At 43.0% G+C, this 72,089-nt stretch overlaps 1 protein-coding gene across 1 annotated transcript; it reads left to right on the forward strand.

Moving 5' to 3' along the window:
• Positions 1–11,525: 11,525 nt before the first annotated feature.
• Positions 11,526–25,286, forward strand: gja1b (gap junction protein alpha 1b). Its single transcript, XM_061929809.1, has 2 exons — positions 11,526–11,672; positions 20,925–25,286. Exon 2 carries the CDS (start codon positions 20,936–20,938, stop codon positions 22,100–22,102), a length of 1,167 nt encoding a protein of 388 aa, XP_061785793.1. The 5' UTR covers positions 11,526–11,672; positions 20,925–20,935; the 3' UTR covers positions 22,103–25,286.
• Positions 25,287–72,089: the final 46,803 nt, after the last annotated feature.

Here is a 72,089-nt window from a genome sequence, read left to right on the forward strand (position 1 = left end):
CAGAAAAGTCCCGTGTCATCACATTCGACACTACGAAGCCTGGTTTGTCAGTTCCTGCCAGTAGTGCTGGGAGCAGTGACCCCCAAGGCGGGTGGATCGTATGACATCTGACATCTCCGTCCAACTGGGAACAGCTAAAATCCTGTGCAAAACCCCTCAAAACTCCCAGGCCGCTGGTAGAGGACCCCAGTTTAAAGGAGATGCTGCCCAAGTGCATGACAATACATGTTTGAAATGTATTCCAGATATATTTGTTGATGCATTTACTGGTGAAGTGTATTTCTGGTCTTGTCATCCTCATCCGGACAGAAGGGCGACACGGCAGTGCAGCTGGATCAAAAGAGACATCAAAGAAGCTTGACTGAACAAAAAAGTTGCTTTATTACAAGCAAGCGTCATTATATAGGACTGCAGTTCCCTGGAGGAGGTCAGGTCAAGAAAATGAGGCACTACTAACCTGGAGAAGCCAAACCATCAGTTTTATATTCCTTCCTCCTGCATCTGGGTGTGTGTTCATTCAGAAGAACACAACCTGACCATGTAAGAAGATGTTCGTGTGTAAGTGTCTGGAAAACAACTCATTTAAGTAATAACTTAAATGTTGGCGTTGAGCTGTAGAGGTAGTCTCTACACAAGGTTAGGGCTATCACTTTAGCATTCCGAAGTCCCAATTAGAGCCTCTTTTCCTACGAGAAGTGATCCAATCCACCTGTGAATATCAAACTAAGGGGCCTCATCTTATTATGTGCTCAAACTGAAATACCACTATTTAATTAAACTTGGTGGTTTGCTTTCTCCAAGTTGGATGTAAATCTTCCCCATAAGCAAAACATGTGAGTTAATTAATTCACTGCACTGGAGTAAACATTTTACATTCAAACAAATTGTTTTAATAAATCTTGTATGTTAATAATTGTACAGTATGCAGTTTCCACTTACAGAATGAACTTTTACTAATATGACGACAATAACATTGGTCAATGGATTGAACGATACAAATAGCATTACTTACTTACTTACTTACGCCTACTACCCTTTCTGGGGCATAGGCTGTCAACAAGTGATCTCGAGGCATTTCTGTCTTTCGCCGTTCTCTCCAGTTGGGTCCAGGTCATGCTCTTCGTGTCTGCCTCCAGGTCTCAACGCCAGGTGTTTCTGGGATGGCCCCTTTTCCGCTTGTCCTGCGGGTTCCATATCAGGGCTTGTCTAGTAATGGTATTTGTGGGCTTACGCAGGCTGTGGCCTATTCAGCGCCATCTGTGTTTCTTAATTTCCACTTTCGCGGGAAGCTGATTTGTTCTTTGTCAGAGGTCAGTATTGCTGATGGTGTCTGGCCATTGGATGTGGAGAATCTTCCGCAGGCAGCTGTTAGTGAAGACCTGCACTTTTTTGACGGTGTCAGCTGTGGTTCTCCAGGTCTTTGCTCCATATAAGAGGACTGCTTTGATGTTGGAGTTAACAAATCTGACTTTGGTGTTGAGTGTAACCTGTATGTTACTTCAATAAAGCACTGTACAAGTACTAAATAAACAGTAAATGATATGTCTAGGCTAGATCAGAAGAAACTAAATTCAGCTCTAGGAATGGAGAGTAATAAAGACTGAACACAGGTTTTGAGTTTAAGTGGTACCAAATTATATTAAAGAATAATAGGAAAAATAACAAACAACATTAAACATGTAAATTCAAATGGCCATTCACATATACGGTACATCAATTCACACAACGTTCAGTTATTTACAATATCAGTATACATGATTTAGTCCTTGGTTTTTACCAACGATGGTATGAGCGCAACACAAATTCGTAGTACATTAAACAGCCCCGCAAAGTCCACGTTGTGGTGGCAGTGTCCAGAAGGGTTTTAGTGAAGGGACGCGGAAAAAGTGAAGGTTCAGGAGGACTGCAATGAACTTGTTGCGTTTTGGCAAAAAGAAGGGAAAAACAGAGGGCGGCTGCTGAGAAGCCTCCTACCAGCCCGGGGTTCGGTTGGGTGGATTCAGTTCAGTAGTTCGGTTCCAGGCATAAAGCTTCAGACTCTAGTTCAGGGCTCTATAGCTCGCCATCCAACCTGGCCAATTCCGCAGATAAATCACTCTCAAACACTGCCGCGGACGACCCACGGCTCCGGTAGTCGGCTCCTACTGCAGCAACCTCACACAGTGTGTTCCTCTCGCTCTCACCGGTAGCAGCTGACTTCCGGGTTTTATGCTGTCTGACAGCCGCATGAAGTCACGTGACCGCGTGACGTAATGACGCACGCAAGTCACGTGACCGCGTGACGTAATGACGCACGCAATAACAGCTTAGACGACGAAAAAATAAATAGACAGGATATTTAAATGGGGTTTTGTCACCCGGGTTACATCCTCCCCCCTTTAGATCATGCAACTCCTGATGCATGCTAAATGTCGCGAACATCCGATTTCAAAAGGTTGTTTGCTGCATAGGTAGTGAACGCTTCGTCATAGGCATTGACTAAACCATGAAATAACGTTTGAACAACGGAAATGAGAGGGTTACCTAACGCCGCATATTGAAGGCGATTAGGAGGTTGACGCTGACGACTAGGATGACTGATCTCAGGCGTGGTTTCAACGACACGATCAGGCAAGTTCGCAGCTTCAGGTGGTAATTCTGCTGGACTGAGCAATGGCTCAATTTGGCAGGGTGATGCCTCTGCTTGGTCAAGGAGCTCTGGTTCATCCACAGGTGGGTCTTCAAATAGACCGGTTGGTGGTGTTCTGACAGGCTCAGGTGGGTTTTCACCAGGCTCGAGTTCCTCTTCTTCCACAGGTAAAGAAGCTTCAGATTTGGCAGAGGACTCCCCATCAGAAGGTGAGCTTTCAGTTTCTAATACAGGATCGACAAGAATGACTGAAGGCACAGGTGAGGAATACACAGCCCTGGTCAGCGGCTGAGTGCGGTGTTCAGCTCCGGGTTCGACAGCTTGCGAACTCTGGAACTGAAAAGTGGTTGACGGAATCAGAACTTGAGGTCGATTCCATTCCTCTTCCTCCAGGTCTTCAAATTGATCGACGGTTACTGGCTTCCGGCTCCGGGTTACAGGGCGACGTGGTGGTGTAACTGGTAATGGATCTGGACCACCACTGGCTGGTAGAAAGGAGCATGGGAGGAGTAGATCTCTGTGGAGCGTACGATTGGGTCTATCTGTTCTGTTTTCAGGCCGAACTGTGTACACCGGCAGGTTCCCGGCACGCTTCACAACGACGTAAACATCGTGCTCCCATTTGTCTTCAATCTTGTGCTTGCCACGCAGCCTGACATTTCGCACAAGAACTCTATCTCCTTCCTCCAGACTCGACGGAGTGACTCGCTGATCGAAACGAGTTTTATTCCTTCCGCCAGATTTAGCAGCATTCCTCGAAGCAATTTCAAAACTCTCTTCAAGTCTAGACCGCAGGTTCTCAACATATTGGGAATGAGAGGTGGCTTGTCTTCCCCGCACAGGTAAGCCAAAGGCCAGATCTACCGGGAGTCGCGGTGAACGGCCAAACATCAGTTCGTATGGCGTAAAACCGGTGACATCGTTTCTCGTACAGTTGTAAGCATGCACTAACGGTTTTACGTGTTCCTTCCATTTGGCTTTCCTCTTGTTCTCAAGGGTCCCAAGCATGCTGAGTAGGGTCCGGTTGAACCTCTCGACTGGGTTTCCCCGAGGATGGTAAGGGGTTGTCCTGGTCTTTACAATCCCAGCGAGTTGGCACAGTTCTTTTATCAATTTAGACTCGAAATCGGGTCCTTGATTCGTGTGGAGACGTTCAGGTATTCCATAGCACACAATGAAGTTTTCCCATAGACACTTTGCCACTGTCTTTGCCTTTTGATTTGCGGTGGGTATGGCTATTGCAAACTTTGTAAAGTGGTCGGTGAAAACCAGAATGTCTTTAATATTGCTTTGATCGGGTTCGAGTGACAAGTAGTCCATGCAGAGCAACTCCAAGGGCCGACTCGTCTTGATGTTAACGAGTGGTGCAGATCTTTCAGGAAGTGCCTTGCGTCTCACACGATTGCAGGTCTTGATCTTATTCTCCACGTCAGCTGCCATACGAGGCCAGAAAAAACGGGTGCGTACGAGGTCCAAAGTCCGCTCCATGCCCAGGTGACCCATGTCATCATGTAAACTGGTCAGGACTACAGACTTCAACTCCTCCGGTAACACCAGCTGGAAAGAGACTTGTTCTCCGTCATGCCTCCTCCGGTACAAGATGTCCTCTTGTATCTCGAGACGATTCAGCTCCCTGAGCAAAAGCGCAAGGTCCGGGAGTTCGCTCCTTGCCGTTGGGGGAACCTTTTCCCCAGTGTCAATCTGGTGAATGACCTCTCTGATAACTGGGTCAGCTAGTTGCTTTTCCTTGAGGTCCAGATGTGACAGGGCGGGAACAACTGGTAGGCCATGATGGTCTTCACTGGCGTAGCAGTCAGGGACTGCGTTGGCTGACAAACTCAGAGACTCGACCAGGGTAATCTGACTTCCTGCAGAACTGCTGGGCTGACTGGTGACAAGACAGCGGTGGCAGATGGCAGATACAATGTCTGGGTCGAGTTCTTCCACTTCACTCTGTTCAACAACATGTTCTTCCGTGAATTTGTTAATGAGGTCCCAGTCCTTCTGCACTGACAGGTCAGCAGGTTGGTTGTGAGGGCGGCGTGATAGAGCGTCGGCGTCGAGGTTCTGCTTTCCGGCTCGATACTGCAGCTTGAAAGTGTAGGTGGACAGAGCAGCAAGCCATCTATGACTGGCGGCATCCAACTTTGCCGATGTTAACAGGTAAGTGAGCGGGTTGTTGTCAGTCACTACCACAAAGTGGGCCCCGTACAGGTAGTCATGAAACTTCTCACACACACTCCACTTCAGCGCAAGAAATTCTAACTTGTGTGCAGGATACCTCGATTCGCTTGCTGACAGGCCCCGGCTGGCGTAAGCGATTACTCTCAGCTGGCCTTCTTGGTCTTGGTAAAGAGCCGCTCCAAGCCCTGTGGTGCTGGCGTCAGTATGCAAGATGTATGGACGTTTTGGGTCGGCGAAGCCAAGGACTGGGGAACTGGTCAACTTCTCAATGAGTGTTTCAAAAGCTTGCTGGCAGGTAGGTGTCCATCGCTCTCCGAAGGGTTGTTTCGTGTCATGAAACTTTGCTGGATTTGATCTCTTCTGGGACTTGGAGGTAGGTGTATAGCCCCGCGTCAAATCATTGAGAGGTTTGGCGATGACGGAGTACCCCTTTATGAACCTCCGGTAATATCCAGCAAATCCTAGGAACGACTTGAGCTCCTTCAAAGTTCTTGGAATTGGCCAGGTTTTTAAAGCAAGGATTTTGTCCGGATCGGTCTCGACTCCCTTCTCCGAAACTATATGTCCCAAGTACTTGACAGACTTCTGGAAAAATTTACATTTCTCGGGAGAGAGCTTCAGACCATATTCTTTTAGACGATGCAATACCCGCAGCAGCCTCCGCTCATGTTCTTCCAGTGAATCCGAAAATACAATGAGATCGTCGAGAAAAACCAGAACTTCCTTTAAATGGAGATCCCCCATGCTTTTCTCCATTAACCGCTGAAATGTGGATGGAGCGTTTGTTACCCCTTGGGGCATTCGGTTGAACTCCCAAAATCCGATGGGCGTTACAAAAGCTGTCTTAGCTTTGTCTTCTTCATTCATTTTGATCTGGTAGTATCCAGATTTCAAATCCAGAACGCTGAACCATTTTGAACCGGTCAAAGCGGAAAGAGACTCCTCCAGATTTGGCAAGGGGTAGGCGTCTTTAACCGTTTGAAGGTTCAGCTTCCTGTAATCGATGCACAAGCGTATGTCCTTGTTCTTCTTACGGACCACGACAATTGGTGACGAAAATGGCGACTCTGATTCACGAATGACACCAGCCTCCAGCAGGTCTCTGAGATGTTGTCGGACGGCCTCGATGTCATGAGGGTGAATGGGTCTGGCTCTGTGTTTGAACGGAGTTTCGTCATCCAGCTTTATGTGATGTTTCACTTTGTTCGTGCGTCCAAAGTCCAGTTCACTGAGTGCGAAGACGTCCGGGATCTGATGGAGTTTCTCCGTGATTCTTGTCTTCCACTCCGGTGGAATAGGTGACTCTCCAAAGTTCAGCTTTAGATTGATGCGAGGACTTTCAGATAGTGAACAGCTTGTTGACACGCTGTGCGACAAGATCTGCGGTGACACGGCAAGTTCTGCGATGGTGGAGAGAGGTGGGATGGTCATATCCTGGTCCGACTCGTTACTCAGGATGACTGGAATCTTCTTGTGGGATTGGCTTGGGAGCATAATCAAATAATTTTTGACACACAGCCCACCTGGCAGTGGTGAGGCGGGATGCTCCACAAGCGCCCACTGACCGAGAGACAGCATGCTGGTGGGGATGGAGCCATCGACGACGGTAGTGCGCCCAGCAGGGATGAGGACAGGCGACTTACTGGCTAACCTCACTCCGCCGTCGCAGCCTTGTTGTTGTTGCTGGTGGCGTATTTGCAGCAGTTGCAGCACTGCTCTGTAGCCATTTGCCGTCGGCTGGAAGTTGGAGAAGTCACTCCCCAAATGCTGGTTGTATACCGGCTCCAGTGTATTCATGCCGATTAATACCTGGGACTGATGAGCTTTGTCGTCAGGAACAACCAGCGCTAGGGTTGAGACGTCAAAATCAGCTCCCAGGAACTCTCTTGGAAAGGTGACCACCATCTCCACATATCCGAGATACGGAACGACCTGTCCTGCAGCTCCTTCAACTTGCAGTAAGTCACGCAGGGGTTTCACCGGCTGGTCCGCAAAATGCTGGTTGTAGAACGAGACTGGGATCGTAGTTACTTGCGATCCGGTGTCCAACAAACAGTTGAATTCTTCGCCAGCGATTTTGATGTTTGCTGTACAGCGGGATCCGACCAAGCCTTTAGGTAACCGGGATGGAACAGCAATAGTGCTTTGGGTCATTTCTTGACATTTGACATATTTCTTCTTCGGGTTGGGACATTGTGGGTCCACAACAGTTCCGGTTTGCCCCACAACTGGAACTGACTCTAGTTTAAAGATGGTCTGGACGAGAAGTTCGATCTTTGCCAGCTTTGTTGCTTTTCTGCGAACTGTTTCTTCTTGGCAGCAACCAATGCAGAGTTCGGGGGGTTATCACAGTATGTCCTTATATGACCATCTTCACCACACCGATAGCAGTAGCCAGGCTTGGGAACAGGAGACAGGTTCTTTGGTTGCTTGCCCGCCCCCTGGCCCTTACCCGACATACCACCAGGCGTGGGCTTGAAAGCAGCAGACTGACAGGATCTTGACTGAGCAGCTGTGAGTGATGCGAGCTGCTTCTGCACGTCAGCCAGCTGTTTAGCAAGTTGCTGCGTGACATTGGTGAGAGCAGCAATCTCTCCCCTCTCTGCACTGTCTGTGTAGGCGTACTGCGCATGGTTTGCAGCCCTGGAGCGTGAAGAGCCGAGATGTTGCTGCATGCGGATGGACTTGGCTGCTTCACGATCCTCTTCAGTTCGCAGCAAGAGCAGAAATTCAGCAAACGTTGGGGGGTTCTTTTTCCTTAGTTTCAGTTGGAGTTCTGTTATTAGGGAGTTGTTCCAACAGCCACGGCAAAACTGAGTCAGAAGATGTCTTTCAAAGTCTTTATTCAGTACACCGCCTCGTTTCACAGCCTGGTTCAGCGCCACCTGTAGACGTTGCAAATATTTAGACGGTTTCTCTCCAGCATCCTGGAACGTGTCCATAAACTTGGCGTATAGCTCATCACCATCCTGGACCGTGCCGTATGCTGAGTCAAGTGTCTGTAAATACACTGCTGGAGGAGCGTCCGGTTTCAGGTGCTTCACCATATCCGCAGCAGGTGGTAACAATCCAATCCAATCCAATCCACTTTATTTATATAGCACATTTAAACAACAAAATGTTTCCAAAGTGCTGCACAACAATATTAAACACAATTAAAAACAATATAAAATAAATGTGATTAAAAACAATTTCAAAGGGTAAAACCAATTAAAACAGTAAATAGAAAGCAAAAGCAAAATTTTAAAAACACAGAGGACAACAGAGGACCACACAACTCACGTAGTGTTAAAAGCCAGAGAATAAAAGTGGGTCTTAAGACGAGACTTAAAACACTCCACTGTGGGAGCAGTTCGAACATGGAGGGGCAGAGTGTTCCAGAGCTTAGGGCCGACCACAGAGAAGGCCCTGTCTCCCCTGGTTTTAAGTCTCGTCTTGGACACCACGAGCTGGAGCTGGCTCTCGGACCTCAGAGCGCGCGCAGGATTGTAAGTTTGGATGAGGTCCGAGATATACTGAGGTGCCAGTCCATGTAAAGCTTTAAAAACAAACAGCAAGGTTTTAAAATCAATTCTAAAATGAACAGGGAGCCAGTGCAAACTCTCAAGGATTGGGGTTATATGCTGGCGTCTCCTGGCCCCTGTTAAAAGTCGTGCTGCCGCATTCTGGACTAACTGCAACCGGGAGAGAGCTTTTTGGCTAATGCCAGCATAAAGTGCATTGCAGTAGTCCAGGCGACTTGAAATAAAAGCATGCACGACTTGTTCAAAAAGGTTAAAAGATAAAAACGGTTTTACCTTTGCTAAAAGACGAAGATGATAAAAACACGATTTTAAAACGCCATTGACTTGTTTGTCAAGTTTAAAATCGCTGTCTATAGTGACGCCAAGGCTGGTGACTTTGGGACGCACATAATTAATAACAAGCTATCGAAGATCTTGCGTGAGCGCTGTAGGTCGGACACGGCAGGATCCTTCAGTAGCAGCTCTACCCCAGAACGCCATGTGTCATAATCGGACTCTGTTGGAGATCTGGGCGATCTTCCTGAGAAGGCTCTGAGACGCTGCGCTGACAGGTTCATAGCGCTATCGCCGTTCTTCACGATATGTTCGACTACATAACGTTGAACTTCAGGTGGGTTAAGATTTCCGTGCAACATGGCTGGCGGAGGGGGTCTTGTGCTGGTTTGGGCTGTAGGATCTGGCTGGACTCGTGGCAGCAGTTCCACGTGCTGGTTCGAAGCGGCAAGATCAGCTGAATGCTTTTTACTGTCTTCGGAAAGATCCTCGTCCTCAGTGGCGGTGGTGTGGAGCTTGTTGACCTTCTGACCAAGCAGAGACATCACCCCACTTAGAATGATTGAAAAATCTTGGCCGGTCAGTTTCGCAACTCTTTCTAGCTCAGAGAGGTAATCATTGGTCTTTCGCTTCCCTACCTCGTCCGCGTAGACTGTAGCGAGTTCTGAAATTTTATAAGCCACTTTTTCCGTATCACACACATACGTATACGGCAGAAGTGGACGTAACGCAACCAATGCGGCGCCTGAGCTGTACTCTACGACAATCGAACAGTGAAAATCAGATTCGGGTTCATCTATAATTTATTTTTTTGAAATAGACCCATACTGCTGTAAAAATTCAACTACTTCGTCGTCGGTTTTAGTTTTTGTCGCGTCTTCGATCAAAACTGCATTTGGAATCTTAATGCCATGTTTCTCGAATATTTCCATTTCTCCAAAACAATAATATAAGTACCACAAAAAAAATTGTTCAGTTATTTCCCTCCACTCCTGGCTAGCTCGCCACGTTATGTAACCTGTATGTTACTTCAATAAAGCACTGTACAAGTACTAAATAAACAGTAAATGATATGTCTAGGCTAGATCAGAAGAAACTAAATTCAGCTCTAGGAATGGAGAGTAATAAAGACTGAACACAGGTTTTGAGTTTAAGTGGTACCAAATTATATTAAAGAATAATAGGAAAAATAACAAACAACATTAAACATGTAAATTCAAATGGCCATTCACATATACGGTACATCAATTCACACAACGTTCAGTTATTTACAATATCAGTATACATGATTTAGTCCTTGGTTTTTACCAACGATGGTATGAGCGCAACACAAATTCGTAGTACATTAAACAGCCCCGCAAAGTCCACGTTGTGGTGGCAGTGTCCAGAAGGGTTTTAGTGAAGGGACGGGGAAAAAGTGAAGGTTCAGGAGGACTGCAATGAACTTGTTGCGTTTTGGCAAAAAGAAGGGAAAAACAGAGGGCGGCTGCTGAGAAGCCTCCTACCAGCCCGGGGTTCGGTTGGGTGGATTCAGTTCAGTAGTTCGGTTCCAGGCATAAAGCTTCAGACTCTAGTTCAGGGCTCTATAGCTCGCCATCCAACCTGGCCAATTCCGCAGATAAATCACTCTCAAACACTGCCGCGGACGACCCACGGCTCCGGTAGTCGGCTCCTACTGCAGCAACCTCACACAGTGTGTTCCTCTCGCTCTCACCGGTAGCAGCTGACTTCCGGGTTTTATGCTGTCTGACAGCCGCATGAAGTCACGTGACCGCGTGACGTAATGACGCACGCAAGTCACGTGACCGCGTGACGTAATGACGCACGCAATAACAGCTTAGACGACGAAAAAATAAATAGACAGGATATTTAAATGGGGTTTTGTCACCCGGGTTACATCAGGGTCATACAGCATTAAGTAAGTACCACTGATAGTCACACACACACACTAGGTGTGGTGAAATTACTCTCTGCATTTGACCCATCCCCTTGTTCCACCCCCTGGGAGGTGAGGGGAGCAGTGGGCAGCAGCGGTGGCTGCGCTCGGGAATCATTTTGGTGATTCAACCCCCAATTCCAACCCTTGATGCTGAGTGCCAAGCAGGGAGGCAATGGGTCCTATTCTTATAGTCTTTGGTATGACTCGGCCGGGCTTTGAACTCACAACCTACCGATCTCAGAGCGGACACTCCAACACTGAATGTAATAGATTAATAATTAGATTTATATAGCACTTTTTCTAGGGATTTGAAGGCGTGACACTGTTCCATTACAATCCCATAGAGTTTATGTATTATTAATACCTAATAACATCATTATATTAAATATATTTTTAAATTCAACTCATATTAGTGTTAAGTGCATAACTGATCTAGCTTCCTATACTGTATGTAAAACTATTTAAACAAAACAATTGGAAATATATGAAAAACTGCAACTGAACTGAAACTGACCTGAACTGAACCAATAGTCATTGCAGTCGTGCACATGCATTGCATAGTTTTGGCCACTAGATGGCAATACACACCTGTTAATTGAAAATAAACCTCTGCGCAGTTTATAAAAGTCTTACTAAAGTATTGCTTTTTTTTTTTTTAAAGTTCCACAGCGACACGTTATTTACATTACATATGTTACATAAATTACATATAATACATATATTACGTAGGATATTATGTGTGCTTTGTTTTTTTGTTAAAAAAGAAATGTTGTTTTAACAGTACAATAATGGAATAGTTTGCTTATCCTGCTCTCAATTGAAAACGTTTGTAAACTATTCTCAGTAAAACTACAAGAGGCAGGTGTCGACTATTACTGGCGTCTTTAAACTTTTGAGCAAGGAAAAAAAAAAAAAAAAAAAAAACTTTAATGGAGAAAGAAAAGTTTGACGTCAGGGTCAGCTGACTCCTGTGACGGGACACTTATAAGACAACTTGGACAAAGTTGGACTCACTTTCTGCTCTCGTCCCAAACGTGGATGACGACTTTTGTGGACATTTTTTCATTTACTTGACAGAAAAAGTCCAGCTGGACTTCTTTTGCTCCTCTCTGTAACTTTCCAGGTAAGTTGGAAATTTTAAACTGGATTTTTAATGGTCATTTATTTTACAAAGATAAAATGTGTAAATTCTATATGTGATAATCCTTTACTTTATCAACTTTAAATCATTAAACATGATATTTCCTGGTCAATTATTCTATTAATTTTAATCTTTAAACATAATATTTAATGGTAATTTATTTGAAAAAGTTTAAATCTTTAAATTAAATATTTATTAGCCATTTATTAAAATGAAGTTGAATTCTTTAAACTCTATATTGAATCTATTTAATGGTAATTATTTTTTTTATAAAGTCTTATTCTTTAAACTCCATATTTAATTGTCATTTATAACATTACATTTCAATCTATTAACTTGATATTTAATGATAATTTATTTGAAAAAGTTTAAATCTTTAAACTTAATATATAATAGCCATTTATTATATGAAGTTGAAGTCTTTAAACTCTATATTTAATGGTGACTTATTTTATTAAATTGAATCTATAAAGTGATATTTAATGGTAATTTATTTGATAGCATTTTATTCTTTAAGCTCCATATTTAATTGTCATTTATTACATAAAATTTCAATCTATGAACTTGATATTTAATGATAATTTATTAGAAAAACTTTAAATCTTAAAATATAATATTTAATAGCCATTTATCATATGAAGTTGACATCTTTAAACTCTGTATTTGATGGTCACTGATTTTATTACATTTGAATCTATTTAACGGTTATTTTATAAAGTTTTATTCTTTAAACTCAATATTTAATTGTCATTTATAACATACAATTTCAATCTATGACCTTGATATTTAACGATCATTTATTTTAAAATGTTTGAAACTCTAAACGTGACTTTTGAGTGCCATTTACGCTAGTTCTTTTTAGTGTGGACAGCGAGACAGAGAAATGAATAATAGGAAAAAGTAAGTCACCTTTTCACCTCAACACGTCTCCTTTCCTTTGGAAACGGAAAGATTTGATAGAAGTCAGGACATTGACGCTGTTAAAAGTCTGCAAAAAAAAGGTTTTTGAGCTGCTCCAGAAAAGCAGGAAGCCTGAAAGTAGGAATGTTTTTCCATTCATATCCTGTCTTGTCCTCAGTGGACTATTGTTCGGACTCTTTTGTTCTGGGCTGTCTTCATCATTTAGCACAAAGTCAGTCATGTAGAAAGTGGCGGGACTTTGTTATAACCTGAAAATAATGAGTCTACTTGATGAGGAGATTTTCCACCATGATGACTTATATCAGTGCTGTGTATTGTTTGACATGACATGAACCACAAATGAGACCCTCAGTGTTGCTCTGGTCCATCGCCACTTCTTTTCACTTTGGAGCTGTTGCTGATTTTCTCCAAACATTTGAATTTAGGATGAATATTCCCATAATTAGACCAATATACAGTCCTACAGGATATTGCAGATTTTTATTTGGTCATTGTTGCGGCCTGAATTGGCGGCATCTTTTTCAAAAAGTTACAGTGTTTTGAGACTTTTTTTTAAAATCTAAAACATTGAATCAACTTGTGATTTTATGCTATTGTTAATCATGTTTTAAATCCCCTTTGTCTATCATTTGTATTTTTTTTTGTCCTGTCCTCAGGCAAATCATATAGTTGATGGAGATGTCCATATCGGCTGTAAAAAAAAAAACTTTACAAAAGAGAAGTGTGGGATACTTCTCTTGTTGCCTTATTTGTATTTGACTTTATTAATCCATCCATCCATCCATCTTCTTCCGCTTATCCGAGGTCGGGTCGCGGGGGCAGCAGCCTAAGCAGGGAAGCCCAGACTTCCCTCTCCCCAGCCACTTCGTCCAGTTCCTCCCGGGGGATCCCGAGGCGTTCCCAGGCCAGCCGGGAGACATAGTCTTCCCAACGTGTCCTGGGTCTTCCTCGTGGCCTCCTACCGGTCGGACATGCCCTAAACACCTCCTTAGGGAGGCGCTCGGGTGGCATCCTGACCAGATGCCCGAACCACCTCATCTGGCTCCTCTCGATGCGGAGGAGCAGCGGCTTTACTTTGAGCTCCCCCCGGATGACAGAGCTTCTCACCCTATCTCTAAGGGAGAGCCCCGCCACCCGGCGGAGGAAACTCATTTCGGCCGCTTGTACCCGTGATCTTGTCCTTTCGGTCATAACCCAAAGCTCATGACCATAGGTGAGGATGGGAACATAGATCGACCGGTAAATTGAGAGCTTTGCCTTCCGGCTCAGCTCCTTCTTCACCACAACGGATCGATACAGCGTCCGCATTACTGAAGACGCCGCACCGATCCGCCTGTCGATCTCACGATCCACTCTTCCCTCACTCGTGAACAAGACTCCGAGGTACTTGAACTCCTCCACTTGGGGCAAGATCTCCTCCCCAACCCGGAGATGGCACTCCACCCTTTTCCGGGCGAGAACCATGGACTCGGACTTGGAGGTGCTGATTCTCATCCCAGTCGCTTCACACTCAGCTGCGAACCGATCCAGTGAGAGCTGAAGATCCTGGCCAGATGAAGCCATCAGGACCAAATCATCTGCAAAAAGCAGAGACCTAATCCTGCAGCCACCAAACCGGATCCCCTCAACGCCTTGACTGCGCCTAGAAATTCTGTCCATAAAAGTTATGAACAGAATCGGTGACAAAGGGCAGCCTTGGCGGAGTCCAACCCTCACCGGAAACGTGTCCGACTTACTGCCGGCAATGCGAACCAAGCTCTGACACTGATCATACAGGGAGCGGACCGCCACAATCAGACAGTCCGAAACCCCATACTCTCTGAGCACTCCCCACAGGACTTCCCGAGGGACACGGTCGAATGCCTTCTCCAAGTCCACAAAGCACATGTAGACTGGTTGGGCAAACTCCCATGCACCCTCAAGGACCCTGCCGAGAGTATAGAGCTGGTCCACAGTTGACTTTATTAAATGGATTTATATTATTATTTGGTGCAGCCGGGCCGGAGCAGGAGGGGATAGAAAGAGAGAAAAAAAAGAAGACAGAGGGGGAAATTGCAGGGACAAGAGGGGGGTAAGACAGAGAGACAACAACAACAACAATAACAACAACAACAACAACAACAGATCAGCATAATCAAATAGGATATGAACAAATATGATGGTAAAAGTGATAGCAAATAAGCAGTTAGTGAAGTAAATAATAATAATACAGAAATGACAATGAGCATTATTACACTACAAATGGAGCAATACAAATACCAATAGAAATAGCGCTATTGATAATGAATAATAATAATAATTACCTCTATTATCAACAATACAATTGTTTCAAATGCAACAATACATATATGTAATGATAACTAGAGATACAAAAGAAAGTAGAAAAATGGAGGGGAAGAAGGAGAAGCGAACTGTATTAACCTTGTAGATTGTTATAGTAACAATAGGTTAAGCTCTGTCAGTGTGCCATGTGTTACCCAGTTTACCCTAGGGCAACAACATTAATTTATGTTTGATGAAACGTGATTATATGCATGAGTGTATGTATGTATATGTACTTGTATATGTACAGAATGTGTATATGTGTGTTTGTACAGTGAATGTATATGTACAGTATATGTATGTTTGTACAGTGAATGTATATGTACAGTATGCATATATGTATGTTTGTACAGTAAATGTATATGTTCAGTATGTGTATATGTGTGTTTGTACAGTGAATGTATATGTACATGTATGTGTATATGTATGTTTATACAGTGAATGTATATGTACATATATGTGTATATGTATGTTTGTACAGTGAATGTATATGTACAGTGTATGTTTGTACAGTGAATGTATATGTACAGTATGTGCATATGTATGTTTGTACAGTGAATGTATATGTACATGTATGTGTATATGTATGTTTGTACAGTGAATGTATATGTACAGTATGTGTATATGTATGTTTGTACAGTGAATGTATATGCACAGTATGTGTATATGTATGTATGTACAGTGAATGTATATGTACAGTGTATGTTTGTACAGTGAATGTATATGTACAGTATGTGCATATGTATGTTTGTACAGTGAATGTATATGTACATGTATGTGTATATGTATGTTTGTACAGTGAATGTATATGTACAGTATGTGTATATGTATGTTTGTACAGTAAAGTACATGCACATTATGTGTATATGTATGTAACCTTAAAAGCACGGGGTTGCAACAACAATTTGAAAACAAATACTGTTTTGATGTTTTACTTGTTTTATACGGCACAGACTTAAAAGTAGACCCTAAATGGCAGTAAAGACACCCACTCAGAGCTCATTGCCAAATTACTGTAATGTTTTAATCAACGGTAACTAATAGTTATCATTGCAGTAAGAAGCACCACTAAAGGCTTACTAATTGTCTGTTGTCATGACATTTTCTATGTAGAGTACAGGCCTTTATTTTAATGACTATTTATGAACACATGTGGAGTTATGTGCTTAACAAAAAAAGGTGAAATAACTGAAAACATGTTTTATATTCTAGTTTCTTCAAAATAGCCACCCTTTGCTCTGATTACTGCTTTGCTCACCCTTGACATTCTCTCGATGAGCTTAAAGAGGTAGTCACCTGAAATGGTTTTCACTTCACAGTAGTGCTCGAAGCTCATCGAGAGAATGCCAAGAGTGTGCAAAGCATTAATCCGAGCAAAGAGTGGCTATTTTGAAGAAACTAAATTACTGATTTCAGTTATTTCACCTTTCATTTATTTCACCTTTTAAGTACATAACTCCACATGTGTGCATTCATCGTTTTGATGCCTTCAGTGACAATCTACAATGTAAATAGTCATGAAAATAAAGAAAACCCAATGAATGAGGAGAAGGTGTGTCCAAACTTTTGGCCTGTACTGTAGAGCCTCGCGAATTGTGTGCTCTCTGAATGCTTTTGTAGTTGGTAATGGTGTTGTTCCTTTCCCTCCAAACTTTGAATAATGTATTGTATGGGGCGGTATAGCTCGGTTGGTAGAGTGGGCGTGCCAGCAACTTGAGGGTTCCAGGGTCGATCCCCGCTTCTGCCATCATAGTCACTGCCGTTGTGTCTTTGGGCAAGACACTTTACCCACCTGCTCCCAGTGCCACCCACACTGGTTTAAAAAACATGTAACTTAGATATTGGGTTTCACAATGTAAAGCGCTTTGAGTCACTAGAGAAAAGCGCTATATAAAATATAATTCACAATTCACTATTTAAAACATGTACAAATGCAGGAAATTGCATCATCATGTACTCATATTATTTGTTTAGTGTTATTAGTCGGAGGAATTTGAAGCCCATTATAGCATATTCAATAATAATCTATTGGTAAAAACTGATCTATTGTGTAAAATAGCATATTTACTATAATGAATCATGTATTGAAGGGACCAAAAAGGAGTGCAGTACCAGTCTGCAATCAGCAGAGGCGCTGTTGGTTGACTGAAGTAGTTTGTGGTGGAAAGAAGAAGAACAAACGCGAGCAGTGGCATACAGACATGACGCCACATTATTCTGATTAATCCACTAAAATTATTTATTATGTTGCTTCTATTAAACGTTTAATGAGTGTAACTAAAAAAATGTACCGTATTTTCCGCACTATAAGGCGCACCGGATTATTAGCCGCACCTTCAATGAATTACATATTTCATAACTTTGTCCACCAATAAGCCGCCCCGGATTATAAGCCGCGCCTACGCTGCGCTAAAGGGAATGTCAAAAAAACAGTCAGATAGTTCAGTCAAACTTTAATAATATATTGAAAACCAGCGTTCTAACAACTCTGTCCCAAAATGTACGCAAATGTGCAATCACAAACATAGTAAAATTCAAAATGGTGTAGAGCAATAGCAACATAATGTTGCTCGAACGTTAATGTCACAACACACAAAATAAACATAGCGCTCACCTTCTGAAGTTATTCTTCATTCGTAAATCCTTCGAATTCTTCGTCTTCGGTGTCCGAATTGAAAAGTTGCGCAAGCGTGGGATCCAAAATGGCCGGTTCCGTCTCGTCGAAGTCATCGGAGTCAGTGTCGCTGTTGTTGTCCAGTAGTTCTGTGAATCCTGCCTTCCGGAAAGCTCGGACCACAGTTGTGACCGAAATATCTGCCCAGGCATTTACGATCCACTGGCAAATGTTGGCGTATGTCGTCCGGCGCTGTCTGCCCGTCTTAGTGAAGGTGTGTTCGCCTTCGGAGCTGTGTGAAAAAAGCCACCCGGCCTCTTCGCGTAAACTTCCCTTAACCACTCGCTCATCTTTTCTTCATCCATCCATCCCTTCGAGTTAGCTTTTATGATGACGCCGGCTGGAAAGGTCTCTTTTGGCAAGGTCTTCCTTTTGAATATCACCATGGGTGGAAGTTAGCATGGCAAGCTAGAACCACAGTGAAGGATGACTTCTCATTCCCTGTGGTGCGAATATTCACCGTACGTGCTCCCGTTCCACAGTGCGGTTCACAGGAATATCAGTTGCTGTGAAATACGGTAGTAATCCGTGTGCGGATGGAGAGATTGCGTCTTTTTATGAACCGGATCCTTGTCGCTTAGTAGGAGCCATTTTGTGGTCTTTACAGATGTAAACAGGAAATGAAACGTACGGTGATATCCGCGCGTTTTTTCTTCTTCTTCCGGGGGCGGGTGGTTGCTTACAGTAGAAGAAGAAGCGCTTCCTGTTCTATGGGGGCGGGTGCTTTCCTTGGCGGTTGCTTGCGTAGAAGAAGAAGCGCTTCCTGTTCTACCGGGAAAAAAGATGGCGGCTGTTTACCGAAGTTGCGAGATCGAAACTTTATGAAAATGAATCGTAATAAAGCGCACCGGGTTATAAGGCGCACTGTCAGCTTTTGAGAAAATTTGTGGTTTTTAGGTGCGCCTTATAGTGCGGAAAATACGGTATAATATATGGACTGCATGGAGTGCTTGGGACACAGTTTCTGATGGGCCGCTTTAAAATAGCACACATTTCAATGATGAAATGAATTCATTATAATTGATTAGCAAAAAGAAAATCTTTGTTTATTTGAACTATTTTTCCTAAAATACGCATTGAGGCGATCAAATGGGTTTTATCCACACTGTAATAATGGATAGCTGCATCCCTATTCTGATCATTTATAACATTGAAGTGATATTGAAAATAACAATTTGATGATTTCTCTATTCTTCCCCTCTCACCCAGTACATTCAGCGAGCATGCACACATCCTGTTAGGGGAAGGGAAGACTGCAGTTGGTTTAACTGGAGGTGACTTGGGAAGCTTAGACCAGGACAGTGTGAGCAAATAAGGTCCCAGCATGGCTTTCCGGTCTGTTCCACATGTGCTTTAGCGTGTCACACTGGCCTCACATTCTCCAACAGCTTTATTTCTGCCGGCAATTGGCACATTTTGTCGTCAAAGATGTGATGACGAGGAGAAAAAAAACCCCATTTCAACATGTTGTTAACAAGCAATCTCTTTGACACTTCAAGTGGTTCAAGTGAGTTCTGAAACATGTGCAGCAGAAAAGTCCTTAAATCCTCTCATGTGACTGTTTTTATTCAGGAGTGCCAACCATTTTGATCTGGAATAAGCTCAAATAAATCCCTTTATTTTGTCTGAGGGGGCATTTTTCACTAAACTCTATCAAATAAAGTCATGCTTGATGGTTATATGCAGCATATATGACGAAAGAAGCACATGTTGCCATGGGAAATAAATTGTGACATACTTTACAAGCAGACGTCTCAAAAGTATTCCCTGAATCCTGTGTAATGTATATATTGTGTACAATAAGTGTAAACATATTACAACCTTATCTTTAATGGGACATTTGTATGTGATGTTTATTAAAGCTGGGTAAAGCAACAATTGAATTGGTTAAAGAGCCATATCTTTAAAATGTTGCATCGATTCACAGGGCAAAATCACACTATGCCAGGCCTGGGCAATTTTTTTGACTTGGGGGGCCAAATTTTGAGAAAAAAATGTGTCTGGGGGCCGGTATATTTGATTTTTAGGAACACTAATACAAAAATACAATAACGTCTGAATGCTAAAAACGTTATGACACACCGCCTTAAAAAACGGAATGGAATTTTACATTTTTTTACTGAATGAGACACCCAGAATGTACATGAAAATAAAGAATGTGGGATTTACAATATTAACTATGAACGATAAAACACTGAATATTGACAACATATGAACGTCACACCCCCTTGTAACTGACATATTTTACAAACAAGCGAAACGCAACAAAAATAAATCAAACACAGCGAAATATGAACGCAAAGGTTAAAAACACCCCCCACTTACAATCTGATACATCAGATATTTTACTAAACTCTAGAACTTTGTTGTAAAAATCTCCTTCCGCGTCTGTCCCTGACACCCACATTTCAGGCTGGCCGCTCTGGAAACACTCTGTGGAAACGCTCCCCACCTACACTGCTTGGTGCCACGTCTGAGCTGCTGTGACATAGATTACCATAGTAACTAATTAGATTACCATAGTAACTAGTATATGATGCAAAAGCGCAGATTCTAACCATTGAAATACTTTGTATAGTTCAAGACTTACGGTCATTTGAAAACATCACTACACATCATAATGGCAGCTACTGTTTCCATCTTAAAGATCTAAAAAAATTATTTGGGAATGACCGGCGGGCCAGTTCGAAAAGTTTAACGGACCGCATACGGTCTCTGAGCTTCAAGAGGTAGTCTTCTGAAATGGTTTTCCAACAGTCTTGAGGGAGTTAGCTCATCGAGAGAAGGCCAAGAATGTGCAAAGCACTAATCAGACCAAAGGGTAGCTATTTTGAAGAAACTAGAATATAAAACTATTTTTTTCAGTTATTTCATCTTTTTTTGTTAAGTACATAACTCCACATGTGTTCATTCATAGTTTTGATGCCTTCAGTGACAATCTACAATGTAAATAGTCATGAAAATAAAGAAAACGCATTGAGTGAGAAGGTGTGTCCAAACGTTTGGCCTACTGTGTGTATATATGTATATATATATATATATATATATATATATATATATATATACCAAGACAGCTTGACTATTGGGTCTTAGTTAAATGTATCTGTTCTGAGGTTTTGTATTATATTTCAACTTCTTGAGAAGGTTGTATTTATTTGGTTGCGTTACTTCATGCATGTATTAACTGAAGGACATTCTTATTTGTGTCAGGGTGCTTGTTATAGTTTGCTACTTTCTGATTGGTCACCATGTGAAAGCACGTTTCAAACACCGGTTATTTGCTAGTAACATGTTGTTTTTTTTCGTCATCTGCTAAGACTCCTTTAGGATGGGTGATTGGAGTGCTCTTGGTCGTTTGCTGGACAAGGTCCAGGCCTACTCTACAGCTGGAGGGAAGGTCTGGCTGTCGGTCCTCTTCATCTTCAGGATACTGGTCCTGGGCACGGCGGTAGAATCCGCCTGGGGAGATGAGCAGTCCGCCTTCAAATGTAATACTCAACAACCTGGTTGTGAGAACGTCTGCTACGACAAATCCTTTCCCATCTCCCATGTTCGATTCTGGGTCCTCCAGATTATCTTCGTGTCGACCCCCACGTTGCTTTATCTGGCTCATGTCTTCTACCTGAACAGGAAGGAACAGAAACTAAACAGGAAGGAGGAAGTGCTTAAAGTTGTACAAAATGACGGAGGAGATGTCGACCTCCCACTGAAGAAAATAGAAATGAAAAAGGTGAAATATGGCATTGATGAGCACGGCAAAGTCAAAATGAAGGGGGCCCTGCTCAGAACTTACATCGTTAGCATTTTCTTCAAGTCGATGTTTGAAGTGGGCTTTCTTGTCATCCAGTGGTACATATATGGATTCAGCTTGTCTGCGATCTACACCTGCGAGAGGTCCCCTTGCCCGCATAGAGTGGACTGTTTCTTGTCACGTCCCACAGAAAAGACCGTCTTCATCATCTTCATGCTGGTGGTCTCGCTGGTGTCTCTGCTCCTCAATGTCATAGAGCTCTTCTATGTGTTCTTTAAAAGGATCAAGGATCGCGTGAAGGGCCAACAGCAGCCCACGCTCTACCCAAGTGCGGGCACTTTGAGTCCAACCCCCAAAGATCACCCCACCACCAAGTACGCCTACTACAACGGTTGTTCTTCCCCGACTGCCCCTCTCTCACCCATGTCTCCCCCAGGTTACAAGCTGGCCACAGGAGAGCGGGGGACCGGCTCGTGTCGAAATTTTAACAAACAGGCCCACGAGCAGAATTGGGCCAACTATTCCACAGAGCAGAACCGGCTTGGTCAGAATGGCGGAGGGAGCACTATTTCGAACTCCCACGCACAAGCCTTTGACTTCCCAGACGACACGCACGAGCATAAGAAACTGTCCTCAACGGCGGGACACGAGCTGCAACCGCTAGCACTGATGGACGCCAGGCCCTGCAGCCGGGCCAGTAGCCGGATGAGCAGTCGGGCCAGGCCAGATGACCTGGACGTGTAAACCCTGACTTCTCCTCGTCTTCCTCCCACCTCTACCTGGCTGCCAGCATGCGTAGCTGCAGCCCGAGAACCAGGAAACACTTAATAACGTAGGTTTGAATAGAAGGTGGGACTAACCTCAGTTACTGTCGTCATCGTAGAGACTCTTAGTTCAGCAAGAGACATGAGAACTTGTTATGTAACACTGTTAAAAAGGTACAAGTTGCAAATATGTTTTGATGACTTTTACCAGTTCCCACTTTCACTCATCATAGGCATAAATGTCCTTTTTGTTTTGAGCCTTTAAAGATCATCTTCAATGACTTTTAAAAACAAGATTTGACTGTCATTTACAGAGGGTCAGAATTTTACATATGTCCAGCCACCCCCGTGACCCCGAGGGGGAAAAGCTGTAGAAAATTGATGGATGCTTAAATACTTACATAGTACTTACATCTTACAATAAGTGGTGCTGACGGTTTTAGAATGTCTTACCTTGACAAGGCCAAGCTTTATTCACTTCTTGTTGGTGATTGACTTCATGTGATAGTTTCTCTTTCCTTCCGTAAAATGATTTATTTGACAGAAAGTCAACAGAACTAACTGAAGATCTAGGAGGGAGGGTAGTGAAATTATTTTGGAGACTCTTCTAAACAATTGCAGATTCCAACATCACCATTTCAAATGATTGTTCAGAATTGTCAACTTTGTCTGGACAAATGACCCAAGTTATAACCCTCAGATACATGGCATTTTTTTGGCTTTTCAGTAAAAACCAAGGAACCACCAAGACTAAATTCTACTATTAAGTGTAATTTGCTAACACTTTTGCATCAGCATGGATTGAGAGGATGGTAATCCAATATCAACACCTTCAACCTCGGCTAAATTAGGCAGCCGTCCACATGGACAATTCAAATGTCAACCAAGTCTGATGTTCAAATTTATTTGTTCACGACAACAATATAAGTATGTTTTCAAACATAAGAACGCTGTACCAACTGTCAATCAACTGTGGTGGTAGTATCATGTTCCGGGTCTGGTACTGGTACACAGTAAAACATGTATGGATTATGAAGGAAGACTACTTCCTCACTCTTCAACTTCATCTCTAATCAACAACTAGATGACTGAATCTGAATTGTACTAGAAGCTTGTTGATTGCTATGGAGGTCAGACTTGCTGAGTACAGGGTATTAGAGCTGTATATATTTGAAGCTGTATGTAGATTTTTGACTTTGTTCTGCATCCAATTCTTGTTCGTAAAAAAATATTGAAGATGTACGTTGTATAATTGTTCTACCTTAGAAAATCATTAATGGCCCAAAATTAATTTTGATTCCAATGGTGAGTGTGTGTACTGTAAACGTTTGACTATATACAGTAACCCCTGCCAGAGAGGCAGGTGAACAGTGTCTGGTCAAGATGATTTCCTTGGCGTTGAAGTGTCTTCATTATATCCAAGGGCAGGTTACTTTGATTTACAATTCGTTCTCACTCCCGATACAAGTCCATTCTTCAATCAATCCCAACAATCAACAATGTCTTTCTAGCACCACAATATGTCATAATTTAATTTTGTTCCTCCCATTAATTCATGACAGCATGCCAAACAGTATGGAATTGATTGTGTAATTGCTCTTCAGATGTTCATTTGGCAAAACAATGTTACAGTATAAACTTTTTCTTAGAAAACATTTTTTTTTTATTGATTAAAACATTTGATTGTGTAAGAACTTTTACAGCATACAAGATCAGAAACATGTACAGTTGAACATCAATTTAAGAACGTAATTGGTTCTTGAACAGGGGTCTTGAATAGAAACTTTGTATATCAAAGCACATTTCTCCATAGAAAACAATGTAAATGTGAATAATGACTTACAGCCTGGACAAAAGTTCATATTTTAGTAGAAGATTGTACACTTTGTACACACTAAAGTGATTTACAGTATTGCATATTGAACAAACACAACAAGGGGGCAATCGATCAACTTTCTATTTAATAACAAGTTTAAAACTACAACAAGCTGAACTGTTCTCATTTGTAGCCTCCCTGCCGACACGCACAACACAGTCACTAGCCCTGTGGTGCACTCACAGTTCAAAATCATAAAACTTACTAACGTTGACAGCCAGGTCGCTACAATGATTAGGAATAAAACTAAAATCCCCTTTACCTTGTCGTTTTAATTCTCTTGAAGGAGTGAGAATCTAAAGCAGTGGATCTACAGCATATAAGATTAAGATTTGAAATGTGGACGTTTGGAAAGCCTGTTGTGATTGACCATGAGTGTGTTACCAGGATTTGGGGACATGGCTGAATATTTATTGCTTGGGATCTGATGGACACTTACCACTTGAATAAAGAATTGACAACCATTCAGTATCTCTTCCTCTTAGAAAACACTTCAACGCCCTACTAGTTGTATATTTATTGGTCACGTCAACAGTCATGTACATCATCAGTCAGTCTGGGTTGTGTTTTTTTTCCTGGTAAACTTTGAATTTATGTCTCATCTTGTGGATTTATTTGCCTTTTTGGAGAGTGTGTGAGAGTAGCAGGTTCGAGAGTTGAGGATGTTGAGCCACAGCAAACAAACGGCTATGATTGGATGATTCATTGGACTTGTTTTTTGTTGGAGGTTGAGAGACAGAATGGGTTTCTGTGTTTTGAATATTCGCGTGAATGAGTTTTGTCTTGAGAAATCGTCACTTAGTACTGTAAACGCTGACAATGTGAGTTTGTAGAAGTAGATCAGGACTAATATTTAGTCAGCTGTTTGAAAATGTATGCCAACGCAGCGCCACAACTACCAAACATTACAAGACATCTCAATTTGTCAATTGTGCCGGTACTTAGATGTCATGGCTTTTTCAGCTACAATGGCAATTGCACTGATATCTTGGTGAAAATGATGTAATATATTGCACCCGCAAAGTGATGTACATGTTGCTAATTTATTTGATAACACATAAATCACAGCAGTGCCTAATATATCAGACATCCTACTACTGCTCTATCTGTTCTGGGCCAGATGTTAATACACCTTTGTTACAGTAATTCAGACCACGCTAATCCATGTACAGTGTAAGTGCATGATGGCAAACCCAACACTCATTCATCATATCTGTGAAAACGATCTTAACCAATACATGTTTCTTCATTCTTAATGATGTCAATAAATATGTTTTTTTTCTCTCCAGTTGAGTAGAGTTTTGGTTGGGTGCTTTTCAGTTTGTGCATGTTGTTGTTCCTGGGTTTTTTGTGTCTAATTATAGACACAGTATTTGGATGTACACGGACCTTGTAAACAACGTCGCTGTAATACTATTTGTACACAATGCTAATACAGAATTCACAAACCATCTTTTTGTACTGTAATGCATACGACTGGTGCTATTAGAAGATACTGTAATTTCCCTTAAAAATTTTGATACAACTATAATAATTTAAAAATAACAATAATAATAATAAGAATTATTATTATTATTATTTAAATATATAATTTATATAATTACGAACCCCAAAACCAGTGAAGTTGGCACATTGCGTAAATGGTAAATAAAACCAGAATACAATGATTTGCAAATCCTTTTCATTTTATATTCAATTGAATAGACTGCAAAGACAAGATATTTCATGTTCGAACTGAGTAACGTATTTTTTATTTTTTGCAAATAATCATTAACTTAGAATTTAATGGCAACAACACATTGCAAAAAAGTTGGCACAGGGATATTTTTGCCACTGTGTTACATGGCCTTTCCTGAGGAGAGCATTTTTCGAAGCTTTTCAGGTGGAATTCTTTCCCATTCTTGCTTGATGTAAAGCTTAAGTTGTTCAACAGTCCGAGGTCTCCGTTGTGGTAGTGACAGTGGTTTTTCTGAAGTGTTCCCTGAGCCTGTGTGGTGATATCCTTTACACACTGATGTCCGTTTTTTGATGCAGTACCGCCTGATGGATCGAAGGTCACGGGCATTCAATGTTGGTTTTCAGCCCTGCGGTGATTTCTCCAGATTCTCTGAACCTTTTGATGATATAACGGACCGTAGATGGTGAAATCCCTAAATTCCTTGCAATAACTGGTTAAGAAATGTTGTTCTTAAACTGTTGGACAATTTGCTCATGCATTTGTTCACAAAGTGGTGACCCTCGCCCCATCCTTGTTTGTGAATGACTGAGCATTTCATGGAAGCTGCTTTTATACCCAATCACGGCACCCACCTGTTCCCAATTAGCCCGTTCACCTGTGGGATGTTCCAAATAAGTGTTTGACGAGCATTCCTCAACTTTCTCAGTCCTTTGTGCCACTTGTGCCAGCTTTTTTGAAACATGTTGCATGCATCAAATTCCAAATGAGCTAATATTTGCAAAAACTAACGTTTACCAGTTCGAACATTAAGTATCTTGTCTTTGCAGTCTATTCAATTGAATATAGGTTGAAAAATATTTGCAAATCATTGTATTCTGTTTTTATTTACCATTTACACAACGTGCCAACTTCACTGGTTTTGGGTTTTGTATAATTTATTTATAGAATAATTGTAAATCATTTTAAATCCATTATTTTTGCTGATGAAATCAACAATGCAGCATAAATTGGACACATAATCTTTATGCTTGCCTGCAGAATGTCAGACTGTAAGACTGAATTCCATTTCTTCCCCTTGACCATTGCTTCGGGCTTTGTGCATTCACGACAAGCAAGTGGTGTCCCAATTCTTCCACAAGTGAAGTATAAAGTGGTAAATGCTACCCAGAATGATAATGATAAAATAATAAATATTTACTTTGATGTCTTGTAGTCTTTATGCTACGAGCTAAGCTACCATTTCAAATACACTACCTTTTAAAATTCACCAGACACAGTTTATATATTTCCACAAAGGATTGGAATTGGATCAGCTTGACCGCCAATTGCTGGGTTGCAATCTTGTGACCGAGATGCAATTTTGGGTTTCAGGCGATGGTCTGGAGTCCCGTTATGTTACTGTTTATTTACTTGCATTAGTGCCGATTTGGGCGTATTTTGAAAGGGTTAGAGGCAAATATATAAGCCATCATAAAAAAATATTCATAATGGGATGGAGTTGATTTATACACTCTTAAGAATGATTATTTTTTGCTAGATTTAAACCATCACCAAGACGTTACGGCTCGCTACGACCTCACTTCATTTGACACTTATGATGTTTAGAGAAGAACAGATCGTGTCTTTACATCTGGAAGGGTCCACAAATAAGCATTTATCCGTAAAAAAAGTATGTTGAATTTATTCGTGCAACGCTAAGTAACGAATTTGATTGACGAACGCCGTGCTGCTGTGATTGTGACGCTTAATGAGAGAAACGATGAGTTTGTTTGCAGTTGATTTCCTGCTGCAAATATTAGTCTCATCTACAATTCATGTCTGCAGTTGTTTTTATGCTGTGAAGTTCATACTTTGTCTCATTATTTAGCTATAGCTGTCCCTGTTGTTCATCAATGGTTGCTAGCGATATCAAGATATCATTTATGTTGTTGAACATATTTATTTATTCATCAATAATATAGTGCTATTAAGGATATTTTCCTGATGCTAACAAACGACGCTATAAAATAAAAATAAAAAATGTCTCCTTTCGACATCCTGCCAACTGTCTTTCATTTCTATTGAGCTTTTATGTCATATTACTTAGTACAGCAGTCACAGTAACAATGTAAATGTTATGTTATCACTGCACAAAGTTGTGAGGGACACAAAGAGTCCAATATGCAGGTGCAGAGGATCTATTCAATCTTTGTCTATACACCATGACCTTCGTGTAAAAAAGTGAACTTCATCAAGGTTTCTGTCGCTTTAAATGTGTTGTAAAAACAGAGAAGTGCATTCTCCATAGCTGGACTGGGATCACACATCTGCACCCAGCGAGAGGCTGAGACATGGGAGACAGAAAGGGAGGCCTCCTGCATACTGTCTCCTCAGTAACCATCTCCACACACCCGTCTGACCACGCTAACTGCTCTTCCACTCTGTGTGTGCTTTTCACCTACTGATTTACCGAGACAGCTCCGCTGCCATTTAAGCTCCATGGGCAATCTAAAGAATGCATAGAATACTAAAAGATCATCTTGACAGAAAACTCCAGCACACATTGCAGAAGTCAATATTCACAGGAACATTGAAAATGAATACAACTCTGCACCCTAACAATGTTTGCTGTACATATATATATATATCCATCCATCCATCCATCTTCTTCCGCTTATCCGAGGTCGGGTCGCGGGGGCAGCAGCCTAAGCAGGGAAGCCCAGACTTCCCTCTCCCCAGCCACTTCGTCCAGCTCCTCCCGGGGGATCCCGAGGCGTTCCCAGGCCAGCCGGGAGACATAGTCTTCCCAACGTGTCCTGGGTCTTCCTCGTGGCCTCCTACCGGTCGGACATGCCCTAAACACCTCCTTAGGGAGGCGCTCGGGTGGCATCCTGACCAGATGCCCGAACCACCTCATCTGGCTCCTCTCGATGCGGAGGAGCAGCGGCTTTACTTTGAGCTCCCCCCGGATGACAGAGCTTCTCACCCTATCTCTAAGGGAGAGCCCCGCCACCCGGCGGAGGAAACTCATTTCGGCCGCTTGTACCCGTGATCTTGTCCTTTCGGTCATAACCCAAAGCTCATGACCATAGGTGAGGATGGGAACGTAGATCGACCGGTAAATTGAGAGCTTTGCCTTCCGGCTCAGCTCCTTCTTCACCACAACGGATCGATACAGCGTCCGCATTACTGAAGACGCCGCACCGATCCGCCTGTCGATCTCACGATCCACTCTTCCCTCACTCGTGAACAAGACTCCGAGGTACTTGAACTCCTCCACTTGGGGCAAGATCTCCTCCCCAACCCGGAGATGGCACTCCACCCTTTTCCGGGCGAGAACCATGGACTCGGACTTGGAGGTGCTGATTCTCATCCCAGTCGCTTCACACTCAGCTGCGAACCGATCCAGTGAGAGCTGAAGATCCTGGCCAGATGAAGCCATCAGGACCAAATCATCTGCAAAAAGCAGAGACCTAATCCTGCAGCCACCAAACCGGATCCCCTCAACGCCTTGACTGCGCCTAGAAATTCTAGAAAATGGATGGATGGATGGATATATATATATATATATATATATATATATATATATATATATATATATATATATATATATATATATATATATCCATCCATCCATCCATTTTCTACTTTATATATATATATATATATATATATATATATATATATATATATATATATATATATATATCCATCCATCCATCCATTTTCTACCGCTTATTCCCTTTATATATATATATATATATATATATATATATATATATATATATATATATATATATATATACAGTATACACAAATACACACATATGTATTGTTATATATATATACATATATATATATATATATATATATATATATATATATATATATATATATATATATATATATATATATATATATATATATATATATATCCATCCATCCATCCATCCATCTTCTTCCGCTTATCCGAGGTCGGGTCGCGGGGGCAGCAGCCTAAGCAGGGAAGCCCAGACTTCCCTCTCCCCAGCCACTTCGTCCAGCTCCTCCCGGGGGATCCCGAGGCGTTCCCAGGCCAGCCGGGAGAAATAGTCTTCCCAACGTGTCCTGGGTCTTCCCCGCGGCCTCCTACCGGTCGGACGTGCCCGAAACACCTCCCTCGGGAGGCGTTCGGGTGGCATCCTGACCAGATGCCCGGACCACCTCATCTGGCTCCTCTCGATGTATATATATTCATATGTATGTATATATATATATATATATATATATATATATATATATATATATATATATATATATATATATATATATATATATATACACATTTGGCCAGAATAAAACACTCTTCAGGGGAAAACCCCTGAAGAGCAGGGAACCATGCATGTAGGGATGAAATACCCTTTGTGTTTTTTTCCTGACCTTACGTATATTCCGCTCGACCCCGGTATTGAGCACTGTATAATGGATAAACCACAGAAACATATATATATACTGTATATATATATATATACAGTATATATCTCCATTCATTTTCTACCGTTTGTCCCTCTCTGAGCCTCTAGAGTCCAGTGGCGACGTACTTTACACCACTGCATCCCACGCCTTGCATTGGACTTGGCGATGTACGGCTTAGATGCAGCTGCTCGGCCATAGAAACCCATTCCATGAAGCTCTCTGCGTACTGTATGTGGGCTAATTGCAAGGTCACATGCAGTTTGGAGCTCTGAAGCAACTGACTGTGCAGGAAGTCGGCGACCTCTTTGCACTATGCGCTTCAGCATTTGCTGACCCTTCTCTGTCAGTTTACGTGGCCTACCACTTTGTGCCTGAGTTGCTGTTGTTCCCAAACTCTTCCATTTTCTTATAATAAAGCCAACAGTTGACTTTGGAATATTAAGGAGTGACCATGCGGGAAATCACTGATCTCATGAGAGCGGCCCATTCTTTCACAAATGTTTGTAGAAACAGTCTCCATGCCTAAGTGCTTGATTGTATACACCTGTGGCCAGGCCAAGTGACTAGGACACCTGATTCTGATCATTTGGATGGGTGGCCAAATACTTTTGGCAATATAGTGTATGTTGCCATCCAAGCAATGTTATCATGGACGCCCGTGCTTATTTCAGCAAGACAATGCCAAGCCACATTCTGCACGTGTTACAACAGTGTGGCTTCTTGTTAAAAGAGTCCAGGTACTAGACTGGCCTGCCTGTAGTCCAGACCTGTCTTTCATTGAAAATGTGTGGCGCAATATGAAGCCTAAAATACCACAACGGAGACCCCGGACTGTTGAACAACTTAATCCGTACATCAAGCAAGAATGGGAAACAATTCCACCTGAAAAGCTTCAAAAATTGGTCTCTTCAGTTCCCAAACAAATAAGTTTCTCAGTTCGAACATTAAATATCTTGTCTTTGCAGTCTATTCAATTGAATATAAGTTGAAAAGGATTTGCAAATCATTGTATTCTGTTTTTATCTACAAATTACACAACGTGGCAACTTCACTGGTTTTGGATTTGGTAGTTCAAACCCCAAGTCTGAATACCCACAGCTCTGCCCATACTTCAATCATTTGTGGTAGCTTTGGGGTACCTTGAACGGCAGCCAGCAATTTCCAAATTTGTCGATGCACCGGGGCAACGCTTACCTGTTAAAAGCATTAAGTAAAGTTATTAATTAAATGAATTTTGTGAGAAATAAGACCTTAAATGGCACTGAAAAGCATTACATTTGATCTTAGGCTGGGACCAATAGTCAATAAATCAATTAATCAAACAATACATGAAAATGATAACTATGCTGTCATCGATAATTTGCTATGTCCGTATGTTTCTTTTTTCGATACTGGATTTCAAACTGGATACAAAAAGTCTCACTCTGTGGATCGCTCTCAACACCTCAGCACATTTATTTGACTGTCAAATTTCATGAAGAGAGTGAGCCTCTTGTCAATCACCCACCATCTTGGTTTCCATACAACCAGGCGGGACCGACCTGCAATTCCTTTCCAAACATTTTCGTTTTCCTGTGTGTAGTAGTGGAAGCGACACTCATGTTAATGTTTAAACTGGAACTAATCATTTTGAAACAACAGTCACTTTTAAAATACACTTTGCTTCAAAACCATAGGAGAAGTCGTTCGCAAAAGTAAGTTGTGTGAACCCAATGGAACGACCAATCACAGCTCTTTTTTTCCCCCAACTTTATTTCATTAACAAATTCAAACAAACAACCAGAACATACAAGTACCGTATTTTCCGAACCATAGAGCGCACTGCCGATGAATGGTCTATTCAGGTCTATTTTCATACAAAAGGCGCACTGGATTATAGGGCGCATTAAAGGGGTCATATTATATATATATTTTTAAATGGAAAACACTTCCTTGTGGTCTACATAACATGTACCGTATTTTCCGCACTATAAGGCGCACCAGATTATTAGCCGCACCTTCAATGAATTACATATTTCATAACTTTGTCCACTAATAAGCCGCCCCGGACTATAAGCCGCGCCTACGCTGCGCTAAAGGGAATGTCAAAAAAACAGTCAGATAGGTCAGTCAAACTTTAATAATATATTGAAAACCAGCGTTCTAACAACTCTGTCCCAAAATGTACAAATGTGCAATCACAAACATAGTAAAATTCAAAATGGTGTAGAGCAATAGCAACATAATGTTGCTCGAACGTTAATGTCACAACACACAAAATAAACATAGCGCTCACTTTCTGAAGTTATTCTTCATTCGTAAATCCTTCGAATTCTTCGTCTTCGGTGTCCGAATTGAAAAGTTGCGCAAGCGTGGGATCCAAAATGGCCGGTTCCGTCTCGTCGAAGTCATCAGAGTCAGTGTCGCTGTTGTTGTCCAGCAGTTCTGTGAATCCTGCCTTCCGGAAAGCTCGGACCACAGTTGAGACCGAAATATCTGCCCAGGCATTTACGATCCGCTGGCAAATGTTGGCGTATGTCGTCCGGCGCTGTCTGCCCGTCTTAGTGAAGGTGTGTTCGCCTTCGGTCATCCATTGTTCCCACGCCGTTCGCAGTCGTGATTTGAATGCCCTGTTGACACCAATATCCAGCGGTTGGAGTTCTTTGGTTAATCCACCCGGAATGACGGCGAGTGTTGTATTTGTGTGCTTCACTTGTTTTTTGACACCATCTGTGATGTGGGCGCGCATAGAGTCGTATATCAACATGGACGGAGCTGTGTGAAAAAAGCCACCCGGCCTCTTCGCGTAAACTTCCCTTAACCACTCGCTCATCTTTTCTTCATCCATCCATCCCTTCGAGTTAGCTTTTATGATGACGCCGGCTGGAAAGGTCTCTTTTGGCAAGGTCTTCCTTTTGAATATCACCATGGGAGGAAGTTTCTGGCCATTAGCATGGCAAGCTAGAACCACAGTGAAGGACGACTTCTCATTCCCTGTGGTGCGAATATTCACCGTACGTGCTCCCGTTGTATCAACAGTGCGGTTCACAGGAATATCAAAAGTCAGTGGAACCTCGTCCATGTTGATAATGTTCTCTGGCCGGATCTTTTTTTCCGATATCTTGTTTTTACAATATGCACGGAAAGTAGCCAGCTTTTCTTTAAAGTCGTTAGGCAGTTGCTGTGAAACAGTGGTCCGTGTGCGGATGGAGAGATTGCGTCTTTTCATAAACCGGAAACACCAAGAAGCACCACCTTTAAAATCATCCAGGTGAAGTTCGCTTGCTAGCGTTGTTGCCTTCATTCGAATAGTGATGGTGCTGACACTTCTGCTTGCTGCTCTCTGCTCAACAACCCACTGTTCGAGTTCGTCCTCCAACAGTTGCCATCTTGCTTTGTTCCCTCGGAAACTCTGTTTTGTCTTCTTTACCTGGCGCAGGTCATCTTCTTGCTTCCTCCACCTACGCACCATTGATTCATTTATGTTATATTCTCTTGCTGCTGCTCTATTTCCGTGTTCTTCGGCATGACTTATTGCCTTAAGTTTAAATTCTGCGTTATAAGCGTGTCGCTTAGTAGGAGCCATTTTGTAGTCTGGTCTTTACAGATGTAAACACACAAAGGAAATGAAACGAAATATCCGCGCGCTTCTTTTTCTTCCGGGGGCGGGTGGTAGCTTACAGTAGAAGAAGAAGCGCTTCCTGTTCTATGGGGGCGGGTGCTTACCTTGGCGGTTGCTTGCGTAGAAGAAGAAGCGCTTCCTGTTCTACCGGGAAAAAAGATGGCGGCTGTTTACCGAAGTTGCGAGATCGAAATTTTATGAAAATGAATCGTAATAAAGCGCACCGGGTTATAAGGCGCACTGTCAGCTTTTGAGAAAATTTGTGGTTTTTAGGTGCGCCTTATAGTGCGGAAAATACGGTAATGGTGGTTCTTTGGTCAAAATGTTGCATAGATTATGTTTTACAGATCATCTTCAAGCCGCTTTTTGACATCCGTTATTCCATCATCTTTGTTGTAGCGGTGTAGCGTGCAAGGACGGGAGTGGAAGAAGTGTCAAAAGATGGAGCTAACTGTTTTAATGACATTCAGACTTTACTTCAATCAATAACGGAGCAGCATCTTCACATCTGTGGCTCAATAGTGCAACAACAACGCCGGAAATGTGTCCTGTGAAAAACCGTCAGACCAGAACTCTCTAATAACTAAAGTTCCTTGGGTGAATTATGTAAACTCACTAAACCGGTATGTTTTAGCGCTTTCATGGCGAGTTTACTGACAGATATAAGTAAGAACTTTACACTACTTTATATTAGAAATGGCAACAGCGGAGGATGAATGTCCCATAACAAGAAGATAGAGAAAAAGAAGAAGCTTATCGACTACGGCTTCGGCACGGACTACAAAGGCAGACACACGTGAATCTTTAGGACTTATGCAGATTCCAAATACAGATCAGCAGGTACCAGAAGATAAGAAAAGTTTATTTTGCATAATATTGCGAAACAAAACACCAGATAATATGTCTTACCTTATATACACACCATAATAATACTTGTATGTTGAAGCACAATACAATCCATCAAGCGGTGCGGCTTCATAGCTTACCGAAGTCGTAAAACAGCATTTTTGATAGATTTTTGAGTGCCATGTGTAATGTTCTATATTTTCAATGGAACATATAGTGTAACATTTTGTTGTTGTATACTTGAGTCATATTGCCATCATAGTGCAGTCTACACGTAACTCTTATGTTTGACTGCCATCTACTGGTCACACTTATCATTACACCATCTACCAAATAAAATTGCTCTGAGGTCGGTAAGCACAACTCGAATCATGTTGTACATTAGGTGCACCGGGTTATAAGGCGCACTGTCGCGTTTCGAGAAAATAAAAGGATTTTTAGTGCGCCTTATAGTCCGAAAATTACGGTAAACATGTCTCTATATGCCCTGCGATGAGCTGGCGACTTGTCCAGGGTGTACACCGCCTTCCACCCGAATGCAGCTGAGATAGGCTCCAGCACCCCCCGCAACCCCAAAAGGGACAAGCTGTAGAAAATGGATGGATGGATGTCTCTATATTTTTTTTCCAGAAAATGTACATATGACATTTTTTTTCTATTTATAAACAGTAATTAAGAAATTGAAACAAAACTACCATAAGGAAAGTATAAACAAAAACACATGCACCATGTAATAATACTGTAATAATATCTATTTATTAATAAGCACCTTTCAAAAAACTCAAGGACACTATACAATATACAGATACAATAATTAAGATGTATTGATGAAACAACAAATCATAATGTGCAAGACATAACAAAAGAAAATAGAAAAAACAAACCATATATTTTTTTATCTTATCTTTGATGGAAAGTGTCTTTATGTCTTTTAGGGTGTGGGGAGTTATTGTCACCTTTTAATTTTCTTGGTCTAAATAGTTAAGTTGTCAGCACCTCCAAGTCCGAGTCCATGGTTCTCGCCCGGAAAAGGGTGGAGTGCCATCTCCGGGTTGGGGAGGAGATCTTGCCCCAAGTGGAGGAGTTCAAGTACCTCGGAGTCTTGTTCACGAGTGGGGGAAGAGTGGATCGTGAGATCGACAGGCGGATCGGTGCGGCGTCTTCAGTAATGCGGACGCTGTATCGATCCGTTGTGGTGAAGAAGGAGCTGAGCCGGAAGGCAAAGCTCTCAATTTACCGGTCGATCTACGTTCCCATCCTCACCTATGGTCATGAGCTTTGGGTTATGACCGAAAGGACAAGATCACGGGTACAAGCGGCCGAAATGAGTTTCCTCCGCCGGGTGGCGGGGCTCTCCCTTAGAGATAGGGTGAGAAGCTCTGTCATCCGGGGGGAGCTCAAAGTAAAGCCGCTGCTCCTCCGCATCGAGAGGAGCCAGATGAGGTGGTTCGGGCATCTGGTCAGGATGCCACCCGAGCGCCTCCCTAAGGAGGTGTTTAGGGCATGTCCGACCGGTAGGAGGCCACGAGGAAGACCCAGGACACGTTGGGAAGACTATGTCTCCCGGCTGGCCTGGGAACGCCTCGGAATCCCCCGGGAGGAGCTGGACGAAGTGGCTGGGGAGAGGGAAGTCTGGGCTTCCCTGCTTAGGCTGCTGCCCCCGCGACCCGACCTCGGATAAGCGGAAGAAGATGGATGGATGGATGGATGGAAATAGTTAACACTGGTTAAAGCCCGTCCACGGTAAACCCAGAGAAGAGTTCTGCAGTGTGTGCAAAAGACCTCCAAACTTTGCTCAATGGGCATCAACGTGGTGAAATCACAAATGCGATTAGCTAATCACAAGTCTGCGATTAAAGGCAAGCAGCAGTAAACAGTGTCACATTTCTTTGGCATAATCAACAAACAACAATCAGCAACTTTTGCTGTACAAAATAAATGAAAATAGAAACAAACACATTAAATAGTCTTGAGAGCCAATTCTAATTTTAAACCTTTTAAGTATTCAAGATTATCATTGTCAAATGCTTACAATTGAGTCAATGCAGACAATTGCAGACTTTTAACTATATATAATAACTAGAGATGTCCGATAATATCGATATTATCGGCCGATAAATGCGTTAAAATGTAATATCGGAAATTATCGGTATCGTTTTTTTTTTTATTATCCGTATTGTTTTTTTTGTTTTTTTTAACATAAAAAACACAAGATACACTTACAATTAGTGCACCAACCCAAAAAACTTTCCTGCCCCATTCACACTCATTCACATAAAAGGGTTGTTTCTTTCTGTTATTAATATTCTGGTTCCTACATTATAAATCAATATATATCAATACAGTCTGCAAGGGATACAGTCCGTAAGCACACATGGTTGTGCGTGCTGCTGGTCCACTAATAGTACTAACCTTTAACAGTTAATTGTACTCATTTACATTACCGTATTTTCCGCACTATAAGGCGCACCGGATTATTAGCCGCACCTTCAATGAATTACATATTTCATAACTTTGTCCACCAATAAGCCGCCCCGGATTATAAGCCGCGCCTACGCTGCGCTAAAGGGAATGTCAAAAAAACAGTCAGATAGTTCAGTCAAACTTTAATAATATATTGAAAACCAGCGTTCTAACAACTCTGTCCCAAAATGTACGCAAATGTGCAATCACAAACATAGTAAAATTCAAAATGGTGTAGAGCAATAGCAACATAATGTTGCTCGAACGTTAATGTCACAACACACAAAATAAACATAGCGCTCACCTTCTGAAGTTATTCTTCATTCGTAAATCCTTCGAATTCTTCGTCTTCGGTGTCCGAATTGAAAAGTTGCGCAAGCGTGGGATCCAAAATGGCCGGTTCCGTCTCGTCGAAGTCATCGGAGTCAGTGTCGCTGTTGTCCAGTAGTTCTGTGAATCCTGCCTTCCGGAAAGCTCGGACCACAGTTGTGACCGAAATATCTGCCCAGGCATTTACGATCCACTGGCAAATGTTGGCGTATGTCGTCCGGAGCTGTCTGCCCGTCTTAGTGAAGGTGTGTTCGCCTTCGGAGCTGTGTGAAAAAAGCCACCCGGCCTCTTCGCGTAAACTTCCCTTAACCACTCGCTCATCTTTTCTTCATCCATCCATCCCTTCGAGTTAGCTTTTATGATGACGCCGGCTGGAAAGGTCTCTTTTGGCAAGGTCTTCCTTTTGAATATCACCATGGGTGGAAGTTAGCATGGCAAGCTAGAACCACAGTGAAGGATGACTTCTCATTCCCTGTGGTGCGAATATTCACCGTACGTGCTCCCGTTCCACAGTGCGGTTCACAGGAATATCAGTTGCTGTGAAATACGGTAGTAATCCGTGTGCGGATGGAGAGATTGCGTCTTTTTATGAACCGGATCCTTGTCGCTTTGTAGGAGCCATTTTGTGGTCTTTACAGATGTAAACAGGAAATGAAACGTACGGTGATATCCGCGCGTTTTTTCTTCTTCTTCCGGGGGCGGGTGGTTGCTTACAGTAGAAGAAGAAGCGCTTCCTGTTCTATGGGGGCGGGTGCTTTCCTTGGCGGTTGCTTGCGTAGAAGAAGAAGCGCTTCCTGTTCTACCGGGAAAAAAGATGGCGGCTGTTTACCGAAGTTGCGAGATCGAAACTTTATGAAAATGAATCGTAATAAAGCGCACCGGGTTATAAGGCGCACTGTCAGCTTTTGAGAAAAATTGTGGTTTTTAGGTGCGCCTTATAGTGCGGAAAATACGGTATATATAATAACTAGAGATGTCCGATAATATCGATATTATCGGCCGATAAATGCGTTAAAATGTAATATCGGAAATTATCGGTATCGTTTTTTTTTTATTATCCGTATTGTTTTTTTTGTTTTTTTTAACATAAAAAACACAAGATACACTTACAATTAGTGCACCAACCCAAAAAACTTTCCTGCCCCATTCACACTCATTCACATAAAAGGGTTGTTTCTTTCTGTTATTAATATTCTGGTTCCTACATTATATATCAATATATATCAATACAGTCTGCAAGGGATACAGTCCGTAAGCACACATGGTTGTGCGTGCTGCTGGTCCACTAATAGTACTAACCTTTAACAGTTAATTGTACTCATTTACATTAATTACTAGTTTCAATGTAACTGTTTTTATATTGTTTTACTTTCTTTTTTATTCAAGAAAATGTTTTTAATTTATTTATCTTTTTTTATTTTATACATTTTTTTAAAAGTACCTTATCTTTACCATATCTGGTTCTCCAAATTAGGCAAAATTAAATAATTCAATGACTGTATACATCGGTTGATATTGGTATCGGTTGATATCGGTATCTGTAATTAAAGAGTTGGACAATATCGGAATATCGGATATCGGCAAAAAGCCATTATCGGACATCCCTAATAATATTGTATTTTAAGTGGTATTAAAAAATGTATTAAAAAACATTACATTATTTTTCCTATCAGCACTAGGAGTCCAAACAAAATAAGTCCACGTTGCGACCAAAAATACTCTGTTATTTTTTTGTATTTTTTTCTCTCGCCCCAGTCTGTCAAGGTCAGGTGAGCGTTGCCTGGGCGTGACCCCGAGGATGCAGAGAATGGCAGGCGGAATGCAGGTCAAAAACAATGTATTATTTACAAGGAAGCAGGGAACAAACAGAAACAGCACACTCAGCATCAGTCTCCAAGGAACAATGATCCAGCACTGAAGGAGGGACCCGGATGGAACTAAATAGAACTAATTAAACGAGGAACAGGTGTGCTGACACGACATGGAACGGAATGTAATGGTGCTGCAAAACAGACACCAAACAGGAAACACTGACAAAACAAGAGCACCAGGACAGGAAGTGATTCTAAACATAGGAAAACCCAAAAATAACCAAAATGTCAGTAGCACTTCTGACACAGTCTGACGCGGGGCCCAGCGAGAATTGCAGTCTGACACGCAGCACAGAATCGGAATAATTCTGAACAAATGAGTGCCTCTGTTAGGGCACAATTTACTGAAGTATTTACCCAAAACTACATTTAATTCTTACAATTCAAGACAACGGTGGATGCAATTAAGTGGTAAGTCTAGTCACAGTAGATTAACAAATGTAGTAAGATATTAGCGATGTAGTATTATTAGTTTGTAGTGTTAGCTTCACCAGCCTCCTTGTAGATGACGTATTTTTCGGACTATAAGGCGCACTTAAAATCCTTTCATTTTCTCAAAACTCGACAGTGCGCCTTATAACCTGGTGCGCCTAAAGTACGGAATGATTTTGGTTGTGCTTACCAACCTCGAAGCAATTTTATTTGGTACATGGTGAAATGATAAGTGTGACCAGTAGATGGTAGTCACACATAAGAGATATGTGTAGACTGCAATATGACTCAAGTAAAAAACACCGACATTGTATATGTTCTATTGATAATATAGAACATTACACACGGCGCTCAAAAATCTATCAAAATGTTTTAGTACGACTTTGGTAAGCTATGAAGTCGCACCGCTTGATAGATTGTACTGTGCTTCAACATATGAGTATTATTATGGTGTGTGTATAAGGTAAGACATTATCTGGCGTTTTGTTTCGTAATATTATGCAAAAGCAACTTTTCTTACCTTCTGGTACCTGCTGATCTGTATTTGGGATCTGCATTAGTCCTGAAAATTTGCGTGAGTCCGCCTTTGTAGTCCGTGACGACATCGTAGTCGATAACCTTCTTGTTATGGGACATTCATCCTCCGCTGTTGCCATTTCTAATATAAAGTAGTGCAAAGTTCTTACTTATATCTGTCAGTAAACTCGCCATGAAAGTGAGTGTAGTGAGTTTACATTATTCACCCAAGGAACTTTAGTTATTAGAGAGTTCCGGTCGGACGTTTTTTCATGGGACACATTTACGGCGGATGAGGAGATGCTGCCCCGTTATTGATTGAAGTAAAGTCTGAATGTCCTTGCACGCTACACCGCTACAACAAAGATGACGGGGAGAAGACGCTGCCGAAGGTGAGCCACGTAAATAAGACCGCCCACAAAACGGCGCATCCTGAAGCGACTCAGAAAGCGGCTTGAAGATGATCTGTTAAACATAATCTATGCAACATTTTGATCAAGGAACCACCATTACATGTTATGTAGACCACAAGGAAGTGTTTTACATTTAGAAACCCCCCAAAAAATGACCCCTTTAATGCACCCTATAATCGCCTTTTGTATTAAAATAGACCTTAATAGACCATTCATCGGCAGTGCGCCTTATAATCCGGTGCGCCCTATGGTCCAGAAAATACGGTACTTATATTACAATATTCCTGTATGGATGGACATAATCGTTTCAAATAAGGAGTAAAATAATATAATAATGATAATAATAATATAATATAATAACACATAGCTTGTACACTAAAACTAAATAATAAAATAACCTTTGAGATGCCTTCATCTCTTTGGGTCTGGAATAATTTATTTTTTTCTCTATTCTCTTGTTGCGAGGCAGACTGGCTTGTACACACTTTGTACAGCTGCATGCTAAAATCCTCCACTCTTGCAATTTGTGATAAAGCGTAGCCTGTAATTCTAATTTATGATATTTGCCGGTTAATTCCATATGGAAGTGAGTTGCTTGAAACGACAAGTGGACGAGACCTTAAGGAGGGCCTTGGCAAGTAAATAAGACCCCTCATAAAATGTAAAATTTCCAGGACAGAGTCAGAAAGCTGGTCTGTAAAACAAAATAGCAAAATGTCATGTAGACAAGTGGCACCAACCTTTTTTGCACTAATTAGGCATTATTTTCAGGGACCGGCTATTCACTTGTGCCAGATAAATACAGCAAAAATAAGTGCACGAAAAATACAACTCACTATAACGCTGAATTAGTGGGAGCCCTGGGCTTGTTTCTTTGCAATGAAATGCAGATGGAAATCAGCCTTTGGCAACAATCTGTCACATTTATTTTTTATATGTTCATTAATGTGCATTTTATAATGTCACAAATTTATAACAAATATAACATATAGCAACTTCCTATCAGGAGTTTTATTGTACATCTACAAACCCCGTTTCCATATGAGTTGGGAAATTGTGTTAGCTGTAAATATAAACGGAATACAATGATTTGCAAATCATTTTCAACCCATATTCAGTTGAATATGCTACAAAGACAACATATTTGATGTTCAAACTGATAAACATTTTTTTTTTTTGCAAATAATCATTAACTTTAGAATTTGATGCCAGCAACATGTGACAAAGAAGTTGGAAAGGTGGCAATAAATACTGATAAAGTTGAGGAATGCTCATCAAACACTTATTTGGAACATCCCACAGGTGTGCAGGCTAATTGGGAACAGGTGGGTGCCATGATTGGGTATAAAAACAGCTTCCCAAAAAAATGCTCAGTCTTTCACAAGAAAGGATGGGGTGAGGTTCACCCCTTTGTCCACAACTGCGTGAACAAATAGTCAAACAGTTTTAGAACAACGTTTCTCAAAGTGCAATTGCAAGAAATTTAGGGATTTCAACATCTACGGTCCATAATATCATCAAAAGGTTCAGAGTATCTAGAGAAATCACTCCACATAAGCGGCATGGCCGGAAACCAACATTGAATGACCGTGACCTTCGATCCCTCAGACGGCACTGTATCAAAAACCGACATCAATCTCTAAAGGATATCACCACATGGGCTCAGGAACACTTCAGAAAACCACTGTCACTAAATACAGTTCGTTGCTACATCTGTAAGTGCAAGTTAAAGCTCTACTATGCAAAGCAAAAGCAATTTATCAACAACATCCAGAAACGCCACCGGCTTCTCTGGGCCCGAAATCATCTAAGATGGACTGATGCAAAGTGGAAAAGTGTTCTGTGGTCTCACAAGTCCACATTTCAAATTGTTTTTGGAAATATTCGACATCGTGTCATCCGGACCAAAGGGTAAGCGAACCATCCAGACTGTTATCGACGCAAAGTTGAAAAGCCAGCATCTGTGATGGTATGGGGGTGTATTAGTGCCCAAGGCATGGGTAACTTACACATCTGTGAAGGCACCATTTATGCTGAAAGGTACATACAGGTTTTGGAACAACATATGCTGCCATCTAAGTGCCGCCTTTTTCATGGATGCCCCTGCTTATTTCAGCAAAACAATGCCAAGCCACATTCAGCACGTGTTACAACAGTGTGGCTTCATAAAAAAAGAGTGCGGGTACTTTCCTGGCCCGCCTGCAGTCCAGACCTGTCTCCCATCGAAAATGTGTGGCGCATTATGAAGCGTAAAATACGACAGCGGAGACCCCGGACTGTTGAATGACTGAAGCTCTACATAAAACAAGAATGGGAAAGAATTCCACTTTCAAAGCTTCAACAATTAGTTTCCTCAGTTCCCAATCGTTTATTGAGTATTGTTAAAAGAAAAGGTGATGTACACAGTGGTGAACATGCCCTTTCCCAACTACTTTGGCACGTGTTGCAGCCATGAAATTCTAAGTTAATGATTATTTGCAAAAAAAAATAAATAAAGTTTATGAGTTTGAACATCAAATATGTTGTCTTTGTAGTGCATTCAATTGAATATGGGTTGAAAAGGATTTGCAAATCATTGTATTCCGTTTATATTTACATCTAACACAATTTCCCAACTCATATGGAAACAGGGTTTGTATAAACACGCTTATTGGTGTGTCTAGTGGGACAGGCGAAAGTTAATTTGGAGAAAATGCAGTCGTTTATAAATTATTTAATGTTTCCTTGCGGCCTGGTAGCAAATGCGTCACGGACCTGTACCGGTCCCCGGACCGGATGTTGGGGACCACTGATGTAGACCACAATGAACTGTTTTAGATTAAACACATCATAATAAAAAACAACATAAAATGACCCCTTGAAGAGGCAAAAAACGGATCAATGACAATGAAATTGATTCATTTATTTTTAATTTCTTCAGAAGTCAAACAAATTGGGGGTGAGTCAGTGCTCTGTAACAATTCTAGAATGTAGATTTCAAACTTTGAAGAGGCGTGTGGCACAGAGGAGTCATTCTAACTGAATGCCACCTGTCTTCTGTGGTCACAAAACCACCATAGATCATATTTTTGGGGATCCCTTTTGCTTAATCCTGTGCACAACTGCAAACATTCTTGTTTATTTGAAGACAATCCTCCTGTAATGGAGCATTCACACATTTACATTGTTTTCACCCAGCGTTATTGGATCACAGTCGTGGTGACAATGGATGTTTGTACTTCAAAAATCAACTGTTTCCCCTCAGGGATTCAGTGCCATACAAAAGACATTTCATTTTAGCTGTCTTTGTCAGTTTAGTCAATAACTCTTGACAGTGGAAGGATGTGCGTTTCTCACCTAGGCCTTCAGTGATGTCCTACTTAGTCCGACTTCACCTCTCAAAATACCGTAATTTATGTCACCACATGGACACGGCTGGAGATACTATACAGAAACCCACTTGCACATTACTGGACAGTGTACAAAACGGTCTATTTTTCGGCGCATTTAAAATTCAATAAAACCGGTACTGTCAAAATTTAAAGAATTGTATAAAAAAAGAGAAACATGAAAAAAATTAAGAAATAAAATATTTGAACTCACAATTTGTAGCACCCATTCGACGCCGTATAAGCCAATGGTACCGTTGTAGTCGGTAGTTGGTTGTAGTCGGTTTGTGTGAAAGTCACGGGCAAACCATTTCACCGCCGACCTCGTCTCACAAGATGTAGTTTCTCTTAAGTATCCTTCTTGAAAATGGCCTTGCAAATATATATCTGCCACCTAATCAACATTTTGCTCTCCTTCTTTGTGAGTACCAGTGAGTTTTCTGCGGCTTTCTATGGCTCGTGTGCCACTTCCTGTTTTCACAACTTGTGATTGGATACTCACTTGTGACTCCCAAGTGAGTATCCAATCACAGCGTGAGGCCAGCTAGAAGGCCTTATTGACATCAACTTGTGATCTGATTGTCTATCAACTGTATGTGTCCGTTCACTTACAGTGCACAGACGCCTGCATTGTTGATTCTGAAGGCCCCGGGCAGATTTGGTACAGCATGGCAACATAAGCTAGCTGAATTCTGATTGGATACAAACTCTAACCAAAAAACAACAGCACTGGAAAGAGCATAATATGATACGAAGAGAATATGAATAATTTGAGATATTTAGGGAAAGTAAATTAAAAATGACTTTTATCTTTAATTGTGATCATGATTTCTGGTTATGTTAGGCCAGCAGAGAAGGCCCTGCTGGCCCTGACAGTCACCGCTGACTCTTGGCCGATGCCTTGTGGGATACATCATTATCTCGGATAATGTGCTTCTACTTTCAGTGAAATCTTCTGAATTTTTAGTTGTGAAAGCTGACATTGTTGGACTGTTTGCAGAAGTGCTGATATTCAACAAGTGACGTACGTTCCAGTCAGTAATGAGTACAAAAGCTATCAGCTGACTTCAATTGTGTCGTTGTACTGTAATCTTCGCTTGTGGTTCTTCTGTGTTATATGGAGCAAATAACCCCGAACTGACCGACCCTGTACTGTCCATATAGCAGACATGTTAAGCATTTTAGCACACACACTGTAAAATAATCATATCTGATCACGTTAAAACAACATATTGGTCATTCAAACTTTTCACCTTTCAGGCCACTAAAGGTCCACCGTTCTTCATGTGTTGGAAACAAGAACACTTTGAGTCTGTGACGCCATCATTCTTAAATTTTTAAATTCACTACCTCAAGATTGCATTATCATTTAGTTTAATGTTTACTTTGTATGTCCTGGCTGGGACTCAAACCATGTCTCCTGGAACAAAATACTGATTGCTCTACCAAGACAACTTTAACATTTTTGAGTGGCACAATAGGCCAGTGGTTTCGATTTCTTATTTGTCTTAGTCTATTTGTCCATAATTCACAATGTGTAAGGAGGCCGACTCGCTCTTATCTTGCATCTGACCGCTGATTAGTCAGCTGCTGTGTGCTGCCAATTATTGCCCCGTTGGCAAGAAGGCAGCCCCAGAAAGCCAACCAATGAGTAATTAGGTGGTCTAAAAAAACAAGCTTTAGCCTGTGGAGACAAGTGTTTGACTTGTCTCCATTTAATGGCTAGCATTATTTTTGGATGTTAAAACATGGAGGAGACAACAACTGCTTTTTGAAAAAGTGCAGGTTTCATGTCCCCCTTGTTTTTTCAAATAAATACTCACCTGCGTCCAAATCAGTGGTTCTTAACCTTGTTGGAGGTACCGGACCCCACCAGTTTCATATGCGCATTCACCGAACTCTTCTTTAGTGAAAAATAAAATGTTTTTTTTTTTCAGATTCAAGATAAAGTTATATGTTTTTGGTAACACTTTAGTATGGGGAACATATTCTAAGTAACAAAGACTTAATTTAGAGTTATTTGGTTAGGGTTAGGGTTAGGGTCAGGGTTAGAGGGTTAGGGTTATAATAAGTCCATGCCGAATAAGGCATTAATAAGTACTTAATAATGACTAGTTAAGAGCCAAAATGTTACTAATTTGCATGTTAATAAGCAACTAATTAATGGTGAATATGTTCCCCATACTAAAGCGTTACCATGTTTTTCTACTGGTGCACAAAATGAACCGTGCATGAACATCACGTTGTTCAAACAACAAAACCAACACAGTGCATAAACTCACAACAAATTACACACCTGCAAATCAGTCTGACTTCTGCTGTTGCCGTATCCGTAATACGCCGATAGGGAGAAGTTTGTATTTACACGATGAGTTGGGTGTGTCTTGACCTCCGCCGAACCCCTGAGGCCGACTCACCGAACCCCTAGGGTTCGATCGAACCCAGGTTAAGAACCACTGGTCCAAATGTTGATGCTATTGCTCACTAGCAAACAGGCTGCTGCTTCTTGCTGTCTGAATAGATGCTGATGTTGTCTGGCTTGTCGTTATACAAGATTGTTGATTAAAAGTATATAAAATTATAACAAGATGCCATCCATTTGCAACACTACCACTCTTCGACGTTGCCCTCAGTGGTAGTTCCGGTTCTGGTCATTGCAAAGATTTTAAATAAAGTATTGAGGTCTTATTATTATTTACTTGAAAAAAAACTTCCTAAATACATGTACATAGTGTGTTTCATTCATCATCCATTTTTATTTATATGTTATATTATTATTTCATTGTTTGTCTGTCTATATCTGTTGGCCCTGTGATGCGATAGCGACTGGGTAGGCTCCAGCACCCCCGCGACCCTGAGAGGGACAAGCGGTAGAACATGGATGGATGGATGGATGGATGGATGGATGGATGGATGGATGGATGTTTATTTGTAAATTTTGCAATTTGCCCCCTCCAACAAATGGCGACACAGGCTGGTAGGTGTCGGCAAAGCCAACCTTGCCGTAAAGAGAGTAAAGAAATCGAGAAACACGAGCATTCCCTTTCCTGCGTGAGTGGCTACCTCTTGATGAACACAACATGTTTCTAGAAACTGAAGTGAATTAATTAACTCATATCATGTTTTGCTTATGGTGAAGATGTATATCCAACTTGGAGAAGCAAACCGCCAAGTTTAATTAAATAGTGGAATTTCGGTTTGAGCACATAATAAGATAAGGCCCCTTAGTTTGGTATTCACAGGTGGATTGGATCACTTCTCGTAGGAAAAGAGGCTCTAATTGGGACTTCGGAATGCAAAAGTGATAGCCGTATCCTTGAGAAGAGACTACCTGTCTAGCTCAAAGCCAACATTTAAGTTATGGCTTAAATGAGCTGTTTTGAAAACACTTTCACAAGAACATCTCCTTACATGGTCAGCAGTGACGTGCGGTCACTGGAGGCAGGTGAGGCGGGGCCTCACCTGCCATCATGGAAAGAAAAAAAATGTAAAAAGAAAAACAATAAATTAAATTGTTATATGTATTCAGTGATTATACTATAAAGTTATTTTCCATTTAACTTCACCAGTTTTAGATTATTTTTATTCAAAATCGCTGAATTTTCACATTTGCCGTTCAAATACTGAGAAGAGACGGTGCGGTGATCAGCAGCCAGTTGAGGCACGTAACTGAGTTGTGCCTCAACATGGATTGCTGACACGGCTAACTGCTGGCCTGCTGTGCAGTGAGACTGTATTGCTATATGAACTATATTATACATTTCCATAGTTTAGTTAGCTGAGGTATATAATGTACAGTGTATTTTGTCAACAACTGTATGTGTGTAAAGTATTTCTTGTGCTGAGCAATCATAAAACTGCTGCGAAGACGCACTGGCTGAGGCTCCCAGTAATCCCGCCTCCTGGTGCCGGTTAATGCACCCCCGCCGCAGAACGCACCCCCCGACGGGAAGCGCCACACCAACCAAAGCCCACACCCAAACCCTCCACGTGCAAGACCGAATCCACCCAAAAAAAGTAACTTAACAAGAAGCCAAAAAGTGCAAAAACAACAATGCTCGCGCCGGAGGAGCCGTGAACGACTGCAGGAACACAACATTAGGTACACCTGCAGACTGCAGCACGGATTTCATATTTCATTCATTCACAACTCCTCCAACACGAACACCACTGTTCCCACACTTATAAGTAAAGGTAAGACCATAATAACGTTTTTTTTATTAAATGTGCTTTTTTGTCTGCTACAGTTTGTATGTGTAAAGTTAAAGTTAAGTTAAAGTACCAATGATTGTCACACACACTAGGTATAATGAAATATGTCCTCTGCATTGACCCATCCCCTTGTTCACCCTCTGGCCCTGGGAGGTGAGGGGAGCAGTGGGCAGCAGCGGCGCCGCGCCCGGGAATCATTTTTGGTGATTTAACCCCCAATTCCAACCCTTGATGCTGAGTGCCAAGCAGGGAATAATGCTGGTATGAGCTTTTAAACATAACCCGTTAACTGCTGCCAATCAAATGGTGAATAAGATGCTCTTTAGGGTTCATATGTTTGAAAATCTGATTGTGATGAAGTCAGTGCCTCACCAGTCATGAACCTCACCGCACGTCACTGATGGTCAGGTTGTGTTCTTCTGAATTAACACACACCAAGACGCAGGAAAAAGGAATATCAGACTGTGGTTCGGCCTCTCCAGGACAGGAGTGCCTAATTTTTTTGACTTAACCTCCTCCGGGTAATGCAGTCCTAAATAATGACGCAACTTTTTGTTCAGCAAAGAATCTCCAACGTCTCTTTTGATCCAGCCGCACTGCCTTGACGCCCTTCTGCCTGGGAGAAGGTGACAAGAATAGAAATATACTTCAAAATGTACGGAAATAATGAGCGCTAATGCATTGTGATTGGGCCTGATTGGTAAGTTTCAAACACGTTGTTAGACAGGAGAAAGTCACTATGATGTTGGTATACAACTTTTTCCGGGACTCTAGCATCAACACTACTCTTCACTTTAAGGGGCTTAATGACAAAGGCCTCTAGAAATGTTCCAGTCAGAATGAGATGTTAACCTAATGAGCAAATTGTGGTAAGCACAGACTTTAGAAATCTGACCGGTAACTTATCAAGGCAACATGTTGATGGACTCAGACTGCAGATCACCTCTGACAGTTTTGGCGGGGACAGGAGTGAAATGTGCCAGTTCTAGTTGGTTGCAGATAAGCTTTTTGTCTTCTGGAAATTATTTAGTTTTTAATGCCTTAAATTTGTATCATGAAAACATATTTAAAAAATGATTGCACTTAGATGTCAAAATGAGTTGTAAGGACAGTGGAAATGGGAGAATGTGTTAATCTGTAGCAAACAGGACACAAGAGTCGTTTGTGATGCTTTCTGAAAAAAAATTCTCCCTTGCTATACACATAGACCGGTTCAACATTTAAGTTTTCTTTGTGCATTTTTAAAATGAAGTTGGAGCTTTGACTTGGGCTGTTTCCGTACGGCTCTGGAGAACTCCCCTTTTCTATGCCCGGACCCAGTTTTCATTTCTCGACGACGACTTTGCTTACCGTATTTTCCGCACTATAAGGCGCACCGGATTATTAGCCGCACCTTCAATGAATTACATATTTCATAACTTTGTCCACCAATAAGCCGCCCCGGATTATAAGCCGCGCCTACGCTGCGCTAAAGGGAATGTCAAAAAAACAGTCAGATAGTTCAGTCAAACTTTAATAATATATTGAAAACCAGCGTTCTAACAACTCTGTCCCAAAATGTACGCAAATGTGCAATCACAAACATAGTAAAATTCAAAATGGTGTAGAGCAATAGCAACATAATGTTGCTCGAACGTTAATGTCACAACACACAAAATAAACATAGCGCTCACCTTCTGAAGTTATTCTTCATTCGTAAATCCTTCGAATTCTTCGTCTTCGGTGTCCGAATTGAAAAGTTGCGCAAGCGTGGGATCCAAAATGGCCGGTTCCGTCTCGTCGAAGTCATCGGAGTCAGTGTCGCTGTTGTTGTCCAGTAGTTCTGTGAATCCTGCCTTCCGGAAAGCTCGGACCACAGTTGTGACCGAAATATCTGCCCAGGCATTTACGATCCACTGGCAAATGTTGGCGTATGTCGTCCGGCGCTGTCTGCCCGTCTTAGTGAAGGTGTGTTCGCCTTCGGAGCTGTGTGAAAAAAGCCACCCGGCCTCTTCGCGTAAACTTCCCTTAACCACTCGCTCATCTTTTCTTCATCCATCCATCCCTTCGAGTTAGCTTTTATGATGACGCCGGCTGGAAAGGTCTCTTTTGGCAAGGTCTTCCTTTTGAATATCACCATGGGTGGAAGTTAGCATGGCAAGCTAGAACCACAGTGAAGGATGACTTCTCATTCCCTGTGGTGCGAATATTCACCGTACGTGCTCCCGTTCCACAGTGCGGTTCACAGGAATATCAGTTGCTGTGAAATACGGTAGTAATCCGTGTGCGGATGGAGAGATTGCGTCTTTTTATGAACCGGATCCTTGTCGCTTAGTATGAGCCATTTTGTGGTCTTTACAGATGTAAACAGGAAATGAAACGTACGGTGATATCCGCGCGTTTTTTCTTCTTCTTCCGGGGGCGGGTGGTTGCTTACAGTAGAAGAAGAAGCGCTTCCTGTTCTATGGGGGCGGGTGCTTTCCTTGGCGGTTGCTTGCGTAGAAGAAGAAGCGCTTCCTGTTCTACCGGGAAAAAAGATGGCGGCTGTTTACCGAAGTTGCGAGATCGAAACTTTATGAAAATGAATCGTAATAAAGCGCACCGGGTTATAAGGCGCACTGTCAGCTTTTGAGAAAATTTGTGGTTTTTAGGTGCGCCTTATAGTGCGGAAAATACGGTAATCTAAACATTCTAAGCTTGACAGGAACAATGGTATCCAAAACATTTGCAACACTTTATGTGTAAAAGTTGAACAGATAATCAACAATAAAATACGGGGTGTTTTCAAACCTAATAATTTGCACAACCTTTGGCTGTATGTTGTCATTTATGAGTCTTCCCTGAACAACCACAGACCTTACTGCTGGTTAGGGCAGGCCTGGGAAATTATTTTTACTCGGAGGGCCAAATTTAGAGAATACAATGTGTCGGGCGGCTGGTATAACTATTTTTAGGAACACTAAAATTGAATGCTAAAAACGTTGTGACAGACCGCCTTAAAACACGGAATGGAATTTTAACTATGAAAGATAAAACACTGAATATTGACAACATATTAACGTCACACCCCCTCTCCATCGACATATTTTACAATCAAGCGAAACGCAACAAAAATGCAACAAACACAGCGAAATATGAACGCATAGGGTAAAAAAAAACCCACCTACGATCTGATATATCTATATCACTAAGCTTTAGAACTTTGTTGTAAAAATCTCCTTCCGCGTCTGTCCCTGACACCCGCATTTCAGGCTGGCCGCTCTGGAAACACTCTGTGGAAACGCTCCCCACCCACACTGCTTGGTGCCTCGTCTGAGCTGCTGTGACTTAGATTACCATAGTAACTAATTAGATTACCATAGTAACTAATTAGATTACCATAGTAACTAGAATATCATGCAAAAGCGCAGATTCCAACCATTGAAATACTTTGTATAGTTCAAGACTTCCGGTCATTTGAAAACATCACTGCACATCATAATGGCAGCTACACTTTCCATCTTAAAGATATGAAAAGAGCATTAGGGAATGTCCGACGGGCCAGATAGAACAACTTAACGCAGTGGTTCTCAACCTTTTTTCAGTGATGTACCCCCTGTGAATTTTTTTTTAATTCAAGTACCCCCTAATCAGAGCAAAGCATTTTTGGTTAAAAAAAAGAGATAAAGAAGTAAAATACAGCACTATGTCATCAGTTTCTGATTCATTAAATTGTATAACACTGCAAAATGTTGCTCATTTGTAGTGGTCTTTCTTGAACTATTTGGAAAAAAAGATAGGTTTTTATTTATATTTATAAAGGATTTTTGAATTGTTGCTATTTTTAGAATATTTAAAAAAAATCTCACGTACCCCTTGGCATACCTTCAAGTACCCCCAGGGGTACGCGTACCCCCATTTGAGAACCACTGACTTAACGGACCGCATGCATCCCCCGGGCCTTAATTTGCTCTGGTCTGGGTTAGGGTCTAACAGAAAAATTATCCAATAAAGCAGCATTGTCAACATTCATGTTTCAAATAGCAAGATCCTAAGTAATGACCAAATTAAGAGTGTGCCCTCTGCTGTGGGCGGGCTCGATTACATGCTGAGTTACAACAAACCTTTCAAGGACAGCAGTGAGTTCTTTGCATGTCTGTCATGAACCCTGAGAACCGCGGGGGAACGGACAAAAGTTTTTTTATTTAAAAAGAAAAACGAAAAATGTTTGTGGCGGTTGTGTCACGGGGGACATGGCCGTGAGTCGCCAGCCCAAGTGGCCCCGAATCCACCGAGGCATAGTCATGTGGCGGCGGCGAGTGGAACGCCGCTGCAGCAGGCGAGGTGGGCGACCCGGGACGGGCCACATCCGTGGCCGACTGGGAGGTGGGCGCACTTGGCGTGGCGGGCGACCAGGTAGCGGCCATATCCGTGGCCGACGAGGAGACAGGCGCGTCGTCATCTTGGCAGGCGTGGAAGCTCGGCGTGGCGCGTCAGGCGGCGAAGCTCGGCGTGGCGCGTCAGGCGGCAAAGCTCGGCGTGGCGCATCAGGCGGCGAAACTCGGCGTGGCGCGTCTTGGTCTTGGTCTTGGCGTGGGTCTTGGTCTTGGCGTGGGTCTTGGTCTTGGCGTGCGTCTTGGTCTTGGCGTGGGTCTTGGCGTGGGTCTTGGCGTGGGTCTTGGCATGGCGGGTCTTGGTCTTGGCATGGCGGGTCTTGGTCTTGGCATGGCGGGTCTTGGCGTCGTGGAGCTGCGACTGGCGGCACTTGGCGTCGTGGAGCTGCGATTGGCGGCACTTGGCGTCGTGGAGCTGCGACTGGCGGCACTTAGCGTAGTGGATCTGCGACTGGCGGCACTTGGCGTCGTGGAGCTGGTACCGGAGCTTGGCGTGGTGGGTCTTGGCGTGGTGAAGCTGGTGCTAGCCTTGGTGCGGCGACAGGTGCTAGCCGTGGAGCAGCTACAGGTGCTAGCTTTGGTGCAGGTGGAGGTGGCCTAGCTGGGGGTTGCGGCTTGGCATGGCGAAGCTGAGTCACCCCAACTGTACAGTTCCCAGCCCTAGCCCCCCCCTCAAGGAGCGGATGCCAGACGCGCTCCTCGCGGTCGGGAACCGTTTTTAGGGGTGGGTGGAGGGAGGTCAGGAGGGGGGCATAATCCTCCCCACTAAATTGTCCAAAAAATATTTCTTTTTCCCCCACCTGGGGTTGTGTGGGCGGAAAAAAAGAAACATTTTGTGACGGGGACGGGGCTTGAGTCTTGGGGGGCAAGGACAGTCCCAGTGAGCGGGTCTGTGAAAAAATTTTCTGGAAGTGTCTGATTCTGGCAAAAAAGTCCTTTGGTGGTGGCTGATAGACAAAGTTAACAGAATTAAAAAAAAAATCTTGGTCTCTGACGTCATCACCAGTGGGTGGGGTGACGTCATGACAAGGCGGCGGCGTGATGTCATCTGCGGGAAAACTTATTTGCTGGCGACATCTGTCACGACTTGGACTATGGCGTGGTTTGTTCTCCCGTGGTGCAAATGAACATTTGGACCAGACATGGCGTGAAGGTGAAGACATTATTTATTTTACACTAACAAAGGAACAAAAAGCGCGCTCAAGGCGGAAGTACAAACTTGACTAACGAAACAAAAGACTTGCACGTGGGCAAAAAACTATATACATGAACAAAAGTCGCTAACTGTGGCATGAATAGAAAAAACTTACTTGACATGGCATGAAGTGCGCAGAGGTACATAGAATGAGAAGCAGAAAGTCAGGGTTATGAATGCGGGGATGTCGTCAGCACGAACAACAGAAAATGAAAAGCTTAAATAACACAGACATGATTAACGAAACCAGGTGCGTGACTCAAAACGTGAAACAGGTGCGTGACGTGACAGGTGAAAACTAATGGTTGCTATGGTGACAAACAAGAGTGCACAATGAGTCCAAACGTGGAACAGGTGAAACTAATGGGTAATCATGCAAACGAGGCAAGGGAGTGAAAAGCCAGAAACTAAACAAAACATGACTAAGACAAAACATGATTACACAGACATGACAGAAACCCCCCTTACGGACAGATCCCAGATGTCCAAGAAAAAAAACTTAAGAGTCATGGGAGGGCGGGAGGGGGACATGGCCGTGGGTCGCCAGCCCAAGTGGCCCCGAATCCACCGAGGCATAGTCATGTGGCGGCGGCGAGTGGAACGCCGCTGCAGCAGGCGAGGTGGGCGACCCGGGGCGGGCCACATCCGTGGCCGACTGGGAGGTGGGCGCACTTGGCGTGGCGGGCGACCAGGTAGCGGCCATATCCGTGGCCGACGAGGAGACAGGCGCGTCGTCATCTTGGCAGGCGTGGAAGCTCGGCGTGGCGCGTCAGGCGGGGAAGCTCGGCGTGGCGCGTCAGGCGGCAAAGCTCGGCGTGGCGCATCAGGCGGCGAAGCTCGGCGTGGCGCGTCTTGGTCTTGGTCTTGGCGTGGGTCTTGGTCTTGGCGTGGGTCTTGGTCTTGGCGTGCGTCTTGGTCTTGGCGTGGGTCTTGGCGTGGGTCTTGGCGTGGGTCTTGGTCTTGGCATGGCGGGTCTTGGTCTTGGCATGGCGGGTCTTGGTCTTGGCATGGCGGGTCTTGGCGTCGTGGAGCTGCGACTGGCGGCACTTGGCGTCGTGGAGCTGCGATTGGCGGCACTTGGCGTCGTGGAGCTGCGACTGGCGGCACTTAGCGTCGTGGATCTGCGACTGGCGGCACTTGGCGTCGTGGAGCTGGTACCGGAGCTTGGCGTGGTGGGTCTTGGCGTGGTGAAGCTGGTGCTAGCCTTGGTGCGGCGACAGGTGCTAGCCGTGGAGCAGCTACAGGTGCTAGCTTTGGTGCAGGTGGAGGTGGCCTAGCTGGGGGTTGCGGCTTGGCATGGCGAAGCTGAGTCACCCCAACTGTACAGTTCCCAGCCCTAGCCCCCCCCTCAAGGAGCGGATGCCAGACGCGCTCCTCGCGGTCGGGAACCGTTTTTAGGGGTGGGTGGAGGGAGGTCAGGAGGGGGGCATACTCCTCCCCACTAAATTGTCCAAAAAATATTTCTTTTTCCCCCACCTGGGGTTGTGTGGGCGGAAAAAAAGAAACATTTTGTGATGGGGACGGGGCTTGAGTCTTGGGGGGCAAGGACAGTCCCAGTGAGCGGGTCTGTGAAAAAAAATTCTGGAAGTGTCTGATTCTGGCAAAAAAGTCCTTTGGTGGTGGCTGATAGACAAAGTTAACAGAATTTAAAAAAAAATCTTGGTCTCTGACGTCATCACCAGTGGGTGGGGTGACGTCATGACAAGGCGGCGGCGTGATGTCATCTGCGGGAAAACTTATTTGCTGACGACATCTGTCACGACTTGGACTATGGCGTGGTTTGTTCTCCCGTGGTGCAAATGAACATTTGGACCAGACATGGCGTGAAGGTGAAGACATTATTTATTTTACACTAACAAAGGAACAAAAAGCGCGCTCAAGGCGGAAGTACAAACTTGACTAACGAAACAAAAGACTTGCATGTGGGCAAAAAACTATATACATGAACAAAAGTCGCTAACTGTGGCATGAATAGAAAAAACTTACTTGACATGGCATGAAGTGCGCAGAGGTACATAGAATGAGAAGCAGAAAGTCAGGGGTATGAATGCGGGGATGTCGTCAGCACGAACAACAGAAAATGAAAAGCTTAAATAACACAGACATGATTAACGAAACCAGGTGCGTGACTCAAAACGTGAAACAGGTGCGTGACGTGACAGGTGAAAACTAATGGTTGCTATGGTGACAAACAAGAGTGCACAATGAGTCCAAACGTGGAACAGGTGAAACTAATGGGTAATCATGCAAACGAGACAAGGGAGTGAAAAGCCAGAAACTAAACAAAACATGACTAAGACAAAACATGATTACACAGACATGACAGGTTGTGTTTAAAGTGCTTTTCACCATGTAAAGAACTTCAGCCACCATAAAATTAAAGTACCAATGATTGTCACACACACACTAGGTGTGGTGAAATGTGTCCTCTGCATTTGACCCATCCCCTTGTTCACCCCCTGGGAGGTGAGGGGAGCAGTGAGCAGCGCCCGGGAATCATTTTAGGGGATTTAACCCCCAATTCCAACCCTTGATGCTGAGTGCCAAGCAGGGAGGTAATGGGTCCCATTTTTATAGTCTTTGGTATGACTCGGCCGAGGTTTGAACTCACAACCTACCGTTCTCAGGGCGGACCCTCTAACCACTAGGCCACTGATTCGCAAGAGCCGTGATAGTAGTCCACCAGTCACATATTCATCCAGGATCTTCATCAGGAGACTGCAGAGTACAGGGTTGAGGACTCTGCCACCTTTCCGGGAGATCAGTGGTACTACCACGCTTTGGCGCCATGTTTAAAACATGTTGATAAAGGCTTTTCACACTATTTCTCTGTCATTACTCTTCTTTCTCAGTTTTTCTACAGGTTCTGACTCCCTCTTTCTCCCCTTAGATTATGGCTCAGGTGGTCAAGTGGTTGTCTCCCAACTTGAAAGTTAAACTGGTTCGAGTCAGTCGACTTGACTGCAGATTTGACTACTTTCCTCATATTCTCATCATTTGGAAACCCTTTTTTTCGTTGTATGCTACAACCTGCGAAAAGACATCTGGCAGATATATTTAATAATTCCTTAAAATTCGGGATTAAGACGCTACCAAAACACATACGAGGCATTATGAAATAGCCACTAGTTTTCTGTAGATGACGCAGCAGGCTGATACAGACCCGCCTGCATTTTTGAGCTAAAAGTGGGAGTTTCAAAACGTGCTCAAACTCTTTAGAAATAAAATCAGTAACGCCTCTATTTTTGGGGAATTTTACCTTTTGACATCATTTTTAAATCCAGAAATACAGTATAAAATAAGCGCCACTGTTGTCAGCAATAGAGGGGCCCTTCCCGCTTAGTCTTAATTTATTTTGTGTTTTCTAATCCATATATTTTTTTATTTTACTTTATGACTTTTGTGTCAACCTTAAAGGGGAATTGCACTTTTTTGGGGGAATTTTGCCTGTCGTTCACAATCCTAATGAGAGACAAGAAGACAAAAGTTGTTTTTTGCATTCTAATTTGTAAAAATCGTCTTGCTCTTTGTGGCTGGCAATGCAGCTAATGGGAGAAATCAATTCTGCCTTTAAATAAGTTTAATACTTCATTTACCTGTATAATAACCCAGCTGTAGCGACATTGTTATTGTAAGAGCAACTTTTTTTTCTAGGATTTTCTAGTATTTCTAGTATTACCTTTCCTTTGTGACGGCATGCAACGGCATTAGTTGTAAACTAGCTACTGCAATACGTAAGCTAGCTACGACATGAGGTAACCTAGCTTTTGCGTCAGCAGCTGAATGGCTTTAGAGTTAGTAATTGCACAACACAATTTGATAGGACACCAATCTGTACTGACTAAAAAACATGAACAATAATATTACAGTATCTGTAAATTATTTGCCCACATTTCATGTTTTTTGTTTGTACACAGCTAGCTCGACAGTGTATGTAGTGGTAATAACAAGCATGACGTGTTGCATGTATCACAATCAATATTATAGCTGCAGTTGTCTGTTTGATTCAGCCGGCAGGCACTCCATTTATGTCAAACTAGCTTGGCTCCAAGTTCCACATTTACAGAGTCAAGTCATGCCGACTTCACTCTCTTCCGTCTGCTTCAACATCTCACTCTTCCTTCGTGCTCGCTTCTATAAGCAGCAGTTCATCCTCCGCATATTCAGGTTCAAAAAGATAAGGTTGTGAATCCTCATTTGTCTAAAAAACAGTCGTCTTTGTTGTCTGTTACCAAGCCATGATTAGAATGCCCTCGAGTTTGTTTCAGGAAGTAGAAACACACATCGGAAGTGCGCTGCTATGGAAACGGGTGTAAATGCACTGAGGAAAGAAGTTCCGGTAATGCATAAAATGACTAAAATTCAGTAAATATTGAACATATTACATATTGTTACACATTATACAGTATATATATATATATATATATATTTATATACTTGCAGAGTGTATATAAAACGTTGATGGAGGGTTTTGAAGTTGTTTTCGAGTGCATTGAAGGCTACAACTGTGACTCCCATTAGCCGCATTTTGCAAGCGATATGATTTATCATCTTTAGGAGCCTAAAAAAAAAAAAAAAAAGACATGTGTTTTTGTCTCTCATAATGATTGTGAAGGACCGGCAAAATATTTAAAAAAAAAGTGCAGATACTCTTTAAGTCATCTACTTGTGTAACTTACCTTTTAGTCATCTGTATTTACAATCATTGTATGCTTGTTATATAATATTGTTTATTGTCATCTCGTTTGCTTTTTCTGCTTTGGAACTAACTGAAGCAGCCGAATCGTAACATAAACAGCTTGAAGATGGCGTAGCAGAGGTGTAATGTCCAGCTGTCCACATTGTTCTGTTCACACTGCGTTGTCAAAATGACTCGTCCAGGCTTAAATGTAAGGTTAAAAGTTGAGTTTAGTTTCCTGGTTATCGTGTTCCTTTGTCTTAAATGTGACATTCCTTCTTTTCCAGGCACTGCAGTCAGCATGAAGTACAAACAAAGACATGATCTTAGATAACTTCTCCCATCAGGGGTGACACAGCAATTCACTCGCATTATTTCTTTACTTTTTACTTAAGGATGCTCTTCCTGTCCCAATCCTTTTAACCGGCTTGGACTGACACCACTGAACTCCACTGGTTGGTAATGGGCTTTATCGCTTATCCTTTTTATTAGATGGGTCATATTATGTATTTTTTTCTTCCTACATTTAAAATCATTCTTTACTTGGATGGTTCTCTTACATTGGAAGGCTAAGCTAGCTCCACAACAAATCTAGCTCACATTGACATTGTATCGTTCACACATTTCTAACCTACTGTTATTACTTACCGTTTCATTGATTTCTCCATTGCCATAAATAGTAGGCACCAACCCCTCCATTAAGAGTAGTTTTTCGGAAAATCTATTTTTATACTAGCACCGATTTATATAAATATATATATATATATACACAGTACAGGCCAAAAGTTTAAACACACCTTCTAATTCAATGTGTTTTCTTTATTTTCATGACTATTTACATTGTAGATTGTCACTATGAATGAACACATGTGGAGTTATGGACTTAACAAACAAAGGTGAAATAACTTTAAACATGTTTTATATTCTAGTTTCTTCAAAATAGCCACTCTTTGCTCTGATTACTGTTTTGCACATTATTGGCATTCTCTTGATGAGCTTCAAGAGGTAGTCACCTGAAAGGGTTTTCACTTCACAGGTGTAATAGTTTTGATGCCTTCATTGACAATCTACAATGTAAATAGTCATGAAAATAAAGAAAACGCATTGAATTGAGAAGGTGTGTCCAAACTTTTGGCCTGTACTGTATGTATATATATATATATATATATATATATATATATATATATATATATATATATATATATATATATATATATATATACATATATATATATATATATATAGATAGATAGATAGATAGATAGGAAACTTTGGTTGGCACACACTAGGAGATACTAATTCACAGATGAAGGTACATTGCCACGAAACATAAGTTAGCCAGGCACTTTTGTACGTTTTTAGATGAAGATGACACTGTGTAGTGACCTGTGTTGGTTAAGAGCATTTTCATTCTTTGTGTCTTACCTTGGGCATTATGTCATGTAGACTACAAACCCTCCTACATAAATTCAAAATGCCGGATTCATGCCAATCCCTTTGGGTAAACCTTTACCATTTATGGAGATATCCGCAAACGTTACAGGCGTTAAACTTAAACTCAGCCCTCCCCCCACCCCCAAAAAAATAATAGTTTCACTCAACAGAACAGAATAAAATAGAATAGAATAGAATATAATAGAATGCACTGGACTTTATTGTCATTGTATTTGCATACAACAAGACTAAGGACTTCAAATTAAGGTGCGGTAATGGAAACAAATATGGAATAAAAATAAATTACACAAGTAGTAATGAAGATAAAAAATAAGAATTGAAATAAACAGACTACTATCCAATAAAAACAATAAGCAATCCTGTACAATATACAAAACAATATACAACATACTGTACAATATAGAGAACAAAACAAGAGTACCAGAGTAATAAAGTAACAACAACAATCAGTGTCGGACGTATTGCACCCGGAGGGTAATATTGCACAGTAGTGTATTAGGTTAGGATATTGTATCGGGTTGAATTATTTATTACAAGTTTGAGTTCAATATAGTGACAGCTCTGGGAAAGAAGTTGTCTCTGAGCCTGTTTGTTCTGGCTCTGATGCACCTGTAACGCCTGCCCGATGGTAGCAGGTCGAACAGGTGGAAGCCAGGGTGTGTGCTGTCCTTGGTAATGTTTTTTGCTCTGTTGAGGCAGCGGGAGTTGTGTAAATCCTTCAGAGGGGAGGGGGCAGCTGATGATTTTGTGACCCTCTGAATCGCCTTTTTAGAATAGCAGAATAGCAACAATGCGAAAAATATCGCCCATTTTAAAAATAATTTTGTTCATGAGTACATATTTCGCGACGGGTGCACATCTGTGAAAGTGTAATTGAAAATGGTAAATGGTAAATACTTGTATAGCGCTTTTCTACCTTCAAGGTACTCAAAGCGCTTTGACACTATTTCCACATTCACCCATTCACACACACATTCACACACTGATGGCGGGAGTTGCCATGCAAGGCCCTAAACACGACCCATCAGGGGCAAGGGTGAAGATGTGACTAGGGTGGTAGAAGTCGGGGATCGAACCAGGAACCCTCAGGTTGCTCGCACGGCGGCTCTCCCAACCAAGCTACGTCGTCCCCAAAGCCAGTCAATGTCATGTAAAGTGCTGGCAATCCGGCTGTGTTTTAGCTCAATGTGTACAGTGGTCTCTCGCACCCACAATGTGGGTTCGAGCCCCGCTCGGAGCAGAAGGAAAAAAAGAGAGTACACAATCACTAGACGAGGCTGAGCTGTTTGTGATTGACAGCTATGAACACCAATCATTGCATTCCGCCATCGAATTCGGGGGGCCCTGTTTGGGTGGGGCGCCTGGTCTTCAGCCCAGGTAAGCCCATGCATTAAGGCGGCCTTAGTAACAGGTCTTACAACGTCACAGCCATGGCTTTTGTTTCCCCTCTGTTTGGCCATGTGCCCCTTGAAAAATGATATGCGCCACGACCACATAGGCCATGATGCTTCGACAGAGGCATACTCTTTCCTCTGCGCGATTTTCATATCATTACGGCTTCTTGGACTTTTCCTCGTATGAACCGCCTGACTATACAACACAAAGCATTATTGGGCCAAACAAGAATTAAATCCAACGCACACAAAAACCTGTAATCCGGACGTCTCTGACTCGATATGCAAATTGGCCCGGTAGGGTGTTTACATATTACATTTAATTATCCAGGGTGTTTACATATTACCTTTAATTCACCAGCGGTCTGACAGGTGGCATTTGGTAGTTGTTCTGTGGATTTCATGAATAACGCAGGTTGATGACCATGATGTGTGCTTTATTGATATTTACCGCACAGAATTACGTCTATGACCCAATCCAAACAACCTTTCCTAGTCATGGCGCAGAAAAGAAAATCCAACCAGCACAAAAAGTCAACACATTTGGTCACACATAACACAACCTGCTCTCTGAACTTTGTGGATATAATAAAAAAAATGCCCTATCACCATAAAAAATTCAAAATTATACCCATTTTGATCAATTGCAAGGCATGATGTGAAAAATGCTCTGTTTCCACCCTTATTCATGTTTGACTTTAAGGTGCTTTATATTTCTGATTGATTACAAAGCTTTAAGGAGGTCGTCACAGAAGTTAACAAGGTAGGAGTTGAACCTTCACATACTCTTGATATTCAATTATAATCGTTATTAGGGGTCGCGGGGTTGATGGAGCCTATCCCAGCTGCATTCGGGCAGAAGGCAGAGTACACCCTGGACAAGTCACCACCTCATCACAGGGCCGACACAGATAGGAAGACAACATACACACTCACATTCACACACTAGGGACCATTTAGTGTTGCCAATCAACCTATCCCCAGGTGCATGTCTTTGGAGGTCGGAGGAAGCCGGAGTGCCCGGAGGGAACCCACGCAGTCACGGGGAGAACATGCAAACTCCATATCTTTAAACATTATCCGATCAGAATTGTGCTGCCAACAAAACACTAAAGTCTACTGATGTCTCGAATATTGTTTTCACCTGAACGAAATTGATGCGAAACTCTGTCGGTGTGTAATACCGTCATTGCTCCGGATGGGTCGTGGTTAGGGCCTTGCATGGCAGCTCCCGCCATCAGTGTGTGAATGTGTGTGTGAATGGGTGAATGTGTAAATAGTGTCAAAGCTTTGAGTACCTTGAAGGTAGAAAAGCGCTATACAAGTATAACCCATTTACCATAATATGTCTGACCTTATACACACACCATAATAATACTCGTATGTAGAAGCACAGTACAATCCATCGAGCGGTGCGGCTTCATAGCTTACCAAAGTCGTACTAAAACATTTTGACAGATTTTTGAGCACCGTGTGTAATGTTCTATAATTTCAATGGAACATGTAAAATGTTGGTGTTGTTTATTTGAGTCATATTGCAGTCCCCACATATCTCTTATGTGTGACTGCCATCATATTGCAGTTTACACGTATCGCTTATGTGTGACTGCCATTTACTGGTCACACTTATCATCACCATGTACCAAATGAAATAGCTTCGAGGTCGGTAAGCACAACAAGAATAATTCCCTACATTAGGCGCATCGGGTTAAAAGGCGCACTGTCGAGTTTTAAGAAAATTAAAGGATTTTAAGTGCACTTTATGGTCCGAAAAATACGGTGTATATATACATATATATATATATATATATAATGTATATTAAAAAAAAACAAGGTTCCAATCGGCTAAGAAAAAGAAATCGTGGAGTATGGATGACTGGATGAGAGTCATATCCATCCATCCATCCATCTTCTTCCGCTTATCCGAGGTCGGGTCGCGGGGGCAGCAGCTTAAGCAGGGAAGCCCAGACTTCCCTCTCCCCAGCCACTTCCAGCCACTTCCCCAGCTCTTCCCACAGGAAGAGCTGGACGTTCCCAGGCCAGCCGGGAGACATAGTCTTCCCAACGTGTCCTGGGTCTTCCCCGCGGCCTCCTACCGGTGGGACGTGCCCTAAACACCTCCCTAGGGAGGCGTTCGGGTGGCATCCTGACCAGATGCCCGAACCACCTCATCTGGCTCCTCTCGATGTGGAGGAGCAGCGGCTTTACTTTGAGCTCCTCCCGGATGGCAGAGCTTCTCACCCTATCTCTAAGGGAGAGCCCCGCCACCCGGCGGAGGAAACTCATTTCGGCCGCTTGTACCCGTGATCTTGTCCTTTCGGTCATAACCCAAAGCTCATGATCATAGGTGAGGATGGGAACGTAGATCGACCGGTAAATTGAGAGCTTTGCCTTCCGGCTCAGCTCCTTCTTCACCACAACGGATCGATACAGCGTCCGCATTACTGAAGACGCCGCACCGATCCGCCTGTCGATCTCACGATCCACTCTTCCCTCACTCGTGAACAAGACTCCGAGGTACTTGAACTCCTCCACTTGGGGCAAGATCTCCTCCCCAACCCGGAGATGGCACTCCACCCTTTTCCGGGCGAGAACCATGGAGGTGCTGATTCTCATCCCAGTCGCTTCACACTCAGCTGCGAACCGATCCAGTCAGAGCTGAAGATCCTGGCCAGATGAAGCCATCAGGACCACATCATCTGCAAAAAGCAGAGACCAAATCCTGCAGCCACCAAACCAGATCCCCTCAACGCCTTGACTGCGCCTAGAAATTCTGTCCATAAAAGTTATGAACAGAATCGGTGACAAAGGGCAGCCTTGGCGGAGTCCAACCCTCACTGGAAACGTGTCCGACTTACTACCGGCAATGCGGACCAAGCTCTGGCACTGATCATACAGGGAGCGGACTGCCACAATCAGACAGTCCGATACCCCGTACTCTCTGAGCACTCCCCACAGGACTTCCCGAGGGACACGGTCGAATGCCTTCTCCAAGTCCACAAAACACATGTAGACTGGTTGGGCCTGCCGAGAGTATAGAGCTGGTCCACAGTTCCACGACCAGGACGAAAACCACACTGTTCCTCCTGAATCCGAGGTTCGACTATCCGGCGTAGCCTTCTCTCCAGTACACCTGAATAGACCTTACCGGGAAGGCTGAGGAGTGTGATCCCACGATAGTTAGAACACACCCTCCGGTTCCCCTTCTTAAAGAGAGGGACCACCACCCCGGTCTGCCAATCCAGAGGTACCGCCCCCGATGTCCACGCGATGCTGCAGAGTCTTGTCAACCAAGACAGCCCCACAGCATCCAGAGCCTTAAGGAACTCCGGGCGGAACTCATCTACCCCCGGGGCCTTGCCACCGAGGAGCTTTTTAACTACCTCAGCAACCTCAGCCCCAGAAATAGGAGAGCCCACCACAGACTCCCCAGGCACTGCTTCCTCATAGGAAGACGTGTTGGTGGGATTGAGGAGGTCTTCGAAGTGTTCCCTCCACCGATCCACAACATCCGCAGTCGAGGTCAGCAGAACACCATCCTCACCATACACGGTGTTGATAGTGCACTGCTTCCCCTTCCTGAGGCGGCGGATGGTGGACCAGAATTGCTTCGAAGCCGTCCGGAAGTCGTTTTCCATGGCCTCACCGAACTCCTCCCATGTCCGAGTTTTTGCCTCTGCGACCGCTGAAGCCGCACACCGCTTGGCCTGTCGGTACTTGTCCGCTGCCTCAGGAGTCCTATGAGCCAAAAGAACCCGATAGGACTCCTTCTTCAGCTTGACGGCATCCCTCACCGCCGGTGTCCACCAACGGGTTCTAGGATTACCGCCACAACAAGCACCAACTACCTTCCGGCCACAGCTCCAATCAGCCGCCTCGACAATAGAGGCGCGGAACATGGTCCATTCGGACTCAATGTCCAGCACCTCCCTCGTGACATGTTCAAAGTTCTTCCGGAGGTGGGAATTGAAACTCTCTCTGACAGGAGACTCTGCCAGACGTTCCCAGCAAACCCTCACTATGCGTTTGGGCCTGCCAGGTCTGTCCGGCATCCTCCCCCACCATCGCAGCCAACTCACCACCAGGTGGTGATCGGTAGAAAGCTCTGCCCCTCTCTTCACCCGAGTGTCCAAAACATGAGGCCGCAAATCCGATGACACAACTACAAAGTCGATCATGGAACTGCGGCCTAGGGTGTCCTGGTGCCAAGTGCACATATGGACACCCTTATGTTTGAACATGGTGTTCGTTATGGACAATCTGTGACGGGCACAAAAGTCCAATAACAAAACACCGCTCGGGTTCAGATCCGGGCAGCCATTCTTCCCAATCACACCTCTCCAGGTTTCACTGTCGCTGCCAACATGAGCATTGATGTCCCCCAGTAGAACGAGGGAATCACCCGGGGGAGCACTCTCAAGTACTCCCTCGAGTGAATCCAAAAAGGGTGGGTACTCTGAGCTGCGGTTTGGCGCGTAAGCGCAAACCACAGTCAGGACCCGTTCCCCCACCCGAAGGCGGAGGGAAGCTACCCTCTCGTCCACCGGGTTGAACTCCAACGTACAGGCTCTGAGCCGGGGGGAAACAAGAATTGCCACCCCAGCCCGTCGCCTCTCACTGCCGGCAACGCCAGAGTGGAAGAGAGTCCAGCCCCTCTCGAGAGAACTGGTTCCAGAGCCCTTGCTGTGCGTCGAAGTGAGTCCGACTATATCTAGCCGGAACTTCTCCACCTCGCGCACTAGCTCAGGCTCCTTCCCCCCCAGCGAGGTGACGTTCCACGTCCCAAGAGCTAGCTTCTGTAGCCGAGGATCGGACCGCCAAGTGCCCTGCCCTCAGCTGCCGCCCAGCTCACATCGCACCCGACCTCTATGACCCCTGCTATGGGTGGTGAGTCCATTGGAGGGGGGACCCACGTTGCCTCTTCGGGCTGTGCCCGGCCGGGCCCCATGGGGACAGGCCCGGCCACCAGGCGCTCGCCATCGTGCCCCACCTCCGGGCCTGGCTCCAGAGGGGGGCCCCGGTGACCCGCGTCCGGGCAAGGGAAATCTGGGTTCCTTGTTTGTTTTCTTCATAAAGGTCTTCGAGCTGCTCTTTGTCTGATCCTTCACCTAGGACCAGTTTGTCTTGGGAGACCCTACCAGGGGGCATAAAGCCCCCGGACAACATAGCTCCTAGGATCATTGGGACACGCAAACTCCTCTACCACGTTAAGGTGGCAGCTCAGAGAGGAGTGAGAGTCATATGCAGGGATGAATCGTGAAACTGCATTGGGCAAAGTGATGATGCTGGAATTTTTGCCTGGTGCCATTCCAATTAGATTTATGAAGACGACTGCCTGAAGAAAATATGTAAATATCCGCAGTCATTGACGGTATGTCAGGTAATGGCACTGGGGAGATGGCTGTCATTACATCTTAAATGTTACCGTGTACAATTACTTTTTAAGCACACTCAACAATGCAGTGATAATAATGATCACCTTTATCATTTTGGTCACAATAATGGTGATAAGACATCTACATCACTACTTGGTAGGTACCAGGGTAGTGACAGTTGCGGTCACAGCCGACCAAAGGGAAAACACTCAGAGCACAAACACCAGAACAAGTGTGAACACAGACCTTCATTAAGATGCACAAACACCACATCTACCTTTTAGTTCTCTGTTTTACATCTTCAGCAAAAAAAGACAGAACCATGCTGACAGCTTGTAATTCTGTGCGAAATGTGCTAACTGCGATATAGACAACAACAAGAACAAAAAAACAGCTTATAGGAGATAAAGGTCTTTCCTTCTCATGGTTTTACAGTACTTTACCGGCTTGACGACAAACAAACAATTTGCACCTTGTTTTTTTCAATAATTGTATTACTTTTGGCTGATGAATCCACCGCAGCCCTGACGGGGCAGAAAAGGTGCATCTGTGGTTTTGACTGAAAAAGAAAGCTGTGTGGCCTGGCTTGACACAACCTAAAAAGTCTGTGAGATGTTGGAATGCGGGCAACTGTGATGGGAAGCTAATGCACAGACACATTTTTGTTCCAATGGCAAAAAAAAAATGTCTCTTTGCGCAGGTGCAGCTGAAACTTTCACAATATCTCTTGTCTGGGACGGGGGACTTCTAACAGTGAGTAGGCTTTCAAAAGAACTGGACTGTACTAAAGGGTGTGTGTTTAGTGTGTGTAAATCTGAGGTATGCCTGCATCAATATGTGTCATTCAACAGGTGAAACATACTGTATATATTTCATATACTTGTACGTTTGTATTTAGTCTTTAAAACTTATTATACTGCATGGGAATTGGATTTACACCCAAATGTTTATATCAGAGGTGTCAAAGTCGTTTTCACTGAGGGCCACATCGCAGTTATGTTTGGCCCCAGAGGGCCGCTTCTAACAGTGAATACTACTATTAAACAATTTTTATGCATTTTATTATTTATTTTTATTAAAATGTTAAAAAAATATGGTAAGTTGTAATAATTTCACCTCAACATTTTGTGTATTTTACTGTAAATGGAAAAATAGTACTGCTGTTTTTTATGGTAAAAAAGTCAGCTCAGTTGCCAGAATTTGACTTTAAAATGTACATTTGTTTTTTTTCTGTAAATAAAAAACCCTGCAATTTTACAGTCAAATTTTGACACCTGAGCTGTCAGTTTGTTTTTTGTTGTTTTGTTTTTTTTACCGCTAATCAACAACTGTAGATTTTTCGGTGTATAACTTTAAATGCCATGCGGGCACCATACTTTATTACAGTAAAAAAAGGACTGTTGTTTTCATTTTGACAAAAATGCTGTAAAACCCACAGTAAATTTCACAATTTTACCATGAAATCTATTGCTAATTTTCCATTGCACAATTTGATGGATAACTTGCTTTGAAATCATTATTATTATTAGTATTTATTTCTATTTAAAAAATGGTTTGAATGTTTGATAATATATATTTGCATAATTAGACAATATTTATATAATATATAATTTGCGATTACATGGAGTACCATTTTTTTTCTCCCAAAATAGAAAAAAATAATACATTTAGTAAGAAAAGTTACTGTACTTTATTGATGCATATTATTTGCAGGCTTTCAAGGGCCAAATAAAATGAAGTGGCGAGCCACATCTGGCCCCCGGGCCTTGAGTTTGACACCTGTAGTTTATATTGTGTTAACTAGCTGGGTTTGTGTGGCATTTTGTTTGTGGCTCTTTAATTAGACTCTTGAAAAGAACCCAACCCACCCTAAACCTAACGTCACCGCCCCACATACACACACTCAGTATGTTAACACAACTGTACTCACCATCATTAACAGATTTTCCAAGGCCGCACATTTTGTTCCCCTCCCCAAGGTCCCCTCCTCTTCCGAGACAGCTGATCTCCTCATCCAGCATGTGGTCAAGCAGCATGGCATCCCCCTGGATATTGTTTCTGATCGTGGCCCCCACTTCACTTCCCGGTTGTGGCAGGCCTTCTGCAAAGGGATTGGGGCTACCGTCAGCCTCTCTTCTGGGTATCATCCCCAGAGAAATGGTCAATCTGAGAGAGCGTACCATTGTTTGGAGACCATGTTGCGCTGTGTTGCCGCCCGCCAGCCCGCTTCCTGGAGCAAATACTTGCCCTGGGTGGAGCATGCCTATAACCTAATAATGAGTTCAGCTACCGTGCTATCAACCTTCCATGTTCTCCCTGCCGGAAGTAGAGGCGGCGGTGAGGTCGACCCGATCCCACCTCAAGTGCTGTCGCGGCATTTGGAGGACCGCCCAGGCTTTGCTTCTGAAGGCCTCTGAGAGGATGCGCAGCAGCGCCAACCGGCGTCGTATTCCGGCACCCGTCTACCAGCCAGGACAGCAGACCATGTTGCAGGCGGAGGACCTCCATCTCTAGGTAGCCTCCCATAAGTTGGCACCTAGCTACGTCGGTCCTTTCCCTGTGGAGGCAGTCATCAACCCAGCATCGGTACGCCTTTCTCCATCTCCCTCTATAAAGAGTCATCCCGTCTTCCATGTTTCACACCTGAAGCCAGTGGCAGTCAGTCCTCTGTTGCCCCCTGTCCTTGCTCCACCCCCTTTCCGCGGGTCCTCGAGAGTGGTGATCCAGTTTGGACGGTGAAGGAGGTTCTGAAGGTCCGTCGGCTGACCCAGGGGGTTTCACTACCTGGTCGACTGGGAGGGTTATGGACCTGAGGAATGGTTCTGGGTGCCTGCCTCCTACTTTGTTGACCCCCGCCCTGTTAGAGGACTCAGCGCGCACACCTGAGTACTTCCATTCACGCTCCCATGCGCCCTTTCCTCGGTGCGCTCCCCAGTACGCTTCTCTCCAGCCGTGGCTGTGCCCCAGCGCAGTGGTTCCAAATCATCAATCAACATACCTGACGCTGATAACGACGCCACACACTATTTAGACCAGCGCGTCCTACGCTCTGGTGCCAGAACGTAGCCATCTGTATTACAAACCCCATTTCCATATGAGTTGGGAAAATGTGTTAGATGTAAATATAAACAGAATACAATGATTTGCAAATCATTTTCAATTGCTACAAAGACAACATATTTGATGTTCAAACTGATAAACATTTTTTTTTTTTTGCAAATAATCATTAACTTTAGAATTTGATGCCAGCAACACGTGACAAAAAAGTTGGGAAAGGTGGCAATAAATACTGATAAAGTTGAGGAATGCTCATCAAACACTTATTTGGAACATCCCACAGGTGTGCAGGATAATTGGGAACAGGTGGGTGCCATGATTGGGTATAAAAACAGCTTCCCAAAAAATGCTCAGTCTTTCACAAGAAAGGATGGGGCGAGGTACACCCCTTTGTCCACAACTGCGTGAGCAAATAGTCAAAGAGTTTAAGAACAAAGTTTCTCAAAGTGCAATTGCAAGAAATTTAGGGATTTAAACTTCTACGGTCCATAATGTCATCAAAAGGTTCAGAGAATCTGGAGATATCACTCCACATAAGCGGCATGTCCGTAAACCAAGATTGAATGACCGTGACCTTCGATCCCTCACACGGCACTGTATCAAAAACCGACATCAATCTCTAAAAGATATCACCACATGGGCTCAGGAACACTTCAGAAAACCACTGTCACTAACTACAGTTTGTCGCTACATCTGTAAGTGCAAGTTAAAGCTCTACTATGCAAAGCGAAAGCAATTTATCAACAACATCCAGAAACGCCGGCGGCTTCTCTGGGCCCGAGATCATCTAAGATTGACTCATGCAAAGTGGAAAAGTGTTCTGTGGTCTGACGAGTCCACATTTCAAATTGTTTTTGGAAATATTCGACATTGTGTCATCCGGACCAAAGGGGAAGCGAACCATCCAGACTGTTATCGACGCAAAGTTCAAAAGCCAGCATCTGTGATGGTATGGGGGTGCATTAGTGCCCAAGGCATGGGTAACTTACACATCTGAAGGCACCATTAATGCTGAAAGGTACATACAGGTTTTGGAACAACATATGCTGCCATCATTCATGGACGCCCCTGCTTATTTCAGCAAGAGAATGCCAAGCCACATTCAGCACGTGTTACAACAGCGTGGCTTCATAAAAAAAAGAGTGCGGGTACTTTCCTGGCCCGCCTGCAGTCCAGACCTGTCTCCCATCGAAAATGTGTGGCGCATTATGAAGCGTAAAATACGACAGGGGAGACCCCGGACTGTTGAACGACTGAAGCTCTACATAAAACAAGAATGGGAAAGAATTCCACTTTCAAAGCTTCAACAATTAGTTTCCCCAGTTCCCAATCGTTTATTGAGTGTTGTTAAAAGAAAAGGTGATGTAACACAGTGGTGAACATGCCCTTTCCCAACTACTTTGGCACGTGTTGCAGCCATGAAATTCAAAGTTAATTATTATTTGCAAAAAAAAAAAATAAAGCTTATGAGTTTGAACATCAAATATCTTGTCTTTGTAGTGCACTCAATTGAATATGGGTTGAAAATGATTTGCAAATCATTGTATTCCGTTTATATTTACATCTAACACAATTTCCCAACTCATATGGAAACGGGGTTTGTAAATCATTCCGACTCTTCGACGCAAACTGTGTGTCTTGTTTCCCTGGAAGCCCCCCCTGGACCTTCTGTCGCTCACCTTTCGCCTGCCCACGGACCTCCGAGCTAGCCCCCGCCTCTTCTGGACATTCCTGCATTTTCTCAACAGGCACTACAACAACTGCTGGTAAAATTCACCATATAAGTCCTACACTATATCTTTAGTCTAGTTACACACTTCATACCCTCATTATAATAAATACGCCTAAGGCTAAATTGTTCACCTGCCTCTGTGGTACCATTACATTTTGAAGGCTACAACGGTGACTCCCAATAGCCGTACCTTCCAAGCAATTATTATCATCTTTAAACCTTCCTTCCTTCCCAAAAAAAAGGCATGTGTGTTCTGGTCTCTCAAAATTATTGTGAACAATAGGCAAAACAAGTGCAGTTCCCGTTTAAGAAACTGTTCAAACTCAAAGTGTTTACAAAGTACAAAGAAGAAGAATCCTGATAAACATCTTGAACATCCTTGAAAATGAGATGATTTTATTCATCTCATGTTTGTCAAAATGTATCAAACTATTTAAGAGAACGCTTGTATTTATTCACCATTGATTTAAGTTGTGTTACAAAATGATCAGAAATTAAGTGAACAAGTATGTGAGAAATTGCTTTTCAGAAATGTTGACAGTAATATACACATTTTTACAACATTGGGAAACATTTGTAAAACACAGGCTTCTCAGAGGGTGAGATAACTCCTGGCATAGAATGGCCAAAGGTACAAATGTGTGTGTCCAAGATAAAGGAAACGGCTGTCTTCTTCTAATGGATTTATT

This window comes from Nerophis lumbriciformis, linkage group LG34 (genome assembly GCF_033978685.3).
Source record: "Nerophis lumbriciformis linkage group LG34, RoL_Nlum_v2.1, whole genome shotgun sequence".
In the NCBI taxonomy this organism is placed as follows: Eukaryota; Metazoa; Chordata; class Actinopteri; order Syngnathiformes; family Syngnathidae; genus Nerophis; species Nerophis lumbriciformis.

What these genes read in the sequence shown, in the direction of transcription:
- gja1b (XM_061929809.1), top strand. Translation starts at nt 20,936, where the DNA reads ATGGGTGATTGGAGTGCTCTTGGTCGTTTGCTGGACAAGGTCCAGGCC.